The sequence below is a fragment of the Macaca nemestrina genome, chromosome 10 (genome assembly GCF_043159975.1).
Source record: "Macaca nemestrina isolate mMacNem1 chromosome 10, mMacNem.hap1, whole genome shotgun sequence".
NCBI classification, from domain to species: Eukaryota; Metazoa; Chordata; class Mammalia; order Primates; family Cercopithecidae; genus Macaca; species Macaca nemestrina.
In genome coordinates, this window is record NC_092134.1 from 40,699,743 (window position 1) to 40,771,831 (window position 72,089).

General features: G+C 40.1%; 3 long non-coding RNA genes across 3 annotated transcripts; 2 read left to right on the plus strand and 1 right to left on the minus strand.

The window, feature by feature from the left end:
• Positions 1–29,103: 29,103 nt before the first annotated feature.
• Positions 29,104–38,566, minus strand: LOC139356534 (uncharacterized). Its single transcript, XR_011608527.1, has 3 exons — positions 38,245–38,566; positions 34,050–34,618; positions 29,104–31,065 (listed from the first exon to the last, which is right to left on the minus strand). It is a non-coding gene; the product is annotated as an uncharacterized lncRNA (long non-coding RNA).
• Positions 31,821–39,993, plus strand: CLLU1-AS1 (CLLU1 antisense RNA 1). Its single transcript, XR_011608526.1, has 4 exons — positions 31,821–31,874; positions 37,440–37,529; positions 38,916–39,090; positions 39,620–39,993. It is a non-coding gene; the product is annotated as a CLLU1 antisense RNA 1 (long non-coding RNA).
• A 3,426-nt stretch (positions 39,994–43,419) lies between these two features.
• LOC105483728 (uncharacterized) lies at positions 43,420–55,396 on the plus strand. The gene is made up of 3 exons (XR_988529.3): positions 43,420–43,512; positions 51,661–51,739; positions 55,060–55,396. It is a non-coding gene; the product is annotated as an uncharacterized lncRNA (long non-coding RNA).
• Positions 55,397–72,089: the final 16,693 nt, after the last annotated feature.

The following is a 72,089-nucleotide window of genomic DNA, read 5'->3' on the forward strand; positions in this document are numbered from 1 at the left end:
GTTTTTGTAAATTGTAATAAGGCAATGAATAGGGTGAAGTGATAGAGAAAAAACTGAGAGGATCCAGCTCACATGGACCATGGTGGTAATAAGGAGTGAGCAGAAGGAGACATGTGGATATGCAAAGGTCCTGAGGCATGAATGAGCTTGCAGTCTTTAGTGAACTGAAAGAGGACAGTGTAGTTGGAGAAAGGGGAAGGAGGTGAGGTTAGAGGATGCAGGCAAGACCTCCTAAGCTGTGTCAAGAGAGAAGAACAAGTTAAGATTTTATATTTCTTAAAAATGAAAACATGTAGCTTCATTTATTAAAGAAAAATCAATAAAGAGAAAATTTTCTGGATAAACTTCTGTTGTCTTTTTTGAGGGACATAATTTCTCATCTATTTATTTTTGAAATCTCCAAGGAAAAGGTAATGATTGTGTAACAAGAACACACCTTTTTGTGAATAATTACATAATACTACTACCAGAGTAAAGCATTTAGAGAGAGGAGTTGATTTTATACTTTTCAACCTGGAATTTTTAGTAGATAAAGATAAAACATTTCAAATTGTCTCTGAATACATTGCTATCTCTGCAGGGATTCGAATTACTGTTCTTTCTACCTTTTACGAAAGAGTCATATCCTAATAACTTACTACACTAAAGAAAAACATTTATATAAACTTTGCATATTATATTCCTGAGATACCTCAAGAATCAAAATAAAGTCATTAATGCAGAAATATACATATATAATATTTAACTTTCTAAAAATCTATGGAGTGTAGCAACATAACAGTGAACTTGACAGAGAATTACAGCTTCTGAAATAGTATTTTGCAAATGGTAATTTATGACACTATCACTTAATACCTATAAGAATATGATCTCAGCAGGTATTCTAGGCCAGATTGAAATGCAGGGAACTCTTAATAGAAATGATAAAATAATGGTATGGTTTGGCTCTGTGTCCCCACTCAAATCTTATGTTGAATTGTAATCCGCAGTGTTGGAGGTGGGACCTGGTAAGAGGTGATTCAATCATGGGGGTGGTTTCTAATAGTTTAGCACCATCTCCCTGGTGTTGTCTCATTATAGAGTTCTCACGAGATCTGGTTGTTTATATATATATATATACACACACACACACACACACACAAATAAATATATAGTGTGTGTGTGTATATACATATATATATATATATATATATATATATATATATATATGACAGAGAGTCTCACCCTGTTGCCCAGGCTGGAGTGCAGTGGCACAATGTCGACTCACTGCAACCTCCACCTCCTGGGTTCAAGCAGTTCTTGTGCCTCAGCATCCCAAGTAGCTGGCACAACAGGTATGTGTCACCACTCTCGGCTAATTTTTTGTATTTTAGTAGACACGGTGTTTTACCTTGTTGCCCAGGCTGGTCTCAGACTCCTGAGCTCAGGCAATCCGCCTGCCTTGGCCTCCCAAAGTGCTCGGATTGCAGGTGTGAGCCACCGCGCCCGGCTGAGATCTGGTTGTTTAAAAGTGTCACCTTCCCCTTCACTCTGTCTCTCCTGCTCTGCCATGTGAAGATGTGCCTGCTTCCCCTTCGCCTTCACCATGATTGTAAGTTTCCTGATGCCTCCACATCCATGCTTCCTGTACAGCCTGTGGAACTGTGAGTCAATTAAATCTCTTTCCTTTGTAAATTACCCAGTCTCAGGTAGTTCTTTACAGCAATGTGAGAACAGACTAATACAAATAATAATGATGATGATTAAAACAAAAGCTACTCCTAAGCAGCTAGATGGAAGAGAAAGGTTGGATTTAATGACTCTTTGGAGCCAAGAGGGTAACTAAGAACATTTTATGTTGTGGGTTAATCTACTTTGAAGGGCTTGGTTTTGAAACACTGGATGATAGGTATGTATTCCCTTAATATCACAAACCATCAAATAGGATCAATACAGAAATGTGGGAGATAGTGTTTCAAGTTCTATAGTTTCCTCCTGCAATTTCACTCGTAAGTGGAAAAGCCTGAGTTGATTACTTAGAAGATTAAATTCCTATTACCATAAAACTGTTATGAGGAACAGACTATATGTCCTTTCTAAGTAAGCCGTTCTGGAAGATCCTCTGTGATATCTTGGAAAAAGCAGGATTAAGAGTCAGAAGACTTAATCTTGCTTACTCAAGACTAAGTATGACCCTGGGACAAGTCATTTAACCTCTTTAATCATTAGCTTCGTCATCAGTGAAATGAAAACAACAACAAAAAATGGTCTTATTTGCCTACTTAACTAGGTTTTTGAGGTCAAAAGATGCCTCTGAACTTAAAATAAAAGTTACAAAAAGTAAATTGTTTAGTGTAAACTGTACCTCAATAAATCTGACTTTAAGAAAAAAAAAAAAAAAAAAGAAATCGCCTGCTACTCTGTGAAACATTGTATATTTGTATTATGTTTTGTTTCCCAGTGGAAGCAGCAAAGTACTATGTGGTCACTTTAGTGTGGTCAACGTTTATGCCATATCACACTTAGTGACCACTCACATTTTTGGGATATGGGGGACATCTACACCTTAGGAGGTGCTGCAATGAATGGGGGCTGGGTGGGGTTGAGGATATGCTATATCTTTTTAGTTATACTTGGTCTCATATAAAAGCAACTCTATATAAAAGCATTCTTCCCTTTGCTTAAGATTACAAGGTGTGATGAGAAAAATAGTACTCTTGCAAGAAGAAGAAGGCAATTATATAGGCCCTAATCAATTGGAACTTTTCTTGTCCCTGACAAAATGTATAAAAATACCTGTTCACTGGACAGCTCTTATGGAAGTCTCACTATTCTCAACGTGTCTGCAAGTTAATCTGTTTCTCTTCCTTCTCATAAGGAATAATATCATCATCTCTCTCTTTGCCAAACCCAGAAATCTGGGATTTATTTTAGAGTTTTCTTCTTGCTCAATTCTCATGTTTAAACCCAGCACCAATTCTATAGGTTCAGTTTCCTTACTGTGTCATGTAGCCATATCTTCCATTATATTTGTGTTGCCTCTGCTCTTGTTCTAGTCCTCATTTCTTCACAGAAGAATTACTACAGTAACTCCCTACCTGGCCTCCTTCGTCCAGAACTCACTCTTATATGTCACTGTCTTCAATGATGGAATACTAAACATTCTAAATTGGAGATCTGACCAAATGATTCCCTTGTTAAGAATTTTTAAATGCTCCCTAGACCTTTCAAGATAAATTATCTTAGCACACATGGTTTTTATTCTCTAGCCTTCTATCAATCAAGTCCCATTATTTCACACTTCTCTGCATGCCCTTTACTCTAAACATATCATGCTTCCACACTTTCATGCATGATGCTCACACAGTCTAGAAAATTCTTTTCCCCTCTACATACCTGGCTAAGTTGCTCATTTTTCAAACTTTAGCTCTATTGCCAACTCTTTTCAGATGCCTTCCTGATATTCTTTCGTGTAAATGTTCCTTCTTCGGGCTCTGATGATACTCTGTGTATACCACTACTGAATTCATTAGTCTTCCTTAATCCTAACCCTAATATTTTCCTGTGTATTTCTAGATACTAATGATGACTGGCACATAAACTGGCATTCAATACATTTCTTTTGAATGAAATGTATTGAATGGGTGAATCAGCACCATCCAATATGGTGGTCACATCAGAAATGAAGATATTATAAAAGCCTGAAACTGAGTTGAATAAAACAAGGGAAGCCAAGCTGTAAAGCTGTTATCTGTTAGAGTTAACACTTAAGGAAGCCAAAGGGAACAAATTAAAAGAGAGGAGCAAGGAAGCCAGAAAATAAATTTTGGGATAAATCTTACAAACATTGGGTTCTGGCCATGGGTTGACATATGCATTAGGTTATGTAAAGTTCCTTAAAACTACAAGAATGCAGCAAAAATGATTGTTCTTTGTAGTGGCACAGGGAGAAGGAACAGCCAGTGCAAAAGCCTTGAGACAAGAATGTGTTTGAAGACTATGCAGAAGACCAGTTTAGCTGGAACACAGTAAGTGAGGGTATTATGGGCTGAATTATGTCCCCCCCCTTACCAAATTCACACATTGAAGCCCTAACCTCTAGTATATCTAAATGTCCTTGGAGACAGGGCCTTTTCAGATGTGGTTAAGTTAAAATGAGGCCTTTAGGTTGGGCCCTCATCCAATCTGACTGATATCCTTATAAGAAGAGGGAATTGGGGCATGCATGCACAGAGATACCAGGCATGTGTGTGCACAGAGGAAAGACCATGTAACGACACAGCAAGAAGGCGGTCATCTATAAGTCAAGGAGAGAGGCGTCAGAAGAAATGAAATCTGCTGACACCTTGATCTTAGACTTCCAGCCTCTAGGACTATGAGAAAATAAATTGTGGCAAGGCACGGCAGCTCACGCCTGTAATCCCAGCACTTTAGGAGGCCGAGGCGGGCAGATCATGAGATCAGGAGTTCAAGACCAGCCTGGCCAACATACAGAAACCCCGTCTCTACTAAAAATTAGCCGGGCATGGTGGCGCATGCCTGTAGTCCCAGCTACTCGGGAGTCTGAGGCAGGAGAATCGCTTGAACCTGGGAGGTGGAGGTTGCAGTGAGCCAAGATTGTGCCACTGAACTCCAGCTTGGGCAACAGGGTCAGACTTCATCTCAAAAATAAAATAAAATTAAAAAATAAAAATTAAAAAATAGATAAATAAATTTGTGTTGTTGAAGCTCCTCAGTCAGTGGTATTTCATCATGGCAGCCCAACTGGCTAATACAGAGGGAAGGAATAATAGATAAAGCCAAAGAAATAACAGGCTGTGCAGAGGAATGGGAGAAACTATGTTGTGAGGACATCGTAAGGACTTACATTTTTATTTTAGTGAAATGGGAACCCACTGGAGCATTTGGAGTGGATGAATAATATTATCCGACTTTTACCTTTGTGGATATTGGGAACTGATTCTTCAGTAGTTATACCAATATGGCAGTTAAAATTGTCAATTGTGTAGGAGAGAAGAGGCAGAAAACAGTAAACAAGGAGAGGACATTGGAGAGATCTTTTTGCTTTCATTTTACAACGGAGAAAACTGAAGATTTAGAAAATCAAGCCCCTTGCCCAAGACACACAATAATTGCCTAGCAGTTCTGCAAATAGAAATCAGATGTCCAGCACTCTTTACTACTTTGTGCTTGGAGAAAGATGAATTTGGCTTCTCATGTAAAGAACATGAGCTTGATTTTGTTTTAGGGAGGCTGGGTTTACCCTTGTGAGAAGATATTAAGACTTGAGTGAGTTATGGTGGCCATGGAGAGCACTGTGACAATCAGCTGCTCCCCCATATCTCCATGACTCAGGGCATGTAGCTTGAAAGACTGGCAGGAACAAGTGGAAATTATTCATGGTCAGCCGTCACAGACTTCCCAGCAACATCCTTCATGGTAGGTCATTTCACTGATGCCACAGTTTTCAGAAATAATAATAGCAACGTCTGGTCTCTAGACATTCTCCAACATGCTAGAACGGCCTTTTGGTTCTAGGTAAATGAAGAATTCATGTATATATGTGTATTTAGTATTTAAATATATGTATAATGTATATGCAACAAAGAAATATCAAACCTGAAGATAATAAAATATGCTTAACAGTATAAATACACTCAATCTGTAGGATGTTGAAGTTACAACAGCATGGAGACCTGAGTTCAAATAATAACTCTGGCTCTTGGTTAACTACACGAATTTGGAAGTTACAGAAGTTCAGCAAGATTCAATTTCCTCATCTGAAATGTGGGATAATAATCATGACGAACTCATAAGGTTATGAACAGATTAGAAAAGACACTTAGTATAAAGCACTTAAGATAATGCCTGGTAAGTGTTCGATAACTTATTTTATTTTTATTTTTATTTTTAACTTTTGTTTAATATCCTCTTCTTTTTCTAGTTTTCTAAGGTGGAAGCTGAGATCATTGATTCAAGAAAATCTTCTTTTCTAATATAAATATTTAATGCTATAAATTCTCTAAGCACTGCCTTAGTTGCATTCCACAATTTTTGATATATTGTGTTTTATTTTCATTCAGGTGAAAATCTTTTCTGATACCCTTTGTAATTTCTTCCTTGACCTATCGTTTGGTTTCCAAATATTTGGAGTTTTCTGCAGATATATTTGCGTTATTGAGTTCTAGTTTAATTCTCCTATAGTCAGAGAATATCCTTTGTATTACATTAATTCTCTTAAATTGATTGAGACTTGTTTTATGACCCGGGATATTGTCTATCTTACTGAGTGACCTTGAACAGAATGTAGATTTTCCTCTTCTTGTACGGAATGTTCTATAAATGTTAATTAGGTCAAGTCGATTGACAGTGTTATTCAAGTCTTCTATATATTCACTGATTTTTCTGTCTCCTTTTGCTATCAATTACTGATATTGAGGTGACAATTTTCCAAATACAAGTATTGGAACTATAAGATGTCATATATTAATATAGTTACTCCAGCTTTCTTTTGGTTAGTGCTTGCATGGTATATCTTTTGCCATTCTTTTATTATTAATTTTTAAAATCCACTTGGTAAGTACTATATTTCAGGCAGTACATAGTTGGGTATTGCCTTTTAATCCAGTCCTGTCAATATCTGCCATTTAATTCAAGTGTCTAGACTGTTAATATGCAGTGTAGTTATTGATACTGTTGGTTTTAAATCTTCTGTATTGGTTGTTTTCTATTTACCTGTCTTCTCTTTGTTGTTTATTCCTCTCTCCCTGTTATTATTTTTTATTAGTTATTTTTATTATTTTATTTTTACTATTGTCTTGTTAGACATAACTATTTTTAGTGATTCCTCTGAGGTTTACAGTACATATACATTTTAAATTTATCACAGTTCACCTTCACATAATATTATACCACTTCACTCATGGTGTATGGACCTTGCATTGGTATCCATCCATTTCCTCATTAATCTTTTGTGCTATGTTGCCATGCTTTTTACTTCTATGTATGACATAAAGTCCAGAATTTGTTCATTTTTGTTTTTAACTTTAAAGAGTTATTCATCTCTTGAAGAGGTTCTAAAAGAATAAAAAATCTGTTCTATATTTATTCACATATTATTCATTTCTCTCTTCATTCCTTTGTGTAGGCCCAAATTTCCACCTGTTATCATTTTTCATCTGCCTAGAGAATTTATTTTAATATTTGTTTAAGTGCACATTTGCTGATTATGAGTCATCTCCTCCTTTTGTTGTCTGAAAATCTGTCTTTGATGTGATTTTTGAAAGATATTTTCATTGTATAAATAATTCTTGATTAACTTTTTTTCATTTTTATGTTTTAAAGATATCTCTCTATTATTATTTGGCTTAAATAATTTCTGACAAAAAGGATGACTTCATTCTCACCTTTGTTCCTCACTATGCAACCTATCTTTTTTCTCTGGTTGCTCTTAAAAAATGTGTTTTTTCACTGTTCTTCCCACTCTACTGCCAATTTTACTGTGATTTTTCTTAGTGTGCTTTATTTCTTAAAAGCCTTTCTTCTGCTTGAGGTTCATTGAACTTCTTGAGTCTTTGGGTCATACATTTCATCAAATTTTGGAATTTTTAACCATCATTATTTCAAAATATTCTGTTTTCCACTTCTCCTTCTGAACTTCAATTATGTGTAGGTTATAACAATTATATTTTCCCGTATCTCACTGATTTTCTGGGGGTTTTTTTTTGTCTTTTTTTTTTGTTTTTTTGTTTTTTTTACTTTCAGTGTTTATTTGGGGTCATTTTCTTTGGCTTTATGTTCAAGTTCACCAATATTCTTTTACAGTGTCCAATTTTCTATAAATCCCTGTATATTTTTTGATCACTCAATTATAATTGTTTTCTCTAGAGTTCCATTTGAGTATTTTTTATATCTTCAATTTTTCTCTTTATTATGCTCATCTTTTCCTCTACCTTATTGAACACATAGGGAATATTTATAAGAGTTTTAGATTTTTGTCTGTTAGTTCTAGCATCTCCATCATTTCTGATTCTTTTTCTATTTTTTGACTTGTTCCTTGATTTATGGGTTTTGTTATATTCCTTTAAGTAGTGTTAGTTTTTCTGTTTGTTTTCTGTTTTTCTGAAACACAGTTATTTGGAAGCAATTGGGTCCTATCCTATAAGCTTTGTTAGGATGGGCCCAGAACAGTCTTTAGCCTAAGGCTAATTTATCCTCACTACTAATATAGGGCTCCTCTGAATATTCTACCGAATGTTTATTGGATTATGACATATTTCCTTTCTTTCTTTTGGGATCACAAACTAATCGCAGCCCTGTGTGAGGGTCCAAGGGTTTTTCCCCTTACTTTTTTCTGACATTTCTTTCCCTAGTCTCGGAGAGTTGCCTCTTGCTATTGTTTGAGTGTCTCCTCCAAAACTCATATTGGAACCTTAATTCCCAGTGCAGCAATGCTGGGAGGTGGAACTTTTTAAGATGTGGGATCTAATGGTAGACATTTGGGTCTTGAGGGTTCTGCCTTCATGGGAAGCTTGGTGCTACTCCCATGGTGGTCAGTGGGTTCTTACTCTCACAAGACTGTGAGAAGTGCCATCTTGCTCTCACAAGATTGAATTAGCTCTCACAGGAATGGATATGTTCTTAGGACAGTGGGGTGCCTCTTGTGTTTGATCTCTGTCTGCTTCCCCTTCTTATTCTTGCCATGTTCTGTTGCAGCACAGGCCCTCAACAGAAGACAAGTGGATTCTGGTGCCATGCTTTGTGGACTTCCCAATCTCCAGAATCATAATCCAAATAAACCTCTTTTCTTGATAAATTATCCAGTCTCAGCTATTCCGTTATAGAAACACAAAACAGACTAAGACACCTCTCATGAATAGTCAGATCAGAACTCAATTAACTGAAAGGGACCCTTCTGCATATCTGTAGTGTACTGTCTCACTCTTTGTGCAGCTTTCTTCCTTTTGCTACTTACCCCTCAAATTCTAGCCTCCTTGCCTCTCTAAACTTTTCCCTCTATCTCCTCAACTCAAGCCCGGCAAGCTATATGGGGTCTCTCCTTCCTGTGCTACAGACTGGAAACTTTCTACAAGCTGCCAAATGGTAAAAACACAGGGCTTTCAGATGAACAACTTATCTTGGTTTGGCCAGGACCTTTTCAGTGGTAGCAGTGAAAGTCTCATGTTCTGGGAACTCCCTAAGTCCCAGGCAAACTGGGAGAATGGGGATGGTTGGCTACTCAATCACTCAATGTCACGTCATTGCTTTCCCTTATTTTAGCATCACAGTGCTATACTACCTTTAGTCAAACACCTGAGACCTCCATTTTGGTCAGAAGTAAAAACCCTGATTTATTTTTCAATTGCAGAGGACAAATGTGGGAAGATAAATTGGTACCTATTATTGTGGTCTTAGATGATGGTGGACTAGACATAAATGGTGATATGTATGATAGCAAAAGGTAAAAGGAATTGAGATACATGTGAGAAATATGTTGAACAGGTCAAGGCCCTAAAACAACTTATACAATACTTTTTATGGATGTATTTCAATAATCCAAATGATTATAAATTCAACTACTATGTCATAATTTTGCCTATGTTTTTGTATTTTGACCACAGGAAATCATGTATGAGATCCCCAGACACCCAGGACCCACACCCACTAGACAGAGAATCCATTGAGAAATTTGAAAGAATTGAAGTAACAATTCACAGAGGGAGTAGAGCAAGAGATTGCTTTTCAGAGTAGAGAGGCTAGAACATTTGGGTCCCTTCCTGCAGTAAAAATTCCTTTTGAGCCTCTGGCAACCAGCAGAGAAAGGGAACCTACTTAGAACCTACCACTTCTTTTGCCATCTGCTATCTTCACAGCTATTCAGGCATGATCAAAGGCCCTGCCAGTCCACATTATGCAGAAAGTTGGACATCATCAAGCTGTACCCATGGTGTTCATTTGTATCCACCATGTTTTCCTTCACACCATTGTCAGGATTCAGCTGCCATAGTTAAGTTAACAGGATGTAGATCTTCTTGGGAATCGAGGAAAGCCACACATAGAAAACTCCCAGGTGAGGACATTCTCTGGGATATTGTAGCCCAGAAGGTAAAGGAATTCTGTCACTTAACACAGGTCTCTTACTTCGCCTGCAAGAAGGAGACAGGATGTTGGATTTGGCCTGTTTTGAAGGAAGGTAAGTGTGCATGTGTGTATATGTACACGTGTAAACACCTGGGTGGTCATGTGTAGTAGGCTGGTGAAGGGGAATAAAATTGCCAAAAACTGTTTAGTACTAACACACAAAGAAAACCTTTGTCAAAATGTCTCACAGGAAGCCCAAACCAATCCAAATGACTGATGTTAGATCTTTTCTGAGGGAGCGGAAAGAGAAAAATGTGGGGATTTGATGTCCAATACAGGGAAAGGAGTCAGACCTAAGGAGACAAAAGAGGAGGATGACTTTATAACTTTATCGAGAGTTTTCCATACTCAGGTAAAATCGATCAAGGATAGAAAGGAAAGGTGACCAAAGCATTTTTGTTATGCTTGGTTGTGAATGCACTTTTAAATTTTGTTTTATAAAAACATATCTCTTTTGCAATACAACTTCTTCCTCAGGTGATTTGTATTTCTGTGTTAACAAATAGTTTTGCAGTGGCAGGAATCTGAAAAGTGACATAGAACAGATCTCTCCAAAGCGAATTTCAAACTAAGATGAGGACTAAAATAAACAATCCATTAGATCATAAGATCTTTGAGGGAGAGGAGCCCATTTGATATATTTAATTAAATCTCAACACTCATCTCCCATGCCTGCACACGGTAGATGTTCAGCAAATATTTAATGAATGGAAGTCTAAATATTTGGGAATAATAACAGTCTTTGAACAAATGAGCTTGAAAATGCCACACCAGATATTCTTTCTTATAGAATTGTTCCCTTACAACACACATTAAAAGGTTCTGAGAAGGTCTACAATTAAAAAAAAAAATCCCTATTTATTTCTTTATTTGTTTTATTTTTTAAGATAGCGTCTTGCTTTGTCACCCATGCTGGAGTGCAGCAGAGCCTTCATAGTTCACAGCAACTGTAAATTCCTGGACTCCAGTGATCCTCACACCTCAGCCTCCCAAGTAACTGGGACTACAGGCACATGCCACCACTTTCAGCTATTTCTTTTTTAGAGACAGGGTCTTGCTATATTGTCTAGGCTGGTTTCCAACTCTGGGGCTCCAGAGTGATCCTCCTGCCTCATCCTCCCAAAGTTCTGGGTTTATAGGCATGAGCCACCATGGCTGGCCCCTATTTAATTCTTGAGTGAACAAGTTTGCCACCACTATCTTTGATCATGGAACTGTTTGTAAGGAATACCTATTAGCTTCCTGCAGAAATGCTGCTGTGACCCAGTGTATCTTTAAGGTACCAAAGCTGAATCCTAAAGATGAGAATTTTGAAAGACGACGGTGGTATCGTGTTGTGCCCTTGTTAAATTGAATCCACATCATGAAAACATTTTATGTGTTCAAATTAAATTGGTTTATTTTGTGTTATTGTATCAACTGGACTTGATAGGTTGCAATTAGAAAGCATTTTTAAAATTTTGCTTCTGCCCTTCCAAACCTGACATTTTGACTACTCACCCTCAGTCCCTAGGTTCCTCTAACTAATAAAACTCTGAGTAGTTCTCTATTGGCTTTTCTGATTACCAACAGGTAATAAATTTTTTTAAAAAGCTTTTTTCCAAGGTAGTAAAAAGTCTAGTCGAAAGTCTAATCCGTGTAAACTTAAGCTCTGTCTTTTCTCACAACTCTGTTATCAGATTGGAAATCCAGGAGTAGGAGAAGAGGCCGGGTTTGTTCCCCAATCTTCTCCTTTCTCTATCTCCTCTTCCTTTCCTGTCTGTGATTTCTGGCCTCTCCAAAGACAAAGTATTCAAAACAATAAAATACTTTCTATAGGTGTATTTCAATAATCCAAATAATTATATAAATTCAACTACTATCTTATGATTTTGCCTATATTTTTGCATTCTGACCACAAGAAATCATATATGAGATTCCCAGACACCCAGGACTCACACTGACTGGACAGAGAATGCAGCGAGAAATTTGAAATAATTGAAATAACAATTCACAGAGGGAACAGGGCAAGGGACTGCTTCTCAAGGTATAGAGGCTGTGGGGAAGCAAGAGGAAGAGTATAGAGGAGTGTGGGGGAGCAGGGGGAGCCTCTCCAAGGTCATAAGATGGAATAAGAAGTTCTAACTTGACTGGTGCTCTTATAATCTGTCATTGTGATCCTCTGAGTACAGGGAACGTCCCAACTGATGTGTGTTTCATAGAGCATTGTGTTGAGTTTGGGGATGTTCCCTCTTTTTCTCTACATTGCAGGACATCTCTCTCAGTAACTGTTCCCCTGACTCCAGTTATGCCTTCTCAAGCTAGCCATCCATGACTTCTTTATTCTCTTGGCTTCAAATGGTGCGTTCCCCCTAATGGAGTCGTGACACCCTGCCAGGCAATTTCTTTCAAGATGCCTCAGTCTGCCTTCTTTGAACAGGGTCCTTATTTGCTTCAAATTTTGGAAGTCCTGCTTAGCCTCCACATAGCTCTGTTTCAGACATTTTTTTTTTTAAAAAAAGAGCAGTTCTAGTTATAGTGTTTTCAGGTATGAGTCAGACCTCAATGATATCTATCTGTTAAAATTCAGAGGACACATATCAAGCTCTCCAAGTGGTCCCATCAAAGTGTCTCTCATTTTGTTTGCATTAAGGAAGAAACAGATGTATCTGGAAAGGTGAGGCATGAAGATGAAGATGCTTCCTAAATTGACAACGCCCTCCAGAAAGATCCCCAGGCCAAGTTCTTTAAAGTCCCTCTTGATAAGCTGGAGGTTGCCAATGTGATAACTTGGGTAGAACCTCTTAGTGTGTCCTTTTATAGGCAAGCTACCATCTGGTTTTAGAAGGTGAGTTTCCTTGGCACCAAGTGTATTGGGCCTCTTCTGATATACCTAGATAAGAGGGAATGCCGCATTTAACATTCTATTGTACATGATTTCATATACTCAATCCACACTAACATCTTTTATGAGAAACGTAGTAAATAGCAAGAGGAACCAAAGCTGAAATAAGAACTAGCCATGGATACAACCGCTGAGACTTAGTCGTGTTATTTATAGTGCATAAGACCTGTGAAATAAGGAAGAAAAAACTGAAAGTATTAGTTTTGTGCACCATTTCCTAGCTTCATGGTGAGTTTTACAGCCATTAGAATGTGGACAAAGATTGAATTGCTCTTGTAATAGGCTTCTTTTGCTCTACTGTCCACTTTGCTTCATGGCCATCAGAAAAAAAGTTACTTTTCCCTGTAAATACTTTCCTGTGCTTAGGGCTTGCACTTGTCCTTTGGCTTTCATTGTGTTTGACCTCTACAACTATACCCTTGTTTTGCCAGTGGGTGTCTGTTGTTAGCTGATTCCTAATGAGTCCAAAGATATTAAGGCCATCAGCAATGATGCTAGAGAGTTTTTAACTGGGACTCTCAAAAGAGTCTAAAAAATGAAAAGAAAATGCCATTTATATTGAATGTCAATTCTCTGATCCATGTTCAGAGATTACCTGTGTATCTTACCAAGTTAAAACCCAACTTTCTGTAATGCTTAAACTTTCTCGCAATACCCTAACATAGTGGTTCTTAATCAGGGTCGCATGTTAGAATCACTTGAGAAGTGTTTATAAAATGCCAGTGCTCAGGCTGTAGTCCCAGGTAACACCCAGGTATTCCAAAGTGCAGCTGAAGTTGAGTCACTGCTAATCACTTTTGTCTGGAATCTAGCCTCTATTCATTCACAGAACATACAGTTAAAACCCTTAAGGAACCACACCCTAACTACATATAGAAGAGACATAGGGAGTACATTACTTAGGTTATATGTTTGTTCTTGCCTGCTCAGTGCCCCTTTAAAAGTTTAAAAACGATGATTAGATTTCACCGTATAAAAAAATCGGGAGTTCTAATACAAAAATCTAAATGTTCAGTTTCTCTTGAAAATTCGGCTGTTCTGTCAAGAGTAACTTCCTTCTGGTTACCAGAGAGAAGCATCTGGTATCACTAGCAGCAGACCACTTCACAGGTGGCCTGGGCTTTCCAGTTTCCCCACAGACCTTAACCTGCCTGAGTTCCCAGCCTGGTCCCTACAGGCAGAGTTCTGAGTATCTGCTATCATCCCAGTTTGAAAAAGTCTGTCAAGGCTTCCTCCTCTTTGCCTCTTCCATTTTCAAATGCCGGAGACTCCAACTTGTGCCAAAGAGCCTTCTTTGATCTGAATGACTCAAGCAATCTCTTAACTCCTGGATTGTTTAAAAGGTTATTATGTTTCTCTCTTCCATTCTCTACCAGCCCATTCTCCCCCTAGAGAGTTTGTTTTGTTCTTTTGCTTTAAAAACGAAAACAAAGTGTGACTACACATGTATTCTCCAAAGACCAGCTCCTCAAGGCTGAGAGCCAGATGCCTGATTTGTTTTCCATCTAGACCTGTATATGCAGAGAAAGTCGTCAATGCAAGGCCATTCTGCTTTTGACCTTCCTAGGGCTGAATGCACAGCTAGTCAACAGAGGAGCTGAAAATAGAACCCAGGACTTTCAAATCATTGTTCTGCTCACTGGGCTGTGCTTCCTCCCATAAGGACTTGGTTAAACAATGTCCTGTTTGGCAAAAGCAGAAATCATAATCTATGTATGAGAAACTGGATGGTGAAGAAACGCAGGCCCCACCCTCGGGAAAGATGGCACTGTAGTGTAAAAGGAGTGTGAATTTGTTTCTAGCACTGCAGCTTATAAGTTAGATGCACTAAAAAAAAAAAAAATGTGTTAAGAATCATTGGCTCTGTAATGTGTGGCATTTTGAACAAGGAGTTCTTACTGAGTGCCAAGAATGAATTTGCCTGACAACCCACAAAAAGGAAATTTAGAACATTAGAAAGGTTATCATGAAAATGACAGAAGCTGTAATAAGATATTCAGGGATGTGGAATCTGGGGCCTGGTTTTTAGCATAGGGTAGCCAGTGTCACAGGAAGGAGCCAGAAGATGGGTAACTCCATCATTCTTCACTCGGAGTATGTGTGTGACCCATAGAGAGGGCAGAAAGCAGGGCTAAACAACTTCCCCAAGCTCTGAGGAAGAGTTCAGAACTCGTGCATCTGTGCTGTCATTTTGCAAAGGATGTACTCTCTTTTAGGGATCGTCTCCCTGGGCTGATTTATAGTGATCTCCTTGAGGGCAGGAACCCTGTGGGCCTCATTGCTGTTGCCCCAATGCTTAGCACGTGGCCCAACCCCGAAGACAGTAGACCAGAGCCTATAGCCAGGCTTTCTGAGTTTGAGTCCCAACTCTACTGTTTCCCAGCTGCAAGGCTTTGAACAAGTGACTTTATGTCTCTGTGCCTCAATTTCCTCATCTGTAAACTAGAGATGGTAATAATAGTTCTTACCTCAAAGAGTCATCATAAAAATGAAATGAGTTACTACTTGTGATGCGCTTCGAATGGTACGTGGTACATAATAAGCATTCTTCAAGTTTAGTTATTTTAGGCAATCAATGCATAATTTGTGAACGGATAAATGTTCTAGCTAACAATAATGACTAGCTATGATAGGCCAGGTGACTTGCTAAACACTTTACATAAATTATCCCACTTAATTCTAAATACAGGCATGTGAGATCCCCTAATTCTATCAGTCCGTATTACAGAGGAGGCAACTGAGGCAGAAAAGAACTGGGTAACTTAAGCTTGCACAGCTGGCAAGTAACTTTGTCGTCTGACACCACATCTTTCACCATGACTCTGCCAATGAAATACCTATTTTCTAGGAGAAATGCTAAGGAAAAAGCTGCTTTATGATATTTGTATGAGGCTCAAGTATAATCATTTATTGACTCTTTGAAAGCATTAAACATATATACACATATGTGAGATGGCGGTGATGACTAATAAACCCATGAGAAATCCCATTTTAGTCTCATTAGCCTGATTTAGAATATTAAAAGGTGTTAAAAATAATAATTAGCTTTAGGAACAAACAAACAAGTAAAACAAGTCACTTTGACACACCAAAATGCAATTTGATTTGCAAGAATCACCTACTCAAGATAACAGCCACTAAATAAATGAACAAAAGAGAGTGTTGAGAACTGAGGCACCATAGTCCTTTGTTTATTTCTTTGCTAAGAGGTACTCAGCTGTGACATATATTTTTTATTTATTCACATACTTTTATCTCTTTGAATAGTTCCCTCAGCCAGAAATATGAGTAGAAAGGATGAGATGCTTTTTTTCTTCTAAGATATTAGTTGGAATATTCTAGGATGTCATGGAAAGCAAACCAAACTTGAGGCTGAGAAATGAGGTTTCTGATTCCAGCTTTGCTACTAAGTAATTCCCTCGAGAATTTGAAGCAAATTTCTCAGTCTACCTGGACCTCAGATTTCTCTGTCTAAAAATACAGCTTTGGATCCCATTGACTATTGAATTCCTAGTACCTCTAAAAATACTTCATTTTCCTCCCGGGGACTTTTTTTTTATTATACAGCATACCTTTCCCACCTTGACCCCCACACATAGATTTTAACATTTTTGAAATCAGATTGTTTCACAATTCGAACATAAATTAAATTTAATAATTTTTTCTCTTTTTCCCCTTCTTCTCCTCCTCCCCTTTCTCTTCCTCCCCTTCTTTCTCCTCCTCCTTTTTTTATCCTGCAAAGTTGTCATTAAATTGATAATGTATATCAGAATTAAAGAAAAACACAAAACCCAAACATAAACAACACAACCACTACCACCACAAACAATAACTAACCTGTCCCAAAGACTTGGTTGATGTGTAAATAGATTTGCATACTGAAAATTGGAGAAAGAGCATTTTAAGTGTTATTACTCCTTAATTTCTTTGGAGTTTGGGCCCTCTTCCAAGGAATAAATTATAATTTATCTGTAGCAGCTATGATCCCTGGGTTTCCCTGGCCAAGGGTGACAGCACTGTATCAGAGACAAAACACTTACTTTTTGAAACTAAAATGTCTCAATACATTTGACTATGTCATCATCTGCATGTATGTATGACTAATCTATGTGACGCCAATCATTTCTCTGTAGTCAGCTGAGAATACTGAGGGGCCCCTCTTTACTCCAGGCACATCCAAGTGGGAGAACAGATGTTCTTTGTTTCAGGAAAGGATGGGGTGAAGGTTAGCTCATGGGTAGAGTTTCCTGTTTGTAATATTTGAAGCCAGGGAGGTGCCAACAGTTTTAAAGGTCTTATTAAAGGGATATAGTTCTGCTGGGGCAAGCTGCAGTGAAAGTAAAATTTGCTCCCCAACTGATGTCTTGGTACTTCAGATGTACATAATACTGACCATATTATTTTCTTGCTAACAATCCTTCAATGACTCTCCTTTTGCCTGCCAGAGACAGGCTAAAGCATTCTGCCTTTGAAATGGTTTGTTCCTCTGCCTTTGAAATGGTTTTCCCACGTCTTCATTTGGGCAACTCATTTGTTAAGACCTCGCTCAGGGCCGAGTGTGGTGGCTCACTCCTGTAATCCCAACACTTTGGGAGGCCAAGGTGGGTAGACTACTTGAGGTCAGGAGTTTGAGACCAGCCTGGCCAACATGGTGAAACCCCATCTCTACTAAAAATACAAAAAATTAGCCAAGCACGGTGGCGGGCGCGTGTAATCCCAGTTACTGGGGCGGCTGAGGCAGGAGAATTGCTTGAACCCAGGAGGCAGAGGTTGCAGTGAGCCGAGATTGTGCCACTGCACTTCAGCCTGGGTGACAGAGGGAGAATCTGTCTCAAAAAAAAAAAAAAAAAAAAAAAAGACTTAGCTGAGGTGTCATCTTCCGTTTGCAGCCTTTAACATCTTGTCAGTCAGAGTAAGGACCTCTTAATTGTGGTCCCAAGGCAGCCCATACTTCCCTCTATCCAAAGGATTCTCAAACCTCCCTGCAGAATGGAATCACCCAGAAAGCTATCAAAACACAGCAATGCCCAGGTGCTACTCACAAGGATTTTGGTTTCATTGGTCTGGGTTGGAGTAAAGCATCACTATATAATATACCCAGGTAGTTCTGTTATTCAGCCAATGCTGAGAACCACTGCTTTATTGTAAATCTTGCAACATATTGTATTATAAGTTTTGTGTTTATCCTCCCCAAGATTAAGTTTATTGAGGACTGAAATTATTTTGTATTGATATGCGTATCATCTGAGATTTTTTAAAAAAATTCCAAGCACTAAGAAGTGTTTAATAAGTAGTTTATAAATAATAAATGTATTACTGAATGAATGAATAACACGTACACATTCCAACCGCCCACCCATCTATGTTTAGAAGCTCGCTTACGTTCATGCAGCTGTTCAGGGTTAGAAATTGTGGAAAATAAAAGAATCAATGTGGATCCCAGGTGTCTGGAGATAAAGGATGTAGACTAAGAGGAGTTTCTGAGGAAACAAATAAAATATGGCCTGTAAGAAAACTTGAAAAAGTTTGAACTAATTAAGAATGGGTGCTGAAAAAACAGGACTATGAAATCCGACCTCAGCAAGAACTTTGGTAGAAAGATTAATACAAGAAGAGATTCTGGAGCTTGAGATGGGGAGAAGGGAACAAGCAGCCCTAATGCAGATCAGCTTCTACCTACATAAGACAGAAACACAAGGACAAGTCTCAGCTTTCCCTTCAGGGCCAGAGTCCAGAGCCTGAAAGTCAAGGTGTCCTAGTAGTCGGGTGAGGGGCAGGGGGATGGGAATCAGCAGAATGGGAGTCAAGCTTGATATTCAGGCTTGAGTATCATGAGACACAGCAGTGCTCCATCTGCTCTGTGAATCTGTATCTTGGGGGTCATAGCATGTGCTAAGTGCTTTATATATGTTATCCCATTTAATATGCAGAATTAGGTTTATGAAATAGGCTTTATTATTTCCAGCTTCACAGATGAGGACACTGAGATTCTGCGGAGTTGAGTAAGCCTCCTAGCTCACTTAATCATAATTGATAAATGTCACCTTCTAAATGGCCAGTAGGGATTACTGGCCTGACAACCCAGTATGGAGGAGAGGTATGGGAGAAGATGGAGAGATAGGTTGGAGCTCCAATATCTCTATCAAGAAGAGCGCTTTCCCTGCCAAGTCCTGCCAGTGGACTAGGAGACAGCAGATGAAGGAACCTTTGTGGATAGTTGCCTTTAATTTTAGAAAGCTTCTACTTGTTTGGGCCAGGAACCACTATGTGACCTTGAACAGTGAAAACACGATACTCTCCACTTCTGGACTCCCAATGGATGTGTTTGTGGAAGCACGTGCCCTTTCTCAGAGAAGGAGACATGAACAAGAACACTTGGAATTCACTCTATAAGATAGAAGAATGTGTATAAATATTGGATTGCTGCTTTTTAAAAGAATGAGTTCTTTTTATTACTCTCATAACATGAAAATTTCTTATATTTCATCTAATGTGTCATTAAAATTTAAGTATTTGATCTACCATGTTAAGGGGAATTCCCTCTTACTCGACCTCCCTCTTGACTATTCATAGTCTATCTTCAGGAAATCTTGTCTTCTCTCTTGTCTTAATAGACATTTATGTTCCAAAACAAAGTCTGATCTTAATTATTAGTCTAGCCAATCAGTTTTGTCTGTCTACATTAAGGAGTGATGAAGATGCATGCAGATTTTAGTCTGCTAAAAGATACCTTCTCTTCAATAACGTGTGATGACTAATTTGCCTGGAATAGTTCATGCAGTCACAGCCTTGATGCTAAGCATGTTGGAGCTACTGTTCTTTCCCCGAACTCTGTACACAATTTCTGTCTGTGGAAACTATAATCACTCTTGCTGATGAAGATGCCAGGAATAGGTTGGCATTGGAAATTTCTTTGGCTTATTGGGAAATAACCTGGGCTTTGAACTCAGCTGAAACTGGGTTCAAATCCTAACTCTGCCATTTACAAACACTCCTAAGGCCAAGGAAATGTCAACAAATGTCAATTTCATTTTTTGTTCTTTTCTGTTGAGGAATAGTATATACTTCTTTGATCATCTCTATGATCCAATCATATGTACATTCAATCCAACACACCTACACAAAAAGCACATAGTTATGGATTTTACTGTCCTCTGCCTTTAGTTTTTTGACAAGAAGCCAAGATTTCAAAATAGCTCATGAGGAGTTTGTATTTTATGGCAATTTATTATTTGACCTTTCTCTAGAATGTGAATGTTATATTACCCCTGGTTCCTTGACATGTGAAAAAATACATCCCTTCCCTCTCAGCCTGTGTCTTCTGAAAACAAGTTCCAATGATCATTTTCTAAATAATAGAAATGAAGGTAGCTACTATAGGCATTTATAACTGACTTTATTTCAAGAATTTGGGTGGGCAACTCTTTACTCACTCTCAAGAGAGGCAATGTGTGAGTCATGAGAAGATCTCCCTAGAGGTAGTCAAAACAATTGGCAGTACCTGATCTTGGCATCTTCATCCGCCCTCTGGTCCTGGTTTTCCACTATGTGAAAGGAAAATTGTACCACAGAACATCTAAGGTCCATGTCTCCTCTTAAATATCTGTGTCTAGTTACTGCTTATTTATAAGAAAATAAGTTGACTTGCCCCAAGATAAAAAGATATTAAATGGCAAATATTTCACAAGAGAATTGGTCTTTCTCTGCTCTTTCTCTTTTATGTCTGGGTTATAAAATTATTATAATGATACTCTTCATCACCCACCTAATCCCATAAAACATCTCTGACTATGTAAACGCACATGGTCTGTTTCCCTTTAGCAATTACTCACTTTACCCATGGGAATCAGGTTTTTGCTAAAGCCCAGTAAGGGAAGGTGCCAGCTTTCTGTTAGGAGACTTAATTTTTCTCTCTGGGCAAAAGGTTTCCCGTAGCTGACACCAACTCAGCATTACTCTATTGTCTTCTACTAAGGGAGAATTACCACTAGTATTTGGTACCAAACACTGGTAATGTGCCATAACAATGAGGGAGAAGGAAAGGAACACCTATTAATAGGTATCTCAGTTCAAACTGCAACACTGAAATACCATAGACTGGGTGGCTTGAACAACCGACATTTATTTCTCATGGTCCTGGAGGCTGGAAGTCTGAGATCAGAGTGCCAGCATGGTCAGGTTCTCAGGAGGGCTCTGGCTATGTCCTCACATGGCCTTTCTTTCATGGCCGCATGGTGATGGGAATGAAGGGAGAGGGAGAGGGAGAAAGAGAAAGACAGAGAGAGAGATTTCATGTTGTCTTCCTTTTTGTTGTTGTTGTTTCTGATTTTTGTTAAATAAGGGCATTGATCTCATCATGGGGGCTCCACCTTCATGAGTTCATCTAAACCTAGTTCCCTCCCAAATGCCCCACCTCCAAATACCTTTACAATGTGTATTAGGGCTTCATCATATGAATTTGCAGTGGGCGGGAGACACACACATTCAGTTCATAGCAGTGGGAATAAATGAAACATAATAGATTCTCTTTATTGTGCCTTTCTATATGGCTTTGTGCTAAACTAATGCATATTACATAGTTATCTCATTTATCCTCTTTTATGCCCATCATTATTCTTCAGAGCAATTCTTATGCCTCCTTCAAAGCTGAGAAAATAGAGGCTCAGAGATATTAATGAATTACCCAAGGTCGCCTAGGTCTCTGACTATAAAGCCTGTATTAATTTCATTTTGTTATCATGGGCCTTGCCAGTAAATGTGTCTGTAGTGGGTAAAAAAAATTATTCTAGAATGTAGAGAGCCCCTGAAATGACCTTCATTACTGAAGAAAACCTGCCTGAATGGTGTATTCCACATTTGTAAACTTCAGGGAAAGACCCCTCCAATGAACTTGGAAGTAAGTGCTAAAATATTTGACACCCCAACGGCATCCTTTTCCCCAGTAGAATCATAGAAGTCAGATGTGATTTGACATGTAATATTAATGGATATCATTGATTGAACTCGTTACGCTCTTGGCTGACTGCTGCATACTTCATAAGTATTATCTCATTTACCTAATGCCCCATGAGATGGTTACCACTTTCTTATTCAGTTGCAGGCACTGAGGCTTATAAAGAGTTGTAACTTAGCCAAGTCATGTGGCTTAGGAAGATGGGAATCTGGGTATATCTGAGTCTAACACAAATTACTCAACAGCGCATCTTCACTGCAGGGCAAAATAGAATGCAGGGAGTCCTATTCTCTCTTCTTGTTGGGGTTTCACTTCCAAAACTCTTAAAGAACTTGTGAGAATCACTCTTAATGAGTACAGAATGCCCACAAGAAGTGGCAATCACAGTTACAGGAAAGGTCGACACTGTCAGTTCTGACTACATTTACATTAATTAAAAACAGAAATTAAAAGGGAAGAAGGCAAAGGGGAAAGTCCCACTTTCAAATGAGGTCATTTAAACAATAAACTAGTCTCAGTAATTATTTAAAGGGAGCAGAACTGATTAGATATCAGAAATAGAACTAGGCCTTTTGGAGAAGAGGCGTTCTCTAGAAGCCACTTCCCTTGCAGAATTTCCCTGAAAGATCACTTATTGTTTAGTTTAATATTTTCAAAAATAAGGAGTAACAAGATCTGCTAATGTAGACTTGTTAGAACATAAGGGATTACCAACAATGGAATGTTTTCAGTTGACTGCAGCATAAAGAAGCCAAATCTAACAGGTCATCATGAAGGAAAAGCATGTAAATACTGCCCTTAGATTTCATAGGACAATATTTAAGGGGTCCTGGCCTAATTCAAGTTGGTTTGGCACTAAATGCTAGACTTTCTTATCATAGCTTTCATTCCTTAGCTGAGAAATGATTATGAAAGCAGATATTTTCTTGGGAACTGAGTGAATTTCAAATATATGGTGACTTGATATCAGTGGATTAGGATTGTTGCAGCTGTGTGGGATGAAGGGTAGCCAACACACTACCTGGAGTCCTGTAGAACGCACTTATTATGAACCAAATGTTTGTGTCCCTCTGAGGTTTATATGTGGAAACCCTTACCTTCAGTGTGATGGTATTTGGAGTTGGAGCCTTTAAGAAGTATCTGGGTTTAGATGAGGTCATGGGCATGAGGCCTCCATAATGGGATTATTGTCCTTTAAGAAGAGAAAGAGAGACTAGAGAGTTTGCTCTCTCTTCCATGTGAGGACACAGCAAGAAGGTGATCATCTGCATTCCAGAAAGAGAGCCCTCGTCAGAATCCAGCCATGCTGGCTTCTTGATCTTGGACTTCCCATCTTCCAGAACTGTGAGAAGTAAATGTCCATTGTTTAAGCTACTCAGTCCATGGTTTTTTATTGTAGCAGCCCAGCTGACTAAGACAAACTGGTCCTAAAGTTTCTACCAGCCCATTTCTGATGGTCACCAATACTCACATGACTTTCATAAAATGACAGAAATAAGAGCTCCTGTGCTTGTACTAATTTAGAAATTTTACCATCTCTAACTTCTAACTTAGTCCTAATGTATACAGATAGTCACTGACTTCTGATGGTTTGACTTTATGATGGGTTTATTGGAGTATTAAATGCATTTTTGAGCTAGGTGCAGTAGCTGATGCCTGTAATACCAGCACGTTGGCAGAGCAAAGCAGGAGGATTGCTTTTAGCCCAGGAGTTCAAGACCAGCCTAGGCAATGTAGTGAGACGCTGTCTCTACTAAAAGAAAGATGGAAGGAAGGAAGGAAGGAAGGAAGGAAGGAAGGAAGGAAGGAAGGAAGGAAGGAAGGGAAGGAAGGAAGGAAAGAAGGAAGGAAGGAAGGAAGGAAGGAAGGAAGGAAGGAAGGAAAGAGAGAAAGATTAAAAAATAAAAAATACAATAAAATGAATTTTTGACATAATATCTTCAACTTATGATGAGCTTTTCAGAATGAACTCCATCATAAGTCGAGGAACATCTGCATAGGCATTTCAAAAGGTAATGAGAAAACAAATTCATTCACTTTCCAAGTTGGTATTGAGCACCTACCAATATGCCAGGCATTCAGAGCAAGTGGCATAGATGGTGGAATAGGACAAAGCCACTGAAACACAACAGCCGTGCAATAGGGTCCACACTGCGTACCAAAAAGAGGCAGAGCCCAAATATGCAAATATATGAAACGACCACTGACAGCAGAAGGCTTAACAACAAAATGACAACACTAACAACATGCCATTAACTGTTCCAGACACTGGGTTCATCACAGTCTAGTGGAGAAGGCCATGGGAAGGGCTGAGAGAGAGCCAAGGGCACTGAGGGAGGCCTTTTTAGTAAAGATGTCATACAGACTGCCACAGAAGGGGGCATCCCTTGGATGCAGAGGCAGTGGCATGGGCAAGAGCAGAGTGGTGAAAATGGGTGTGCCTGGGTATCAGTGAATGGTCTAATTTGGTGTGTGGCTGTTTCCAATATAAGTGGGTCTGCTCAGTGAAAGAAAGCTGGCCTAAATCTGAAACAAAAATCAAATAATCGACAGAGTGAGAGTCCATCTCAAAAAAAAAAAAAAAAAAAATTCAAATAATCATAGAGGAATAGAACAAAGAGAAAAGATGATCCAATCCTCTCATTTGTGTACTATCACTCTTTCTTGTAGCTCATTCTATAACCTCAGGGAAGACCATTACTGGAAATGTTATTAGGGTCACTAGGATAAACTTTGGGCCAGATAGTTTAGGCCAATCCTAATTTCATACATTCTATTCAATTATCCCCAGTATTCCCATTAATACACTCACATATGTAGCCTGAGATGCCCTTAGAAACTTCCCTGTAGAGAAACATCTTCACCACTGGCCTTCCTTTGGGCCATTAGTTAAGATGGCCAGAAGGGGGTAAATACAAATCCATATTCATGTTATCAAAGAGAAGAGCACAGCTCCAGAGGGGCAAAACCCATGAATAGAAATGCTCCAGCCCAGGCAACATAGTGAGACTGTCTCTAGTAAAAATTAAAAAATTAGTCGGGCATGGTGGCATATGCCTATAGTCCCAGCTACTTGGGACCAAGGTGGGAGGATTGCTTAAACACAGGAAGTTGAGGCTGCAGTGAGCTATGATCTTGCCACTGCACTCCAGCCTGGGCAACCAAGCAAGACCCTGTCTCTAAAGAAGAAGAGGAAGGAGAAAGAAGAGGAAGAAAAGGAAGAAGAAGGAGGAGGAGGAGGAGGAGGAAGAGAGGGGGAAAGGGGGGAGGAGGAAGGGAGAGAGGGAGAAAAAGAAGAAAGGAATGCTTTGTTTGGTGTGGTAGAGGTGGAGAAGCATCGTCCAGCTCCCTCTTGAAGGACTTGCCACCAGCTGTGGGTAGTGAGATGAGCAAATCACTTTTCACTGTCAGGCCCTTCTGATTAATCTTATCTGCAGATAGCCATCTTGTCCAGTCAAACCCTTCCCAGGACAGCTTGCATCTGACAACTGAACCAGGCAGAAGCAGAAACACCCAGCAATGTTGACCTGACCCAGGTCAGCTCTAACAGGTGACACTCATTCCTGAGCTCTGTGCAGGGTGGGCTGAGGTTTTCATTGTGTCACAGTGTGGCTTCTCACTGAGCCCAATGTGACATCTTCCTCCCTTCCTTTCACAAGGGTCAATTCCTATTAAACATCTTGTACCTCGAACTCTGTCTGTATGTTTGCTTCAGGAAATCTAAACCTGTGATGGTTAGAAATGGGAGTGGGTCAGAAAAATTTCAGGCGAGGAGCTTCTACCAGGAGAAGACTGAAGAATCCCATACCCCTAGGAGGCCATGTGGATGTCTGGAGATGGAGAGGTATCAACAGGGAAGGGGGACCCAATGAGGGTCAGAGGTCTCTGATGTGTATTAGACAAGAAGGAATTTATTCCTTTCTTCATTCAATGATCACTTGTAGGGAAGGCACTGAACTATGGAGATACAAAGACATATTCCTGCTCTCGAGGAGTTACAGACCAGACCCTGACACTCAGAGAAATGCAAACTTCCTTAGAAGTGGAATGTTTCAGGCAATATTGCTTTTTGGAGATTAACCTAGATCTAAAGATGGTTTAGATACTTCAAAAATCTAGACCTGTCACAAAAAGAAACAGGAAATTCACCCATATAATCCCACCATGGTAGCACTCTGGGAAGACCCAGAAGAGACAACAGTTCAAAGACACTTTGTTTTCTATTTACTTCTTAATCCAAGAGCCACACAGCATTGTTTATAAGAATAAATTCTAATAGAAGTCACTATCTTCCAGCCCCTATACACACAATAATAAAATAATTAATAATAATAGTAATAAAAATGAGGCCCAGAAACACCAATTAAAGTGGCCCAAGATTAGTGTGGCAAAATTCAGGTGTCTTGACTCTGTATTGTCTCCCTAATCTTAATTGTGACCTTGGCCTCTCTGGTAAAAAAGGTATGAGATTCTCCCAGAAGAGGGTGAATAAATGTAAAATTATAATAACTGAATCCCTGGCAATCTCCTATCAAAGGCAAAAATAAAGAAGATATAAAGAAATATTCTCTGTAACTTTCTAAAATGCAACACGAATTTAGAGCAAGCTCCCTGTCTGCATTTGCAAGACGTGGCATGAAGATATTGATCCCTGTGCAGCGGGACATTTTCTGCCTTCTTCCAATGGAGCACTTTCCACAAGCCTAATATTCATTGGACATCGGGTTGCACCCTGGAGTTTCCCTAAAGCTGAATAGAGTAACATCTTCAACTTTCCCTATCCTAAATGACATATTCTACTTCCCTAAAAAGATAGATCTATTTATGTTTAAAGAACTTTATATCTTCACTTTCCCTGGATCCTCTCCAATATTCTCTCCCAATCCACATCCCCAAGGAGTTGATGTCATTACTTTCTTAAAAAAGGTTTGCCAACTGATATGGTCTGGATTTGTGTCCCTGCCCAAATCTCATGTTGAATTGTAATCCCCAGTGTGGGAGGAGGGGTCTGGTGGGAGGTGACTGGACCATGGAGGCAGATTCCTTCTTTGCTATTCTCATGATAGTGAGTAAGTTTTCATGAGATCTAGGTTTTTAAAAAGTGTGTGGCACCTTCCCCTTCTCTTTCTCCTGCTCTCGCCATGTAAGACATACATCGTTTGCCTTCCACCATGATTGTATATTTCCTGAAACCTTACCAGCCATGCTTCCTGTACAGCCTGTGAGCAAAATAAGTGTTACTGTCTTAACCTACTGTTTTGGGATGTTTTGGAAACAGTGAAACGTGATCAAAACAGGTTCTGAGAACTCGCAACTAGATGCCACTATAATGAAATCTAAAACATGGATATTGCTTCTGGTACTGGTTGGTGGACAGAAGCTGGAAGGGGCTGAAAGAGACTTTTAGTAGAATCTTGGTAGACCTTGAGCAGGCTATTGGTAGATTGTTACTGAAAACTGGAGAAAAGAATCCTTGTTATGTAGTGGCAGAAAGTTTAGCAAGATTGTCACCTGCAGTGACATGGAAAATACAAAATATACCTAATAAACTGGTAGATTGGGCTAAGAAAAATTCCAACCAGAATGTTGAAAATGCCAGGGAGATTCTTTTAGTCATATATAATAAGTGTGTGGGGAGAATGAATTTTAAAAACAGGAACTGTTACATTTTCAGGAAAATTTTAAGATAATCTATTAAAGATCCAAGATGTTTAATATTAATTGATGTTACACTCAAATATAAAACTATTTCTCTTTCTCAGTCTCTCCATAGAGCAGAGGATTCTCAAATTAAGAAAAGATATCAGCTCAAAGATCAAATTCAAAAGCCAAAGACCTTTTGTTTGGACCTTAGAAAGATATAAGGTAATGTCTCATAAGCCCTTTGAAACAGAGTTCCTCTAAGGATCTAAGCATATGCTAGGCAGATTCTCTCAGTTAAACAATAAATCTTCTAGTAATCTTAAGGTTATGTAGTCCCATCACAGCCTTACAGGGATCTCGGGTAGAGAATGACTTACGTCAAACAGATTTTTGTCTAATGGAGTATTCTCTAATAAGAATCACAGGAAGTCCCGGAATTTTAAACAGAATTGTACAAACACATTTTGACAGCTTGAGCTAAAAGGAACAGAAATAGTATTAAATGAAAAGAGGGCCAAGAACCAAGAACCTGGAGGGAAGACCCAAGAAGCAGTAGGGAATCCAGGCAGCAGGACTGAGACCTACAAAGAGACCTGCAGTGTTTGCTGTCTGGATATCAGAGTTACTATGAGCCAATGACTGTCATGTGCTCTGATTTTCCTCTATTTAAAACAAGAGTGTCTATAGTGGCTGTCCTATATATATTTTACCATTGAATATTGGGTATGTAGGTTGCAAATAACTTGTCTCTTAGTTTACAAGTCTTCAGATTGAGAGGATAAATACATAAGAAATCTCACCTGAAGGACTTCATCTGTACCTGCTACTGAGTCTTCTAAGGTGAGAGTGTAGGAGTGTATTTTGCATGTATATATAAATAATTTGTAACCAGTAAGTGGACTTCAGAATTTTTAAACATGTCTACAATTTTTAAAAACACTTTTCTTATTACAGATGAAGTCTAATTCCTATCCCCTTGAATATAGGGTGACCTTAATAACTCACTTTTAAAAAATAGAATGGGATGGAAGTGATGCTACATTAATTCCCAGACTAGGTCTTACACAGTAATACAGTGTCATTCTAGCTATCTCTTGAAATGCTCACTGTTGCACCACAGCTGCCTTGCTGTGAGGAAGCTCAGGCCACAAGGAACCTCCCAGGAACTCTAGCACTCAGCCCTAGCTTAGCTCCCAGCCAAAAGCCAGCACCAACTTGGCAGGTATGCAAGTGGGCCATTCTGGAAGTACACGTGCCAGTCCATCAAGCCTCCCCCTGCTGATACCACATAGACCAGAGACGAGTCTTCCCAGACAAGCCCTCCTCAAATTTTAAATTTGTTTGCAAAATGAATGTTGTTACTTTAAGCCATCAAATTCGGGGTAATGTGATGCAGATCAACAGTAACAGGAATAGTTTCCCTTCATATATATAAAATTTTAACTCCATCCTTACAATGCCAATCTGTAGATAAACATTCTATGATAATGAATAAAAACATAAAGAACTAATATGTATCTGGCATTTATTGATAAATTAATATAGGCTTGGCCCTATTCTATGTACTTGACATGTGTTAGCTCATTTTATTCTTACAGCTCTCTGAGGAAAATACTTTTATTATCTTCATTTAATGATAAGAAAAAGGAGGCCTGGGGAGATTAGGTAACATGGCCAAGACCATACAACCAGAGTACCCAAGCCAGAAGTCCAGACATTCTTGTTCAGGAGTCTATGGTCGTTATTCTCTGTGCTTCTTACAGTTGGAATCTTCTAACTTTAACTATCCCTCTTATCATTAACACCAGGCAGCTCTTTGCTTTCATAGCTCCAGCCTTGATCTTCAGTTGACAGAGCTTCTCATTCTTACGCAGCAGGTCACAGTCTAAATGTTGTCCACAAATATAAGATTTTATCAGGTCAGAGGTCAGAGAACTATGACCCATAAGTGAGATCTGACCTGCCAGCTGCTTTTGTAAATAAAGAGTTTTTAAAAATTCCATAAAATAATCACATTGGTTAGTTTATATTGTTTATAGCTCCTTTTACACTACATGGTGATTTGAACAGTTGTGATAGAGACCACAGGGTCCACAAAGCCTGAAATATTCTTTTTAGTCCTTTTTAGAAAAAGTTTGCTGACCCCTGACTTAGATGACTGAAGACCCCTTTACGCTGAATTCGTGCCATGTTATAAAAAGGGTATACATATGTTAGAGTTGTAGATGGACCTGGACTAAAATCCAGCTCTGTTACCTAACTGTAATCCTGGGAGAATCTCTTAATATCTCTGAATCTTAATATTCTTCTTCAAAAAGAGAATGTTAAGACCTCTGTCTTAATCGATACATGCTAAGATATTGACACATAAAATATTATTAATATGTTAAAAAATTTTACCAATCTTTTGTGATTAGGTCAAAATTTAGTGGACCATATAATCAGGGGTCACAAAATAAAAGATGCCTAATAATAACAACCATTTGTAACTGTTGGAGTATGTGAAGAGAAAACAGAGGCAAAAACTTCTGTTAGGTGTAAGGCAGAGGTGGGAATTGGTCAGTGAAACTCTGACCATTGGAGGTGAAAGTCCAGGTTGCGAATTTCCTTCTATAGTCTGGATTGTAAAAGAAAAATCCTGCAGGCAGAGATAGTTTCATAGGAAACAGTTTTCCAGAAAATCAATTTCTAATTGATTAAATGTCAAGATTTGAAGAAAGAACTTCTGGTTGCTTATTGAGCTAAAGGAATAATCCTATTTTCCCTACTATGACTGAATATATTTCTTTGAGAATATGAGTAAATTTAGAATCCCAAAGGCAGAGTGATTTGACCTGATTAGAAGTATTTTTTTCCATTTCTGCAAATAGTCCAAGCAACTGTCAGCAAGTTAGTTATTTTATCATTCCAACCAAAATGGTTTAATATTTTGGGGGTTGAAATTTTTAAAGTTGATTTAAATAACTGAAATGGCCAATTGTTTTCAGGTCCTTAGAGAAGTGAGCAGTCACATTCCGGTTTCTTGGGAGAATGAGGAGAACTGTGTTTTGGAAGGGAGATTTTGGGGGCAGTTAGTCTTTTCTGTGATTGTTGCTGGGAGATCCGTCATTGGTGTGATAGTAATGGAATCTGAGCTCCTCTGAGCTCCCAGGTGAGGCAGGTCATCTGGGCAGATATTCTTGTATATCTGGCTAAGTGAAGGGTGAACCAGAATAGTGGGAGAGGCTTTGTTCTGATAAACGAATAGTGGGCCTGTCCTGCACACGGGGTGTAAGATGAGCAAGGAGATGGATGCTGGGGCTTGATGAGGCAGGTACGTGGGAAGCAGCTGAAACATCTCGGATCTGCTGCACAGATTCTGGTTTTCTTCACTTGAGTTTCTTTTCTTTCCCTATTTTCACTTGTCACACACACAAAGGGCAGTGAAATGCCAACCTGACCCAATGAAAAGCCTGGAGATATGAAACTGTAAAAGAAGATAATGATTAGGAACATGTGGGGATGACTGGAGACCCTTGATAATTGTGCTTCACTTTCCTGTTTAACCTTTTAACTAGAAAAAGGCATTCATCTAACAGACATGTTCTTCTTAAAAGGAAAAAAGAAAGGAAGAAAGAAAAAGAAAGAGAAAGAAAGACAGAAAGAAAGACAGAAATAAAGAAAAAGAAAAGAAAGAATGAAAAAAAAGAGAGAAAGAAGAAGAAAGGAAGGCGGGAATGAAGGAAGGAAGAAAGGAAGGAAAAAAGAGGGAAAGAAAATAAGTTTTTCTCAAATCATATAGGCACATTTTTTATATTGTATCACACCAATTTTCAGTTCCTTAAGGAAATCACAGAATCTAAAAGTGGAAATTTCCTTGGAGGTCACTTTGCCCAGATTTCTACTCATGCAGAACTCTTTTATGTAACTACCTTGGTAGGTTCATTGATTCATTCAACAATATCTCTTGAGTGTGATCACTAGGTATTGATCTGGGCACAGGACTGAACAAAAGAAATTAACATTTTTGCCTTCATGGAGATCTGCTTATATTCCAGGGCCTATGCTTGGTCATTTCCAGTTATTGAGAACTGTCAGTCTACATGCAAGTAAATCAGTTCTTAAGTGTTTAACAAACTCTTTTGGAGCAGCATTTTAAGCACTTTACAAATACATTATTAACTCATTTAATGCTCACAGTAATCCTATAAGGTAGACACTACTGTCATCGTATCCCTTCACAGATGAACAAATTGAGACACAACCAACTTAAGGAATGCCTTAAGACTGCCACTGGTAAGCAACAGGGGTTAAATTAGAAACCCACAGTGAGGGTCTGGAGTGAGGACATGGAATGCAGGGTTCTAGTTAAGAGTCTGCTCTCTTAACCACCAGGCTACACTGCCAACATTTGTTTAGCTTATGTTTGTGATTTGGCTCTATTTCTACTGGTATTGGCTTTTTTTTTTTTTTTTTTTTTTTTTTGATGGAATCTCACTCTGTCCCCCAGGCTGGAGTGCAGTGACACTATCTTGGCTCACTGCAAGCTCTGCCTCCCGGGTTCACGCCATTCTCCTGCCTCAGCCTCCCGAGTAGCTGAGACTATAGGCGCCCGCCACCACGCCAGGCTAATTTTTTGTATTTTTAGTACAGACGGGGTTTCACCGTGTTAGCCAGGATGGTCTCGATCTCCTGACCTCATGAGCCACCCGCCTCAGCCTCCCAAAGTGCTGATATTACAGGCATGAGCCACCGTGCCCGGCGGTATTGGCATTTCTTACCCTAAAATGATCTGAAGATCTCTTGGGATCTTCTACTGCATACTCTAATGTCCTGAATACAACCAACCAAAGACAACTTCTTATTCTCTTGACTTACATGATTTATATAGGAGAAGATAGCACCTCTTTAAGAGGTGTGAACCCCACTCCCCCCAACCAACCCTCCCTGCCTAAATAAAAGGGCACTGCCTGCCACATACTAGTCAATAAATGATAGATCTTGATATTAATACATTTTTGGCTCAATGATTTGCAAAATTTCTCAGTTTAGCTTCCTTCCTCCAGCTTAAGCCTTTAGGATAAAGGGCCAATCAGGCATTATCGGCACATTTTCAAAATTTTTCCTGAAAGCAAATTTTAATAAATGAGAGAGAACTCCATGAGGCTGATGGGAGAGACCTTGTCATCACCAACAATGGAAATGAGGGACGGGGAAGGATGCAGAAGCTGGGAACCCTGGAAAGTTCACTCACATGGGAACATCTTAATGGCTGCCTTCCATAGTCAGTTAACCATTTTCTCCCCACAGCATAGACAAATAAAACAGCTCTGACCAGGTAGCTGCCTTGCCTTGGGTCCAGAAAACAAACAAACAAACAAACAAAAAACACCTCTTTTATGTCATTTCATCATGAAATAAGAAGTGAGAATGAGTTAGATAAAACTTTGAGCAGAGCAACAATACTTTTTATGTTTTTATGAGTCAACTCATGGGTGAGTTTAATCTTTTGCTTGAAAGGAATTCAAAGAATGTCAGGTGCCTTCTCATTTCAAATGGAATAGTCCCAAAATACCGTCTACCATCAAATCCCAACAATTTCTGGATTATCTCTCACGGCTCCTCTTCCTGTAATGGATGAAATTGATCTAGTCCGCTTTCTTTACACCTGGTTTCATGAGCCTCAGCCAAGATGACTTCCCTTTTCTTAGCCAATCCTCCTACCTGCAAATTTGGCTAATGAAAAGCATAATTCCCATGGCTTCCCCACTTCTGCTTCTCTCACTCCAAATAAGAGGCTCTGCTCTACATAGAATTACCCTCCTTTTCCGTTCATGCAAAGCCTACCTTTGAATATGTCTTTTCTGGCATGACATTTCCCAGACATGCTTCTAAACATAGTTTGCAGCTGCTCCTCTGTGTGTCCCACTCCAGTCCTGCCCAGAAGGCCTTTACCCAAACTAGGAAAACAATTGATTGGGTGAATATTTCCATGCAGAGGGGTGGGAATAGCTGTTGGAAAAAACAGTCTTTTTTTTTTCTGAGATAGAATCTTGCTCTGTCGCAAGGCTGGAGTGCAGTAGCATGATCTCAGCTCGCTGCAACCTCTGACTCCTGAGTTCAAGTGACTCTCCTGCCTTAGCTTCCCGAGTAGCTGGGACTACAGGCGCCTGTCACCACGCCTGGCTAACTTTTGTTATTTTTAGTAAAGACTAGGTTTCACCATGTTGACAAGGCTGGTTTCAAACTCCTGATCTCAGATGATCTGCCCCCCTTGACCTCCCAAAGTGCTGGGGTTACAGGCATGAGCCACCACACCTGGCCAAAAACCAGTCTTTTCATAATAGCCAAGATGTAGGTATATAGAAAGCAAAAACAACAGCTACTTCATGTGGGTATTCCAAAGGCTGTTTTTGTGAGTTTGTAAAAGAGGATGTCCTTTAAGAATTTTTCACACTACACAGTACTTACTTTGTTTCTGATAAATTTTTTAGGGTGTCATACGTATCTGCAAGAAAGATTTTTAAAAATTAATCAATTTTGGGTCCCGTGACACCCATTCATGAAATATTTTTTTTTCCAAGATAAAGAAAAGTTGGCAAAAATAATTCGAGATGTTTGCCAAGATCACTCAAAGAATTTGGCTTAGAATCTGAGTCCCTGGAACCAAACAAAAATATTAACAAGTCAGGTGGGTTTCCATTTCATCCTGGCTGGATATTTTTAAGTGCTTGCTGCTTGTTAGGGAAGAAATGGATCATAGGTCATTAACTTAAAAAAAAAAAAAAAAGAATATTTATTCTTTTGAATTTTTCCCGAATGCTTTGAATGGATTTCTGTTGCATTATTGGTTGAGTATATTCTTGTCAGGATAATCCACTTTTAGTGGCTTCATTTACATTAGCTATCACTCCAGAGAGCCATAGTAACAGGCTGCTGAATTACCCAAGAGAAATTACTCTTGAAAGTAATCATTGTGAATGAATTTTCATCACTTGGTCTCATCATCTCACGCTGTTTTGTCTCTTTCCTTTTTGCCCCTGATAAAAGATAGGCATAAAGAGGGCTTTTGTTATGATCTCATTTTCTTTGGAAAACTTGGTCTTATTAATCATAGCAGCCAGCTTATGGAGGCAACCAAAGGGTCTCTCTCTCTCTCTCACATACACATACACACTCTCTCTCTCTCACATACACACACACACACTCTCTCTTTCTCACATACACACACACACTCTCTCTGTCTCTCTCTCTCACACACACACACATACACAACACAGAGTTTTTGAAATGCATTTCAATTTGTGGGGAACATAAAGACTAATTTACTTTCATCTACAATATATCACACAAATTTGGTTTTCACGTAACTTCACTGGTACAAGAAATATGTTTAAGTACAGGGGCTTAAATACTGTACTGAATACTACCATACTGAATTTGTTTTACGTTACCAACACATGCACAACAGTTGAAATTTAAAACTCTTGGACAAAAACCTAGAATAAATAATATGTTTTTACTTACCTGTCCGTAATGTATATATACCTGGCTTTGTGGAAGTGACATATTGCTCACACATCAACTCAGGGTAGGAGAATATAGAAGTGCAAAATAATATCTTAAGAGGTAATTTGCTAAATCATATTCTGTTGTTTTGAGAAAATAAATAAATAATCAGCTTATTTATTTCAGAGTTTAGTCTCCAGATAACACTCAATTACTAAGTTTAGAAAACAGATAATAGCACAAAGGCTGCTAGCAGAATTGTCTGCGGCAAGTTTGTAAATGGAGGAATGAAAGGAGCATTTATTGAGCATCCTCAAAACAAGTCTGGGAGATGATGATTATAGTCCCCAGTTTATAGATGAGGAAACTGAGGCACATAAAGATTGATTTCCTTGCTCAGGAGTCATGCAGCTAGTAAGTAAAGGAGAAACACAAGTCTGTCAGAAGCTGAGGCCTGGGTTTTCTTCCTTGGGAAAACTCAGAAATACTAAGTTACAGAAAACAATCACAGGCTACAACGCAACTTCTCCAGCTCTACTGTGCATATGAATCCCGGGGCCTCTTGTCAGCACATAGATTCTGATTCAGTGAGTCTGCGGTAGGACCTGAGATTCTGCCTTTTTAACAAGCCCTCAGCAGATTCTGATGCTGCTGTTCCAGGGACCAAAATGAAGTATCAAGATACTTAAGATTACAATATAAAATTTTACCTTAAACCCAAATATGTCATATCCTCCTCCAATTCTGTATTTTTCTGATAGTTTCCTTTCTTCTCTTCTCTGATCTTTTTGTCACTTTTCTTTATTCCTGAAGAAGTTAGAGCAAACCACTGAAATACAGTTTTTCTAGCATCCTTTAGCCAACTGCAATGAAATGTTAGGTCAAGTGTTATTTTTCCTTAGTTGGTAAAAAAAGAAATGTGATTTGTGGAATCTGTGGAATCTGGATGCTAAAAGAGAATTTAGTCTCACCCTCCTTTATTTCCTTCCTCTGATATTTCTGTTTCTCAGACCTCCCTCTTTTTTTTTTCTTCTTCCCCCAACCTTTTAATTTTTTTGTCACACTGGTAATAATCTCTGGCCCTTTCACAAAAATATTTAAAACTCTGCATTATCACTTAACCCCAATATTTTCTCTCCTTTTATTAAATTGAGTCCTATGGCTCATTTTAGTTCCTTTAGCTTTTTAGTTAGATGTATGATGCTATAATTCAGGCATAGTCAAAGCTGGAGACAGCAGCATAATGCTATCATACCTGAGTTAGACTGCCTGAGTTAATAGCCTAGGGTGACTAGCAGTCTTAACTTGGGTTAGGTATTTAACTTTAGGAGCTCAGTTTCTCCTTCTGTAAAGTAGGATAATAATGGTATACATATTTGGGTTATTTGTGAAAAATAAATTTGACGAAAGTTAATTCACATAAAGGACTTAGTGTAGTGCTTTGAATGGTGTCAGCTATATCATAATTAAAGATTATTATTTCCCCAGGGGCTATGGGGTTATTTATCTGGACAACTGAGGACGGTGGCATGTAGCCCAGCAGTTTCCTTACATGCCGTGACCCAACACGCCGAGCCAGCTCTGTCTTAGGCATTCCCTGGAAGCAGTGGCTTATTGGTATGTTCAACACCCAGGCCAGATCGTGTGTTAACCCCTTCCTCCTCTATTCCATACATTTCTTTTTCAGTAATAACCTTGTAATAATCAGTAACAATTATATTTTTCTTGATTTACTCTTCCGTTTTAAAACAAATACCAGTTTTAAAAAGAAGAAAGCTGTAATTTCAATGATGTTACTTAGTCTTGTAAAAATATTTCACATACTTAAAATTTGTGTCTAAAAAGCCAAAAATATTCCAACATGACATTCACACTCTGTTTTACTGTTCAGAATTTGAAGCACTAGTAAAAACTCTAAGTGTTTCAACAGAATGACAGAAGCAAGAAATTTTGGTTCAGTTATTTTGTCTATACAATCACTGTGTTATCATTCTTGATTTTGAATCTGTGATTTGAAGAAGAAACATGTGGTACCCCAGAGACTAGGGCCATGAACTACCCTAAGTATTTACCTGAGTCCTTACGAGTCAGGGACTGTATACCTGGATGTTTCCCATAATAATTTTCATGTCAGTTTCAATGTTTGTTAAGGAACAGATAATAAAAATGTGCAAACTTTAAACTATTTATATATTTGAAATCTCAGTGGTGACCACAACAATTATTTAGAATGCAAACCAAGAAAAGGTTTTTTTCAGGGCAGAGTATTTGACCACTAGTATGATTTAGAATTATGATGCATGGCAATAATGATACCAAACTACATTTCAGTTGACTCTATTATTTTTTCAGATTCTCTACAGACAGTGCAGCCTAGTATCTCTCAGACTAGCACTTCCCACGGCCCTGCACTTGGGGCCCCACTGCCTGGTAGAAATGAAAGTCAGTGTTTGAAAGTATTTAAAGAATCCTGCTAATCCCTATTTTATCCATAAACATCATCTGTCATAAAGAAACTTTTAGCAGAAACATTTTTCACAACTTCTGAGAGATCTTGTGGGGGGTTTTGCCATAAAGTGCTCTTGTTGAGCTCTTGATACCTATAAGCTGATATCCTGGGTTTGTCCCAAATGATGCCTCCCATCCATTCTTTAGCAGGACACTATCCCAGTTCAGATGCCTATACCCCATCTCCACATATGTTTCACCAAAACCATAAATTTTGAAACAGAGTCAATATAAATGTATAACATATTGTTTTAGGGCTCTTCTGACAAAAAGAACCAATAGGATGTGTGTGTATGTATGTGTGTGTGTGTGTGTGTGTGTGCGTGCACATACAACTATGCACTACACAATGGCATTTCAGTCTACAAAGGATTGCATATATGATGGTGATCCCATAAGATTATACCATATTTTTACTGTACCTTTTCTACATTTAGATATGGTTAGATATATACATACTTATCATTATGTTACAGACTACACTATGTAGCCTAGGTGTATAGTAGTCTATGCTGTCTAGGTTTGTGTAATTACACTCTATGATGTTTGCACAATGATGAAATCACTCAACAATGCATTTCTCAGAAACATATCTCCATTGTTAAGCAATGCATGACTGGATATGTAAATTAAATGGAAATTGGCTCACACAATTATGGAGGCCAAGAAGTCCCATGATCTGCCATCTGCAAGCTGGAGAACCAGGAAAGCTGGCAGTGTAATTCAGTCCAAGTCCAAAGAACTGAGAACCAGGGAAGCCAAAGGGGTAAATCCTGGTTTAAGTCTGAAGGCCCACTAACCAGGAGCACTAATATCCAAGGGCAGGAGAAGATGATATGCTAGACCAAGAAAAGAAGAAGCAAATTTTCCTTTCCTTTACCTTTTTGTTTTATTCAGGCCTTCGACAGATTAGATGATGCCTGCCCTTATTGGTGAGAGCCATCTGCTTTACTAAGTTCACCAATTCAAATGCTAATCTCTTCCCAAAACACTCTTATAGACACACCCAGAATAATGTTTTACCAGGTACCTGGTCATCCTTTAACCTAGCCAGGTTGATACCTAAATTTAATTATCACACATATAGTCTTACCAATTAGTGACCTTTTCATTCTTTATGGTATTAACAGTGAAGATTTGTAGATGGTCTACTTGGTTTTATAGGTTTTGATCAGCACTCAGAAGCTCAGTTTGATCACCCTAGTGTGGCCTGAGCTGAAAGTGCTGAGACAGTGAGTTCTTTGGGTCTTATTTCTAGAAACCAGGAAATGAGAGAGATAGTGACTTGGTTTCCCGTTTGTTTCCCTTTTGTTCTCTTAGTGGCCTTGCTAACAAGTTTACCTCCAAACTATGAGATTTCAGAAGGAAAACCAAGAGCCATCTCTGCATATGTGAGAGTGGACAAAGGAAATGTGCCAAGGAGAAGAAAGAAGACACGCTTGGGCAATGATTATGGGAAGAAGGAAGCACAGGAGAAAATGTAGGAAATGTACAGGCGAGAGAGAGATCAGAAGAAAGACGGGAAATGTGGGAAAGCAGCAGGAATCATAACAACAATAATGCCAATTTGGAAACAAGAACCAGTGCATAAAGCATACCAAGAAGGCCAACGAAGTGCCAAGGATGGAAAGCCACCCTATCAGGAGAAAGTCAAGCCATAGCAAATGTTTTATGAGACAGCTTAACACGATGACCGACCAAGACAGCAGGACAAGTGAGGCATGGAGAAATGACCCAGACCTGGACCTTTCCGGCCTCTGAATTTGCTTCACACCTCTTGTCAGAGGGAGTAGTGACCAAAGGAAACACTCTTTGCTTTAATTATGGAAACAGGAATATACCTGATTTTGTATTATTTAAGATCTGAATATTTCTATACCCCAAAGCATAATGTATTAGGGTCAATCATTTGAAATTGCCAATATACACTCATTTTACCTATAAAAACTATAATTTTGCATGGTTCAAACTAATAGATATGAAGATATTCTCAAGCAAACTTTTTTTTTTCTTTTGTCTTGAAGCCCATATGGAAGATCCAAAGAGAACTTTGGCCTTGGCTAAGCTTCCTACATTCTCCTGGAGTTTGTGGTTTATGAATGTGGTGCCATCTGGGGAACTGACAACCCCTGAGGGTTCACTCTGCTCATCTTCCAGGTGAGAGAAGAAGAAGGGGAGAAGGAAAGAGAAGTTCTAGAATTTCACAGGCTGAGGGAGATGGTAGGAACTTCTGTCTATGTTGGTTTCTGTTTATTGGTTTGCTTTTTATTTTGAACTCATTTGACTTAAGGTTCCAGATTTGTTTTTCTCTTTGTAAACTAGACTTTGACATTATTAGCAGTCCCATCTGTTTGCTTTTCTTAAATAAAATGTAAATTGGTTTTTGTTTTAAATTTCAGGTGCTTTTGACTCTGCTATTCATTTCCTAAGGTAGTTTGGGCATGCTAGTGCTGGGAAGAACAGAGAAATCTTGCTTTACAGCATCCTTTTGTTCAAATGAATGTACATGTCTAGTATTCGAAAAATATGAGTTTTAATAGGTTTGATTTTCCTGTCTATAATCTATGTTTTCCTCCTTTATTCCGTCATTCTTTCCTATCCCATGGGCTCACATTTATGCTCTGATCAAGTTTCTTTTTATATCTTTCCCCCTCACAACACACACAGGAAATCTAATACAAGCCACTATCTGTTTCTTTCTCAAAGGAAAAGAAAAGGATTCCTATGGGATCATACTGATTCCTGTGGGCCCCTTGCATAAAAGATTGTAGTGCATTAGATAATGACCCTCCATTGGCCAATCAATCATTATTGAGTGACTAGTTTGTGTGGAATACTGTTCATATAATATTTTGAGTAATGATGGGAACAGATTTCATGAGAGACATTGAAATACTCACGGACATAGACTATCTTGGCAATTGTGCTCTTGAGGTTCTTTTATAATGGACACATATTTGGAACAGAAAAAAGCTGGAAACTTTCACAAAGGTTTGATCCAATGGCTCTTTAAACATGAATCTAACCGTTGTGAAGTTTGGCATCTACTTTGTACCCCCAGCAGTGCCAACCCGTGTAAGGTATGCAGGTAACAGACAGATGATTGTACTGGGAGTGGTGAAAGTCCCGCCTTAACAAATGTTCTCTGTTTTCTCTGCCTCTGTCATACTATAAAAATGTTTTCTTCTCTGTGATTATTTTAAAGATACCTTTATTCCAGGTAGTATTTTATCCCCTGGGAGATAGATCTTCTTATCTAACCACACATTAGAAAGAGCAGCTGATCTTCAGCCTGGGTGACACAGCAAGACCCCATCTCTCTCTCTCTCTCTCTCTCTATATATATATATATATGTGTGTGTGTGTGTGTGTGTGTGTGTTTGTGTGTATATGTATATATATATAAAAGATTAGGAAGGCATGGTGGTGCGCACCTGTAGTCCCAGCTACTCAGGAGGCTGAGGCGAGAGGATCGCTTGGGTCCAGGAGTTCGAGGCTGCAGCAAGCTATGACTGTGCCACTGCACTCCAGTCTGTGTGACAGAGACAGATCCTGTCTCTAAAAAAAAAAAAAAAAAAAGGAGGAGAAGGAAGAGCAGGCGATCCTATCTTCACATGGCAGGAAACAAGGTCATGAGCAGTGTTCACACAGGACTGTTTTATTTTGACATAATGGAAGTGGCATGGGAAAATGTGAAAAGAAAGGTCACCCTGAATAGCTCTAGGGAAGAAAAAGAATGTTGGGCATTTCAACAAACAGCATTACAGAAAAGAAGAAGCAGATGCCAAAGAGGGGAACTGAAGAAACGTCAGTGATAAATTCACCGTTGCTGCAAATTAGTATTTGCCCAACCTGACTAGGGAAGTTCCAGTGAGCAGTGGAAGAACTTGGCGTGGAGCCTGGGAAACTTTCACCAGCCATCTAGATGGGCAGACGTAGAGTGACCAGTTCATCCAGGTTTGCATGGAACACTAATTCAGTTTTTATTTTATTTTTACATTTATTATCCTTTTTATTTATTTGTTAACTGAGGGAATAAAGGAAGAAAACATAGATTATAGAGAGGAAAATCAAACCTATTAAAACTTATAATTTTCGAATACTAAAAATGTACATCATCTCATACATTATCATTTCTTTTGTGTGTTGGGAATATTCAATATCCTCCTTCTAGCTATTTGAGACTAATTAATGTATCCCTATTAACTATAGTCATCCTATAGTGCTACGGGATGCTGGAATTAATTTCCTCCATCTAATTGTAATTTTGTTTATGTATCTGTTAACAAATCTTTCCCTCTCCCTTCCTTCTCCCTGCCTTTTCTAGTCTCCGGTATCGTCTGTTCTACTTTTTACTTCTATGAGATCAACCTTTTCTAGCTTCCGCATATAAATGAGAATATGTGGGGTTTAACTTGCTGTTCCTGGCTAATTTCACTTAATATTAATGTCCTCCGTCCCATCTGTGTTGTCGTGAATCACAGGATTTTATTCTTTTTTAAGGAAGGCCTATTTTTAATGTTTTTTTAGAGACCGAGTCTTACGTTGCCCAGGCTGGTCTCAAACTTCCGGCCTCAAGAGATCCTCCCACCTCAGCCTCCCATGGAGCTGGGATGACAGGCACACACCACTGCTTTGGCTAATTCTTTTTTATAGCTGATAAGTATTTCATGGTGTACATATGCCACATTTTCTTTGTCCATTCATCTGATCACCTAGGTTGAGTCTGTATCTTGGCTATTGAGAATAGTGCTGCAATAAACATGGGAGTACAGATTCTCTTTTATTACTGGTTTCTTTTCCTTTGGGTAAATTCCCAGTGGTTGGGTTGCTGAATCATATGGTAGTTCTATTTGTTTTCCATATGGCTATATTATTTCCTGGTGTTGACACCAAATATTCCACATTTCAGAAATACCTTCAGTCCTAGGCTCACTGGGGTGGTTCATCACTCCAGCTCATACCCCCCAGATACTGAGAATACCATCATCTTATTCTAACCTGCCTAAGGTTATCATTACTATGGGTTAGGTCGTATAGTGTGTACATTAAGGTTCTTTGGAGAAACAGAACCAAAAGGAAAGCTATAGATATATAAGCACATATTTTTTATGGGAATTGACTTATATGATTACGAAGGCAGAAGGTTTCATGATCTGCTGTCCCTATGCTGGAGAACTAGGGAAGCTGGTGGTGTATTTTAGCCTGAGTCTTAAGGCCCGAGAACCAAGGAAGCTGATGGTGCAACTTAACAATCTGGGGCTAAAGACCTGAAACCAGAGGTGGCCACCGGTGTCAATCCTAGAGACCAAAGGCCCAAGAATCCAAATCTCTCATGTCTGATGGCAGGAAAGGATGGATGTCCCAGCTTAAGAAGAGAAAAGGAATTCACCCTTCTGCCTTTTTTGTTCTATCCAGGCACTCAACAGATTAAACAATGTGCACCCACATTGGTGAGGACCATCTGCTTTACCCAGTCTACTGACTCAAGTGTTGATCTCTTCCAAAACCACCCTCACAGATGCACCCAGAAATAGTGCTTTCCAAGCTATCTGGGTGTCCTATAGATCGGTTGGGTCGACACATAAAGTTAGCCATCACAGTGTGGTTCAAATTCCTATCTTTTATTTCTTCCTGCATTTCCCTGAGTGTCTGGACCATCCTCATAAGAGGTTATACTGTCTTTTGTCTTTTAGTAGCTTCAGCCTTTCCTCCCTGACCCTCCCATCTCCTCGTCATTGTTTTCATTTTTAATTTTAGAAACTGATTCATTCTAGGAACATCACTTCCTAAAGTTGTTGTTTGGTGCTATGTGAGAAGATTCTCTGAGGGCTGTAATAGGGGTTGTGAAGCTGAGAGATTTCAGACGTGTCATTCTCACCAGAATTTAACAGTGGCTATCTATTTCCACATGGAGGTAAGTGCAAAGTGTGGTAGTGACTTCAGGAATGTCGGGCCGTTGGTCCTATGAGATAAGCACTTACTGATTTTTTCACGGGAGGCCTGGCATATTCCAAAAGGCACCACACATATAAAATGCATGCACGCCCTGGTCCTGACCAGCCTTTGTTTAGTCTATAATTTATGAAAATATATTAAACCATGGTTATGTTATACATCTTGTATAATGGTGATGATCCGTGGCAATACCACAAAATCATTTATGAAATTCATAATGATTTATGTAATCCATAAATTATGCTATAAAATCCATAAATATTTGAGAGTATTGTCAAAAAGTTTTAGAACCAGATAAAATAATTCACTAAGAAAGCCATCTAAGTGAGGCTGGATTCAGTGACTCGCACCTGTAATACCCAGCACTTTGGGAGGCCAAGGTGAGAGGATCACTTGAGGCCAGGGGCCAGGGTTTTGATGCTAGCCTGGGTAACATAGCAAAACTCTGTCTCAAAAAAGAAAGAAGAAAAGAAAAATCTCATCTAGGTAAAATCAAGCACATTGTATTGACTGAAGATATTTGTATCAAAGTTTCATCCCATGATAATTCTTTGTTACAGAATCATCAAGTACTAATGTCCTTAGCAAGGAAAACAATGAGAACGTGCATAAATTAGGATATTTTTCATAAGTCAACTTTTCATTAACCTTATTAACAGTGGAGAGAAGATGCATTGTTTTGTTTTGTTATAAGCTGAATCATAGTTAAAACAAAAGTTGTCAAAATGTGGTACAAAACACATTTAGTTAAAAATGCATCCAGTGTTTAGAAACACATTTACTACTGAAAGTAGATAATCAAAACATAAAAAAATTAATATGAAGATATTAGATTAGAAACATCTAATGCCAGAAGGTTCTGATGTATCAAAATATTATTGGGATTTCTTAGCAGATCACTGTTTTATTCAAACATTGGAATAGTAAGAATCTTAATAACTAAAGGTTTCTGCTCTCTGTACCAAGTTTTTGAGATAACAGCTCATTTAAATCATCCAGCAATCATATGAGGTAGATACTACTATAATTCCCTCACATTCACATCTAGAAATGTAGGTGGTACATATAAGGGTATATATTATGTGACTGGCATACAAAAACACATCTAATAATTAACTAATGATAACATTTTATGATTAATGGTATTATTACTCTCTCGGTGACTTTCCAAAATGAGACAGAACCCTGCTCTCATTTTTAGCCAGATACTCTAATTTTCTGCTTTATTTTGTATTCTGTAATATATGAATTTCGGAATGCTGGAGGAAATTTATCTTAATAAAGCTCATTAGAAACCTGAATGTGTTGAGAAATCAATTTAAATCTTCCTGTGCTAATACAGATACCTCGAAATTTTTAGGGACCCCAAGGAAACAAAATAATCTGTTCATGATCTTTACACACTTTTTATCGAGTGACCACCATCAGAAGCCAACAGAGACTGGGGAAAAGTCCATTTCTATTCACGCTCTCCTGTTAGAAATGTCTTTCCTGGTAAAGTTCATGAAAAAGTAGATGCTGAGTTGCCTGAATCTCTCTGTAAGTACATCATCTAGGAGGTTTACATAAAGCCGAGATACACAGCTCTAAGGAGAGCTTAAGAGTAGACGTAGTGGAGAAACTGGTTAAGGTCAGAGAGTGTTGGCAGAGAAAATGTTTCCTCTTGTGGCTTGGAAAAGTAGAGCAAGTATTTTGAAACCAGAATTGTGACAAATATTTCATAGCATGGAATAGGTTTCTCTTTAGGAAAAAGAGCTGATGTAAATGTTTACCGGCTATTTTTTTTTTCCAAACATGTATTTACTGTCATGAAAGCTTGAATTTCCAAATTTGAATTTCTGCACATACCAATGAGGGCTAAAGTGGATCTTATTCATCATGGCCTGTTAGAAACTGCCGCCTCTAGTTATATTACCTTCCCTAGGGCAAAATCCACTGCTCACCTGCCTCTCTTCTTCCTTGTTCTTTCTGGCAACCTGTTTTTCCTCATTTCTTTTCTTCCTTCTCTCCTTTTTTTTCATCTCTTTGAACCTCATCCTTTCTCCAGTAACACGCCAATTCCCCCATCTCATGTTCCCAGACCATTCCAGCCCACAGTAATTTCTCCTTTTCCTGACTCCTCATAATACCTAATGTCTTTGCCAAAGACTTTAGCTCATGGATTTTCTAGCTCATAATGTTGCTGAATTGTATTTTGTGTATAAGTCCAGTTCCCTCAACTAGATCCTAAAAGTCTGAGACCCAGGAAGAGAGCATATGTCACTTTTACATTTCCAACAGGACATATATTCCAACAGTGTTCAATCAATACATGCTATTTTGAATTATATTCATTTCCCCCTCCCCAGTTTTCCCAGGCAAGTGTATTTCTTTCATTGTTTTTGCCCAGCCATGCCAATTTTTATCCGTAATATCTGTGACAGGCTAAGGGAAAAAAGAGATAGCCATCACAAACAGGTCATTCATTTGTGGAAGGCAAAGTGTTAAGAAATATTATTAACTCTACTAAAGAATAAGACATTAAGTAATAAACCAAATTTAGTCTGAAAATTTATTCAATGTTGACACAAGAAAAGTGAGGACAGTTATATTTCAACAAATGTTGACAAATTGGATGGTAATAGAAATTAGTTAGCAGATCCCATATACTAACTAGAGAAGCTAGTTGACAGTCAATATAAATTTCAACCCTAAAAAGTAGCCACTTGAGGCTCATGCCTATAATCCCAGCAATTTGGGAGGCTAACGTCAGGGGAACACCCAGGAGTTCGAGACCAGCCCGGGCAACCTGGCAAAATCCCGTCTCTACAAAATACGAAAAATTAGCCTGGCATGATGGTACACACCTATAGTCCCAGCTACTTGGGAGGCTGAGATGGGAGAATCGCTTGAGCCCAGGGAGGTCGAGGCTGTAGTGAGCTGTGATGGTGCCACTACACTCCAGCCTGGGCAACAGAGTAAGACCCTGTCTTAAAAAAAAAAAAAAAAGAAAAAGAAAAAAGAAAAGAGAAAGAAAACAGTGAAACAATGGAGCCACTTGAAATATGGCTATGTCAAAAAAAGTCAATTTATTAAAAATACCTTCCTTAATTAAGTTATTGCTCATGTTTGAAATAAAGAATTCATAAATGATTGTTAGACATTGTGTGCTGACATTAGACATGTTGTTGAGTATGATCTGTAGGATTTCTACATTTATTGTCAAATAATACTTTTTAATAACAATAAAACTTTACCATAGGAGAGTAAGGTCCCACAGAGAGTGATAAACACCAAAGGACAAATAATCAGCAGGCTTTAGGGGATCCCACTGAGTGAGTGCAAGATCTTAGTAGAAAAGAGGTATTTGATAAATAGTTGAAACACGAAGGCATGCTTGTTCAGACATTAATTCCCCAGTGTCATGAAAAGAGCATAAGCCAAGAAGTAGAAGATCTGTAATTCAAATTCATTTCTCCATTTTCTGGCTGTAAGAACTTGGACAAGATACCTAATGCATTTGAATATTCATTTCCTCATCTGTAAAATATATGCAACAATTTTTCAATGGCTTTTTGAAAGCAGCATGATAAAAAGCTGTAAGTGGTTGGCAAAGAAAATTGCAGGTGCTTTTTGAATGATGCCATTCATACCTCAGTTTCCCCATATTACACAGGATAGGAATGACATGGTCGTATAGAAAAAGAATCACTGAAATTTACAATGTGAGAACCAGAGACCCAAAGATATGACTTCAGGGGTAAGAATCAAGCGATGAATTAATCTGAAAACCTGTGCTTCTCTTTGGGTGTCTGACTTCGAGACAACTAACATCAGGACTTTCCTCTATTTAAAAAAAAACACAATTAATACATATTTATTATAACAAAGGCCCATGATGAGGTGGGCTGAGGGCCACTCATAGCCTAGGTGTACTCACCTGTGGTAGTGCATGGTGAAAAATACTGTACCCAGTGTTTTTCAGTGGGCAGTGGTGGGACAGAATCATCACCAGACCAGGATTTCTAGCTATATAGCAACTGGCCAGTGCAACTCTGAAGTCAGGGCTTGTCCTAAAGTGGTGCAAGAGAAGAGGCTAGAACCCTGAGAGATGATATCTCACCACCATTTACCTATTCTGTAGCACTTAAGAAGACCAGGCACTGTGCTTTACATGTGTTATCTCATGTAATCCTCCCAGGAACCCTATGAAGTAGGTATTGCTAGCATCTTCCATTTACAGATGAGTAAACTGAGGCACAGAGAGGTTATGTAATTTATCCTAAGCCACATGCCTAGAAACGTTCCAATAAGAGTAGAGTCCAGGCCATCTGAATTCAAAGCCTGCTCTCTTAACCCTTCTGAAAGCAAATCATATTCAATACATTTACAAGAACATCAAGGGGGAGGTACCTCAAGGATCTGGGCCTGGGAGATGGATGTGTGAAGGGAAAGGCAGTTCGGTCAGACAGCCCTGTGTGATTTCGTCCATCTGGTATGCTGCCTAAATGGCATGGAACCTGCTCCCTGACGGATGCTGGGTGAGGATGTCTGGCGATAAGAATGGCTGTACGTGCTGTGTGTCCCAGTGGCAGGGTGGGTTGCCTATTTCCAGGACCAGGGTCTGCCCTCCCAACTTGACCCAGATAAGTGCCAGACACAGGAGCACAGGTGCAAGATCAACTGATCGGTTTCTTGGGTGGAATTTTCCTGCTTTAAAAAAAAAAAATAAAAAGATGCAGGAAAACAACAGTTTCCTATGACCTCATTCTGCTTAAAATTCCTGGATATGTCTCTTATTTCCTCTCTGCTTCCAGATTTTTTTCTTACTTTATTTTAGACTAAATTCAGTTTCTTTAAAAGGAAGCAGGAATCAACTTCATAAATAAGGGGTGTTGATTTTTTTTGCCTGAACGATTTGAATGACAAAGCTAAAGCACCCTTTTCAGTTGATCTCCACTAACTGCCTGATTGAGTTTTTGCCCAGATGGTCGACTTTGCTCCACAAGGTGCTTCATGGACTTTCTGCATTAGAATAAATGGATGTATTAATTAAATCCATGCCAGGCATGGTGGTTCATGCCTGTAATCCCAACAGTTTTGGAGCCAGGAGGTTGAGACCAGCCTAGGCAACAAAGGGAGACCCTGTCTCTACTAAACTTTTTTTGAAAAAGTCAGAGTGTGCTGACATGCACCTGTAGTCCCAGATACTCAAGAGGCTGAAATAGGAGAATAATTTGAGTCCAGGAGTTTGACGCTACAGTGAGCTATGATCATACCACTGCACTCCACCTTGGGCAACAGAGCCAGGCCCCATCTGTTAAAAAAAGATTATAATCATTCATTCATCAAAACTGTTTACTGAGCACCTATTATGTAGCTGACATTATATTAAATGTTGATTTGTGGGGCCTTTCCCCACATCTTCTGAGACAATGTCTCTGGTGGTGAATGTCTTAGTGTGTTTTGTGCTGCTATAACAGACCACTTGAGACTGTGTAATTTATAAGGAACAGAAATGTATTCCTCACAGTTCTGGAGTCTGGGAAGTCGAAGATCAAGGGCCCCAGCAGGTATGGTTGTCTGGGGAAGGCTGATCTCTGCTTCCAAGATGGCATTTTGATGCTGTATCCTCCAGAGAGGAGGAACACTGTGTTCCCACATGGAAAAAGAGCTGTAAATAGCCAACTCACTCTCGCAGCCCCGTTAGATAGGGCCTTAATCTGTGCATGAGGGAGGAGTCCTCATGACCTCATCACATCCCAGAAGCCCTACTTTCTAATATCATTACCTTGATGATATTTAGAAGGGGACGCCACACTCAAACCATAGCAGTGGGCCTAGGAATCTTCATTTTTAGCAAATTCCCAGATAATTTTTATGTACTCAAAAGTTTGCAGACCACTGACCTGTATTATGAACTCTTCAAATACAGAGCATGGGATTTTTTGGAACTTCATAGTCCATAACAAAGTGCCTTACATCATGGTGTTGATGTGGAGTTGGTTAATGATTTAATGAAGAAAGGAATTTCCCAACTCACTGTTCAGAGTGACTTAGGAAGAGCAAACCCATCACTTATTGTCTTTCATCTTTTCATACTTTTTAATTGTTTGGTCTTGAGCCTAGCTGCTCAGATACCTGTAAGTTAAGGATCTATTTATTTCAGAGATTGGCTGTGGATGTCAGTTCTAACTGGAAAGTAAAGTAAAAGAGAGCTATTGCTGTCATCTTCTCAGCACCCATGCACTCTTCTTTTAGGAGTGGCACCTTGATTTCCCTTAGAGGACTGACTGCTGCTTATGGAAGGCCAGCTTGCTGGACTTATCAGTGAAAGGGTGAGTGTGGTAGGTAGCACAGTCCCCAAAGGATGTCCATGCCCTGATCCCTGGACCCTGTGAATATGTTACATTGCATGGCAAAAAGGGCTTTGCAGATGTGATTGCAAACATTAAGACAGGGAGATTAGGCCAGTCGTGGTGGCTCACACCTGTAATCCCAGTACTTTGGGAGGCTGAGGTGGGTGGATCACTTGAGATCAGGAGTTTCAGACTGGCCTGGGCAACATGGTAAAACCCCGTCTCTACTAAAAATACATAAATTAGCTGGGCATGGTGGCAGATGCCTGTAGTTGCAGCTATTTGGGAGGCTGAGGCAGGAGAATTGCTTGAACCTGGGAGGCAGAGGTTGCACTAAGTTGAGATTGCACCACTGTACTCCAGCCTGGGTGACAGAATGAGACTGTTTCAAACAAAAACAAAAACAAGAAACAAAAAACAAAGATAGGGAGATTATTCTGGATAACCTGGTGGGTGCAACATAATGATTTGAGCCCTTAAAAGTAGAGAACATTGTCTTGCTGGAGTCAGAGTGATGCAGCAGAAGGAAAAGTCAGAGAGACCCAATGTATAAGAGGGATTCATTCACCAGTGCTGGAGAGGTTTACAGGTAATGCATGAGAAAGGATGTCGGCAGTCTCTAGGAGCAAAACCTGGTTCATTGCCAGCAAGGCAATGGGAACTTCAGTCCTAGAATCACAAGAAACTGGATTTGGCCAACAACCTGAATGATGCTGGAAGAACATTCTTCTCCAGAGACTCCAGTACGGAGCTCAGCCCTACTGGCAACTTGCTTTTGGCCATATGAGCCCCTAACAGAGGACCCAGCTGAGTTCATTCAGCCTTTAATCCACAGAAGTTTTGAAGTGGTCAATTTGGGTTGTTTTATGCCATTAAGTTAGTCACAGTTTGTCACAGCAGCAACAGAATACTAATACAGTCAAGAGCTGGCCAGTCAGATGTTCTTTTCCAGGAACTGGAATATTGAGCTATGTGATACAGGGAACAAGACATTTTGAAGATGATCCATTCCAATAGTAGCATCTTGAAGACATGGTATCCATATGCTCTGGTCCCTCTTCTTTCGGAAGCCTGGTAATTCACCTTTCTCTGAGTTACCTCTCAACCTTTTTGTCATTATTGTTTTAGCTCACTAGAGTCAGATTCCCTTCCCTATGACAAATAACCCTACCTGGTACAAAGGTAGATAAGTAGTGGAGCTCAGAGCTGCCGTGATGCTCTGGGAGATGTGGTGCAGACACCTCCCATGTTTACAAATACTTCTCAAGAAGCTAAGCAAGACTGTGACCTGCCAGTTCAGTTGTAACTTCACTAGACAAGTGACATTGTCTAAAGGTCTTTAGGGCCAGGCTCAGATTCAGCCATGCACATTTCTCCTAATTTAACTGTAGCTGGGTTGACTATTCAGTTAGAGGAGAACTTATTAAAGAATAGTCTCTAAGGAGAATGAGGAACTGTTCCTTCAATGCATTGATTTTTACATGTGATAGCGAACATATTTTTATGTGTGTCTAGGAATATATTGGGGCTTATTAGTTTTTTTTAAATTAGGATATTCTCAAAATCTGCTTTGCTTCTTGATCCAAAAGTCAAAGAATGTCAAGACTGAGTAGACATTAAACAATAATGAGTTTAATCTCTCATCAAGTACTTAAATTCTGCCCTCTGTATTTATCATAACAGAGTGACTGCTTTAACAAAAACTTCACACTTTTATTGGCTTCACCTCAATGAAGTTTGTTTTTCACTCATGTCTTGTTTCATTGCAGATTAGCAGGAAGAGGCTGTGCCATTCAGGGATTCAAGTTCCTTCCATCTTGTGGCTCTTCCTTCTTCTAGATAATCAAGGTATTCCCCTTTCAGCCAGCAGATGGGGCAAGGGGGTGAGGCTCACACAAAGGGTTGGTAGGGTGGAAGGGTCAGTTAAAGGGCAGCCTGGATTTGGCAGGTAGTACTGTCACTCACATTTCATCAACCAGAACTCAGTCACCAGCCCATACCTAACAGCAAGGAGACCAGCATGTGCAGGCCAAGTGTACAACCAGGAAAAAGGAGAACACAGATAGTGGAGAAAACTAGCTATCTCTTTTTAGCCTTCCAAGTCATTATAAGACCTCCCCTAACATTTTTTCCAGTGACAGGGAATTCACTACTTTTTTGAGTAAGATCATATATTTCACCTTTAAACATCCTGGGCAGTTAGAGAGTTTTTCTTTTGTTGAGTTGAAATATGTTTTGCTGCATTGTCAAGATAACCTAATACTTAAGACATGGGCTCTAGAGCCAGACTGCTTGAGTTTGTATCTAAACTCTGTCAACTTGGGACAATTGTTTCTCAGAGTCTGTTTCTTCATAAATCAATGCATGTGTTGCACGGCTTGTACCTGACATGTAATACCTTCTTAACAAACATTAGTGGTTAATGTACCATATATTGGTGCTTGTTTTAACTGTTGTATTCATAGAGATACATCCTTGTCCTTGGATATTTAAAGGTATCTCTGCCCTTATTCTAAGCATCTTCCAGAATCTTCAGCTGTTCCTCAAGTGATCTCATTTAGCGTCCCTTTCCAATTCTGGTCACTATTCTCAGACTAAGGTCCAGTATGTCTATAGCCCTTTGAAGAATGTGGTGTTCTTACCAGATTACAAGATTCTTCTTCTTTATTTATTTATTTATTTATTTATTTATTTTAATTTATTTTTTTTGAGATGGAGTCTTGTTCTCTCACCCAGACTGGAGTGCAGTGGCACGATCTCGGCTCACTGCAAGCTCCACCTCCTGGTATCACACCATTCTCCTGCCTCAGCCTCCCAAGTAGCTGGGACTACAGGCGCCCGCCATCATGCCTGGCTAATTTTCTGTATTTTTTAGTAGAGATGGGGTTTCACCATGTTAGCCAGGATGGTCTCGATCTCCTGACCTCGTGATCCACCCGCCTCGGCCTCCCAAAGTGCTGGGATTACAGGAGTGAGCCAACACGCCCGGCCTACAAGATTCTGATATGCTCTGACCAGGGCAGAGAGCAGGACAATTATAACATCCTTATTTTCAGCAGCTGCACATCTGTCTATGCAGCCTAAGATCACATTAGCTTTTTTCACTCACCACTTCACCCAGTTAATATACACTGTTCTTACTTGCTACAAAAATTTTTTTAATTTTATATAAATGTAATAGTTAAGCCAAATTTCTTGCATTGCTATAAGGTTTTATATTTCAAGAGAAGATTGTTATACTTATGCCTATATACTCTTAGTATATTCTATTTGATCTTGTATTTTCAATCTAAATGGCAGTTACTGCATTCTCGAAGTCGTCCCACTACTTAACGGTGGCTAATACAGCTTCCTAGAACACACGGAGAGTGATCAAGACTCATTTGTTAGTGTAAATGTCTTTTCCCTGGCATTATAAATGACTAATGTCAGGGAAATTTACTAAGCTGATGTTTAGGGTTTTTTATTTTTTTCTATTTTTGAAGTTATTTAAAAAACACAAAAACCACACATACACCAGCACTTATTCTTGGAATGAAGACTAGCACAACTATTTCAATGTGAATTCCTTTAGCCTTTTCTCCTTTTGGACAGGGAGTTTCACTGTGTGTGCTGCCACATTATGTGGGGCTGAGAAGGACAAGACAGGAGACCAAAGATAAGGCAAAAGAAGTGAGTGGATACCACAGATAATACGTCAGGCAGGTTTAAAATTCTTATTGAAGAAAACTCACCTAGCAGTGGCTGAACTAGGTGACCCTGGAGGCTCCTTACAAACCTGTGATTCTCATAGTCTATCTCATAAATAAGCAGATTCCAGCCCCACAAGCCTCAATGTACCAACCTAGGAAATGGTAGCATTCTTTTTTTGAAATACTCGTTCTAAGTACTCTCTCTTCAGATCAAGAATGATACTCTTTCTTCTTAATAGCTCCTCCGTCATCACTACTCCCCCAGTCACTATCTTTGTGACTACGAAAGCCTGACTCTGAAGCCTAATCCTTAAGCTCCCTGGTCTTATTTACAAAGTCAGTTTTTGGTATGATTTGTTTGAGACAGATGCATGGGCCTTTTATGTAGTAATAGCAACAATGATAGTAGCAATATTAATAGTTAATATTAATTGAGCACATACTACATGTCAGGAACATACTATGGCATAGGTACTGTATTACTAACTACCACATGTTACTGAACAGTAAACTGAGGCACAGAAAATTACATAGTGCCAGAGGCAGATAAATAGGCACTCCTAACTATAGAATACAAATTACCATTCACACATGGGCATAGTTCCTGCCATTTACCACCCTCAGGCTACCGACTTAGCTACCAAACTGCCAAAGGTTTACACAGATGTAAATCTCTGGCTACATGAATCCCATAACTTTTTGTGCCTACTTTTCACTAATTCACCTGACTTTGACATATCATGCTTCCATAAATGTCTTTTAACTCAGTGGTTAATAAGAAGCTAAAATGGTATTTTGATATAATTACAAAGTAATCAGCATAAAGTTTTGGGCAACAATTGAATTAATGGCATCTCAAAGAACAAAAGGACAGAACATATTGCATTTTGACATGGTACATTAAAAAAATGCTTACAGGGTCAAGACCATTAATCCCTTTAGTTCACTTGGACTGAGGGTGGGGAAATCCCAAGAAACAGCAATTCAATCACCTTCCTGAACAGCCCACATGCTCAGATGATTTCTGAGAAATGAACTTAACTTTTAGTGGTTTCATGATCAGCTGCTGGATGACATCCGGCACCAACCTAACCACTAATCTCAGATCTCATAGCAACACAGATCTCCTGGAACTCAAAATAGTCCTGCCTCAAGCTCTTTTCACTTCTTATCACTTCAGCAAGAGCATGTGAAGGAAAGGTGTCTGTCAGCCAACAGCTGCTAATTTTCAGAGAAATGAATGGGTGTGTGGCTGCTTCCATTTAATCAGTCACCATCTATCTCAGCAGTATTAATGCTTCCATTTGATCAGCCACCTCTATCTACACATATTTCTTTTTTATCTAAGAGTCTACTGGACTCTTTCAAATTCATCTGGACATGTGATATTTTCACAGGACTCAACATTGAACAAAATCGTCTTTAATCCCAACCTTTCACCACTTTATTTTATTTCTCAACATTTCCCTTTAATAGAAACACATTGGAAGCTAATCCCCAAGACTTTGAGAGAAGTCACACAACAAAGTCTGACTTTGCTGGAAGATCTTTAACCTGCCTCAAGCCTTGGATATCATCTGATCACTGCTCCTGATTTCTTTATCCTTGGACTGCAGTTAGAGACTCGGCTGCTATAAAGTGAATTACTCTTGAATAAGGGCATAGTTTCCACTGTGATAACCTTGCTTCTATCCATGACAGCTAGGGGACCTGCAGCCTGAGAATACTTTGCTTGATAGCAGATGTAATGTAGTTTTGACTAAAATTCTATTGAAGAAAACTCTCTGAGATTGCTCCCAAACAATTTATGTCAGCAGAAGAAATAAATAAAGAAACCATAATAGAGTATACTGTTTGAATTTGTTGCAGCGGGGTATATTGTTTTGTGATGAAAAAACAAGTAACAATTTTTAGTTGCACACTTCTAGGTCACCTAAATGGTTGGTTCCGGCACAAAAGTTCACATAAGGAAATGTGAAAACTCCTTCCCTAACTTCTGCCAAGCCTCTCCTGTGTGGTTAACTGCTGCTTTCATGTCCCCTGTCACTGAGAGGACTTTGGTAGTCATCTTTCATCACTGTAATTCCCATATGTACTTGCCTTAAGTTAAAAACAACCAAGGATGCATTCTCCTTTGCTTTGTCGGAGGTGATGCCCGGAGTTCATAAACTGAATTTAAATTATACCAAAAGAGATCTTCAAACTGTGAAGAAAGCCTAGCATACGAAAGTTTGCTCATAAAGACTGAGTAAAGCTACTGTATTGCAGAGGAACCAACAGTTTAGTAGAATCCAATTCAATTTGCAAGTAATCATTGATTATTTTCTGGGTTTATTATGTCATTAATGGCTATAGAAAAGCCATGTATTTCAGTTGAAAGGAATCAATTCTACCTTTAAATCAAATTTGAAGAAGAGGAAGGGGAAAAGAAGAAGGGGAAGAGAAGGAGGAAAAAGAAGAAAAACAAGAAGAACATGAAGAAGAAGGAGAGGGAGAGGTGAGGGGAAGAAAAAGAGGTAGTGGAAAAATAAGGAGAAGAAGAGAAAGGAGAGGGATAACAATGATACCATCTGTTAAGAAATCAAAAAGTGGATCTGTTAGTCCTCCCTCTATCTCAGGCACCCAATCTCAGGTGTTGCTAGACAGAGGAATATAGGACAGCAAGACCCTTCTAATTTCCCATCCCCGTAATACATCCAAGTGCCATCTCTCCCTGAAATGCTAGAAGGGGGCTAACATTCACTGGGCTCCTCTTACAGTCATTTACCTTCTTTGGTACTTTACATGGCTTAGATGTATAGTTCCATTTAATCCTCAAACAAAAGTATAAGGTAGACAATGTTGTTTCCATATTTATAGATTAAGTTCAAGAGGTTGAGAAATTTGCCCTAGGTAACACGGCTAACAAGAGAGGATCTGACATTTAAATCTGCATGTCTGGATTGCCAAACTTAGACTTGTTCCATCATCTCACATGCACTTCACCTTCTCTGCTCTGTCAGGAGATTGATCTGGTATCTCCTTTGCAACCTGGTAAGCCTGTCTGTCAGCACAGCTTACCCCAAAATGGTCTCCTAATACCAATCTTTGTTCCCATACATTGTTAGTGAGTCCCAGCCCAAGCAAGGGCAATTTGCTTTTGCAGGTTACTTTCCCAGTGTGGCTATACCTTTGTATTTCTTACCACTGAAAGTAAGACAGTCCGTTGCTTGGGCATAAACACCAACCTGAGAGAACTGGGTACATTGATAAGATGAAAACCTTTGATGGAAAGGGCAAACATTGGGAAACACATGGAAAATTGGCTTCATGTGGTTTGACTACACTGGCTTAAAACATCCCTTTTCCTGATCAGATCAGAAATTGATGTATGTGTTGCTATTCTGAGCTATGAGTCTGAGTATTTTTTTTTTTTTAATGATATAGGGACTCTTCTTTTGAATGTCCGTGGGCCTTTTAAATGAGATGGAAGAAAATCTTCCAATATTGTCACACGTGATATAATATTTTTCAAGAAGAGACTGTCAGGGTGAGGATGTACCCTCACAACCCACATTAAGGAGAAAAGCAAAAGAAATTGGAGGAGAGAAGACTTACACATGCTGAGGGTTGATTCTGACTCTGTACCAGGCACTTTGTTTCCCACTTGGCTAACTTTATTTTCTTCATTCCTCTCAATAAACCTGTGAAGTATAAACATTCTACCTGCACACCACCACCACTACCACCACCATCACTATCACCACCACCGCCACCACCACCACCATTACCATGAAGACTGAAGGAGCAATACTCTATGTAGGGTCCAGCAGCTGTTGCGTGGTGGAGCTGATAATTGAAATCATATCTCCCTGGGCTGTTTTCACTACACTGCACAATCTCCTAATGAGCAGGGCTCTGTTTTTGGCCTGAGGAATGAGTGACAAGATGTATTCTGTGTGTGTGTGTCCTGTATTCAAGAGGCTTAAAATCTAGTTAGGAGACAAATTTAAAAGGTCAGTAGTAGCAACCGATGCTTGCAAAAATGCTAAGCCCAACAAAGGTACAGAAGTCCAAAGGAGCCACTGATTACAAAGATTCCACGTGGTGGAGGAGTTCTCATGAAGGACAGAGACTTGGGTGGGGCTTAGAAAAGACAGCTGAGGACTTACAGATGTGGAGAAGAGGCCAACAGCTGTCCCAGAAGACAGATCACCTTGAGCTAAGAATACACATGCTGTTTTTAGGAAACAAAGTGAGTGGCTGTGGCTGCTGTTATTTCAGAGGTGAGCATAGAGTGAGAGTTAAGAAATGCCCCTTTGGAAGGTGTATTAGACCCTTGCTCCTCAAGGCGTGGTATGAGCACCAGTGCTGTCACCATCACCTGAGTGCTTGTTAGAAATGCAGAATCTGGTTGAGTACAGTGACTCAAGCCTGTAATCCCAGCACTTTGGAAGGCCAAGGTGAGAGGATTGCTTGAGCTCAGAAATTCCAGACCAGTCTGGGCAACACAGTAAGACCTCATTTCTATATAAGATGAAAGAAAAGAAAGAAAGAAAGAAAGAAAGAAAGAAAGAAAGAAAGAAAGAAAGAAAGAAAGAAAGAAAGAAAGAAAGAAAGAAAGAAAGAGAGAGAGAGAGAGAGAGAGAGGGAGGGAGGGAGGGAGGGAGGGAGGGAGGGAAAGAGAGAAAGGAAGAAAGGACAGAAGGAAGGAAAGAAGGAAGGAAGGAAGGAAGGAAGGAAGGAAAGAAGGGAGGGAGGGAGGGAGGGAAGGAAGGAAGGAAAGAAGGAAGGAAGGGAGGGAGGAAGGGAGGGAAGGAAGGAAGGAAAGAAGGAAGGAAGGGAGGGAGGGAGGGAGGGAAGGAAGGAAGGAAAGAAGGAAGGAAGGGAGGGAGGGAGGGAAGGGAGGGAGAGAGGGAAGGAAGGGAGGGAGGGAGGGAAGGAAGGAAGAAATCTTGAGCCCTGCACCCAATCCACTGGATGTGAAGTGCATTTTTACATGGTTTTTCATGTGATTTGGAGGCACAATGAAAGTTTGAGAACTTCCTTAAACAAGTAGTTTCACTCCTCTCATTTTTCTTCCTGTAGATACCAAAATAAGGCCGAAGAGGACTAGAATGCCTTCTTTCTGCCACTCTGTCCTCTTTTTCCCTTCTCTCCCGGCTCTTTGTGTAGAGGCCTAGGTGGCTCTTGGTAAACTCAGGGCCTTTCGTGGTGCTCCCTTTCTGCTGCTTTGCTTAAAACCCAACATCCTCTTTCTGAAACTTCTGTGTGTCATGCTTCTTCCTTTTCACTGGTACTCACTGATCTGTGAATGTCACACTTGAGAATGTGGAGAAAATGTGTTTTGTACCCAAATATCTACAACACAGAACAATTCAATTGCCTTCCAAGGAGGCAGTCCTAAAGAATTGGCCTATGTGTAAATGTGCCTGACCTGAGCATAAGAGACCGTTCTGTGTTACTAGCATCACCCAAATTCAGCAGTGGGCTTTGGAAGGACAGGGCTGCCCTCAACGGACCTGTCTGGCTTCAGAACACCTTGAGAAGAGAGAGGCAGTTACAAAGTTGGGGCCCTGCCTTGTGGTTCATTCGGTTTGTTCTATCTAAGATCTTAATTCCTATTTTTTTTTTAATCAGTTCTCCGACTTGGGACCACAACTACCATTTGGAAAGATTTCAGGCTCAGGAGAAGTCAGAGAAAAAGAAATGTGCACAAAAACTGAGCGCTCTTCTAGTTTCCAGATCTGACGAGTGAACAGCTTGGAAGTTGTCACCCTTATCTAAAACACACACACACACACACACACACACACACACAACACAAAAAACAAAAACAAAACAAAACAAAAATAACTGAACAAACTGAAAACCGGCAATTCTTCTTAGAACCTTCAGAGAATTGAGGTCGCAGGCCAAACTGCCTCCCAGAGAACAGGGGAGTCAGAGGGATGGATACAGAGAATTTCAGTTTACCAGGAGCAGAAGCCAGGAAACTGAACAGTAATTGACAAATTGCTATAAGCTGTGTGTGGACAAGTTTGAGACTTAAAAACTCCCAGGGGGTCCAATCGCAGGGGCCTCCCCATACCTTCCTGAGTTGTACCTCCAGGAGTAACATCAGATTTCCACTATGGAACCTGAAGAAAAATCCTCTCCTCTTTCCCTTTGGGGTTGAGGGGTTGGCGTGGAGAAATAAGCCCAGATCTCTGTGTTGAAATAAGCCCAGAGCTCTCTGTTCTCCTTAAGAAGGATTTCCTTCAAGGGAAAGTACTTTACAAGAACGCATCCCACAGGTGTTTTACCAGGGGCCTCACGGACCTGGGAAAGGGAAATACCCAACTCAGGCTCACTAAAAGACAGATCTAATCACAGGACTGTAGAATTCTTTCTCTCCCCGCATACAGTACCAACACAGCAATGATGCTCCACATAAATAACAAGGGATTACAGCTTGAAGAACTGCAAGCCTCAGTCCCTATGTCAGGAGTCTCTAGGAAAATTCAAGCACAGCAGGGGAGACAAAAGCAAGGGCACGGGTAATTTTAGCCCCTGATACCACAGCTACAGCAAATGGTAAAACCACAGCCTAACTCCTAGCCGGATAAACATAAAACCTTACACTAAGTTAGCGGGGAATCTGTAATGAAGGTACTTAACCAGCTGTAGTCTCTGCTCACAATAGCAGGATGTTCTAGGTTCTCTACTTAGAAAAGAAACAAAGAAATAAGAGAAACAACCACATGGTTTTGAGATTTAGAGAGGAGGGAACATTACCTTCCTGCAAGCTCTACCCTCTTTGAACTTGACAGGTGTCATCTAACCACAGACAATTATTTATCTGCAGTTCTTGCCGTCTTGTGAAATACACTGCAGTTGACATTTTAGAGATTGCAGAACCCAGTTGGTTTATTTGTTGCAAGCCATCCAGATTTCTATAAAGGCATTATAGTTTATTGCAGTAATGAGTTCAGTTAATTAATACTAAATATTTAAGGTGATAACTTTACACTGACAAATCTTGCATGTTAAAGTTCCTTCAGCCTCTTTTTCCAAACTGTCTGCCAATGTGTGGGTGTCACAGGGGAGAAAACTCTCCTGAGAATTAAGGACAGCTAGCTTCCAGTTCTGATTTTGCTATACATTTGTTGTATAATCAAGGGGAAGTCACATATTCTTTCTGGGGCTCCATTTTCCTATCTGTAAAAGAGGATAATCATAGTTACCCTTTTTCAACCCCAAAGTCAGGATCAAATAAACTAGTAAGTTGTCATATCAGTGCAGTTATTTTTTTTTCCAGTACTCTGTAGGCCAAAACCAATGCACAGTGATTAACGTCTGTTAAAAAAAAGTCTGTAAGTGTATATGTATATTATATGGTGAGAGTACTAATAGTCACTAAAATTAAGTATAATTCAGATGCAACTTAAAAATCGGTCCTCAGAAAGTATGAACATTGATATGGTTTAGATCAGTGTCTCCACCTAAATCTCATGTTTAATTGCAATCCTCAGTGTTGGAGGTGCGGCCTGGTGGCAGGTGATTGAATCATGGGGGTGGTCCTTAAGAATGGTTTGACACCATCCCTTGGGTATTGTTAGTGTGATAGAGCTGTCACGAGATCTGGTTGTTTAAAAGTGTGTGGCATCCGGCCCTCTGTCTCTTCCTCCTGCTCTGGCCATGTGAAGATGTGCCTGGTTCCCCTTCACCTTCTTCCAAGGTTGTAAGTTTCCTGAGGCCTCCCCAGTCATGCTTCCTGTGCAGCCTGTGGAACCATGAGCCAATTAAACTTCTTTTCTTTATAAGTTATCCTGTCTTAGGCATTTCTTTATAACAATACAAGATGAACTAATACAAACATTTTTAATAGAAATCATGAGTTTCTCTGAGTTTCACTGTATTTTTCTGATTTCTGCACCTTCTCTTCATGAGACTCCACATTCCATCTCCTTTGCATCTCTCTCCAGAGCCCCCACTTAGGTTTTGAAGGTGTTTGGTGCAAAACAGAGTTTTGAAATTTCCAAACATCTTTGAGACATTCTAGTCAGTTTAAAATTGGCTGCATGTGGATTTTTCTCTAAAAGGAAACCAAATAAAATGTTCTTGACATGGCAAACAAACAGCCATCCTTTCTGAGGGCAATATTTTTAGGAGCTAAGTGTAAATGAATCAGAAACAGCCATGGTAATTGCTTGTCCTTCCAAACACAAAAGAACTTAAAAAATACATTCCTCATCCCAAATGTAAGTTGGGTTTTATGTAATGACAAACAATTGTGTAAAATGTTGGGGCCATTTGAGAATCACATCAGGCAGTCAGATTCCACATCTCCTTAAAAATCTTACCACTCACATATAACACATAATTACTGGTTTGCTGAGTAAGAATAAATCATTCCCATGACCTAGAAGAGGACAAAATTGGAGAAACAGCATTAGTCATCTCTCCCCAGGCATGCTCACGAAAGGCAGGCCTGTGAGGTGAGACACCAGGCTCAGGATGGTCTGGTCATATGTCGTTGTCATTTATATGTTCTTGGGTGTGAAAGAGGCACTCAGGTCTCAGAGCCCATGAATGGGCTGGGGATCTGAGAGACTCGAGGTTGAGTTCCATGAGCAACTGACTGACTTGATTCAAATGAAGGAAATGGATGAACACCAGGCTTATTCATATCTTCGAAATAATGTGACCTGAAAAACAAGTTCAAACAGGCCTATGAACTAAAATTAAGTGTGAAAGTCATTAGTTTGCTTATGTTTTAGCATCTACTTGTACTCTTTGGTAGTCAGGAGAGCATAGTGGTTAAGAAACAGGGCTCTGGGGTCCTACTCTCCAGGCTGAAATGCCCACCCTTATATTGAGTAAACCTCTCTGCCTAAGCATTCTTGTCTATAAAATAGTGCTGGTTATAGTACCCAACTCATTGGATTGTTGTAACATTAAAAGAAACAATCTGTACAAAATAAAGCACCTAGACTTGTGTCCTTTCCACATAGTTATTGTTGCACGTTTCTCTCTCTCTGTTTCATCTCAAGATTTCCTGGGTGCCCTTATTCACCCTCTACAACCTCAACTGGACTTGGTGTCCTATCCCATGACCTAGGCTCTATGCATATCCTAGCTAAAGCCCCCTCCACACTTTCCCCCAGCCCAACTTTATAAAGGCTTTACTAGAGCAGCAATTTTCAACTTTAATGTGCATGTGGATGTCTTGGGGGATGGAGATACAATGCAGATCCTGATACAGTAAGTTTGCATATAGCCTACAGTTCTAGGAGGCTCTGATGCTGATGATCCCTGGGCTGGCTGCATTTTGAGTAGCAAGGCACCAATTTGACTGTCCAAATTGACTAGCATTTTCTTTTTTTCTGGGCCTTTGAATGATTGAGTGCTTCGGCTTCATCACATTAGTGAAAACTAAGGTATTGGTAAGGAATGACACCTTAAAATGTGACCAAGTCAGGGAGTAATTTTACATCTAAAGAAGACTGATCCAAAGAAGGAAAAATGTGAGGCTGGAAATTTCGGGCCTTGACGTATATAGGGAAAAGATACTTTGTTAGCTGCCCTGACATTACTAGATAGGCAGTTTGCAATGTCAAGTGGTCCAATGGCAAGTTGTGAATGGTGAATACAGGAAAATATGTTTGCCATCATTTCTGGCAGAATTCATGCCCACTCAGAGCCTTATGTGAAAATAGGGTCTTTGCAGATGTAATTAGTTAAATTGAGGCAATATTGGAAGAGAGAAGGCTCTAATCCTATAAATGGTATCTTTATAAGAAGTGACACACAGAATCACAGAGAGACAGATGCAGAAAGTAGATGGTGAGAAGACACAGAAAGAAGGCCCAGTGACGATGGAGGCAGAGATTGAAGTTAAGCTTTACAAGCTAGGCGTACCAAGGATTGATGGCAAGCTTGGATGGTGTGGAGAGAGACATGGAACAGATCTTCCCACTGAGACTCCAAGAAGAAATTAATCCTGCTGACACCTCAATTTTGGACTTCTGACTTCCTGAACTGTGAGAGAATAAATTTCTGTCATTTAACCACCTTGTTGGTTGTAAAATTTGTTATGGCATCCCTAGGAAACTAATACATCATCTGTGAGGAGTCAAGGTCAATTCAGGTGCCAAGTGATTCCCTGGAACCTAATGTTTAAAGGACATCTGTCATTTTCATCTCTGGCAGCTGAGCTGGCACTGAAGTCATTCACTGAATATACGAGAATAGTGCCAGGGTGGGCATCCTGGCCTCCTTTGTGCTCTTTGGTCAATAGGGACAGAGGGAGGAGAAGGGATGACCTATTCCCATTTGGTTCAAGGACTAGTCCCTTCAGAGTAAAGACAATTGAATGCTCCTAAAAGAGGATTCAACCAGTCACTCCATTTCTCATCTGGCCAAACTCCCTGAACACAAACCCCTTGCATGTGGCAAGATCTTGAGTGAGGCAGATAGCAAAGAGAGATCAGTAGTGGAGGATGCATTGGATGGACAGCCTCCTGGGGATTATTTCCTGGGACATGATCTAACAGAGGGTGGTGAGAGATGTTCAGGAGCTAGGTGAAAGGAGCTAGGGAGGATGTGGTTAGTGAAGAGAATGAAAGTGGTCCAATCTGTCAATGCTATTTTAACCTCCTTGCAGGCATACTTGCTCTGTGTTTTTTGTCTCACATGGGCACCAAGTCTTGCCTCCTAGGCTTTCACAACCTCAGACAATTTGGAAACTTTTGCTTTGACTAGTTAGGAGCCTGAGATCCACATTTATATCAAGAAAACATACTCAATTAAGGAAAACATACTCCCCACCCATGATTATTCTATATTCAGTAACACTGGTTAAACATAGGCCTCCTGCCAAAAAGAATCTTCAGTCTGTTTAAACAGAATGAGGAAAATGCCTAAAATTATTCTTTTCCCATTTCCAGCCCAGTGCATTCATATCTTCTTTATTCCAGTCCATGGTTTAATGTAGTATGATACATTCAGAAAGCACACTTTATTTACAGAAATTAAAAGACCCTATTGAAGTACTCTAAACACATTTCTAATCCACTAGATTGGATGAAAATTATATCACCAAATGTTTAATGGAATTGTCAAGTTCTGAGGAAATTCAAGTCCCAAGCTCTCTATCTAGTGTTGACAATAGCACCAGATTTGGAGTTGAAATAACTTTTTTTTGTTCAAGATCTGCCTGTTACAAGGAACCTTGAGGACGTATCTTCAAAGTTTCTGAGCCTCAGTGTGTTATACATAAAATTACTCTCAAGTTTGCAGAAAAGTTTTAATAATATTTTTATAGGTCATATTGTGTCTGGAGTTGGTTCCTGCCGGTGGGTTTGTTGTCTCACTGGCTTCAAGAATGAAGCCGTGGACCTTTGTGGTGAGTGTTACAGCTCTTAAAGATGGCATGGATGATCCAAAGAGTGAGCAAGGTTTATCGTGAAGAGCTAAAGGACAAAGCTTCCACAGCATGGAAGGGGACCCGAGCGGGTTGCTACTGCTGGCTGGGGTGGCCATCTTTTATTCTCTTATTGTCCCCTCCCATGTTCCATTTCTGTCCTATCAGAGTGCCCTTTTTTCAATCCTCCCCACTATTGGCTACTTTTAGAATCCTGCTGATTGTTGCATTTTGTAGAGTGCTGATTGATGCGTTTTACAGAGCGCTGATTGGTGTGTTTTACAATCTTCTTGTAAGACAGGAAAGTTCCGCAATTGCCCACTCGACCCAGGAAGTCCAACTGGCCTCAATTCTCAATGTCCCCTCTAAACAGGGCACCCCAACTGCTGTTGGGAACTGGGCGATGACCACTCTATCTACTTCCTGCTGGATGGGGTGAAGAAGGGGCCCTGCAGTTGTAGTCTCTTCCCATGGGGAACTCTCTAGGCCAGTCAAAGGGCCAGTGGGTGGGTCTAGGGTTCCTTAGTAGAATTTGTGAAGTTGAGCTCATTTGCGGTTCCATTTGTAAGACCATCTGTAGCTTGATGGCCTGGATCCTGGAGGAAACAAAATTGACAAGGAGGTTAAAAATACAGGGCCCAAAGGTGAATAATCGCAAGATGGCTGTCACAGGACCTAGAAAGGGGAGAAGCCATGTCATCCAACTCCAGAGGTTGGTATAAGAGTTTGAAAGACATTATCTGATTTCAGAAGCCTTTTCCTGTAAATGCCGGGTGGCATCTCATACTATCTCTGATTGGTTAGTGTAAAAGCAACACTCTTCCCCTAAGGAAGTGCAGAGTCCTCCTTTCTCAGCAGTGAGGAGGTCCAGGCCTCAGCAGTTTTGGAGAGTCACTGCTGCCAAAGAGCCTATTTGGGATTGTAGATAAGGATAGATTTTGTTATTTCCTGCCAACTGTCTGAGAAATCCTTTGAGAGTGTGTGGCAGTAGGATAGTGAAGTAGATAAACTGGCTATTCCAGTTCCTGTAGCAGTGGCCATTCCTAACCCTATAAGTAGGGGTATTAGTTGTATGGCCATGCACTGGTGGGCTTGAGCTTTGAGGAGCACTGATAGGGTCTGATTTATTGGGGCAATGTCAATGTTGGGACTTAGGAAGACTAAGGTGCAGGTGCCTGTCCAGTTGGTGGGGAGGCAGATATGGGTTGAAGTTCCACATAAGAAGAATATGCCTTCACTGGGTAGACAGAACTGGTTGTGTATGTTAAAAAGGTGTGTGAGTTTGTTGTTTTCATTTTCCGATACTCCTAGAGTACTTACCAAAGTAGCTCTGGTGAGCGGCTGCATAGGGGTGTTGGGAGCAAACTGAGTGGCTCCCTGTGTTCTATTTTTCCATTGGAGAAAAACCATTTTGTATCTACTAGAAACCATTCAAGACAGTAATTGAAAGAGGGGATGAGAAGGCATTCACTATTGGTAGGGTGCTGCTGCAGGAAGTCTGGGGTAAATGGTCATACAGGGAGTATGTTTGCCATTACAAAGGACTTTAACCACTTCCTGAGCCTTCTCTGTCTTGCAGGGGAAGGCTTCTGTCCAATTTGTAAAGGTGTCAACACAGACCAACAAGTATTGAAATCCCCTTGACTTAGGCATATGGGTGAAGTCTAACTGCCAGTCCTCTCTAGGATAGTGTCCTATTCTTTGTTCCCCCAGAGGAGCCTTACAATGGACCAAGGGATTATTCCTTTGGCACACCTTACAGGCCTTGACTACTTGTCAGATGGTCTGGAGGAGATCTGGCCCTGTAAATAGGGATTTGGTCATTTGATGAGTGTTCTCAATATCCATATGAAAGGTTTGTTGGAGGGCCTTAAGTATTTTCTACTGGCTGGCTTCGGGTATGAGTACCTTTCCCTCTTTTGTCATTAACCACCCCAAGGGAAGAAAACTATGCCCCTGTGAAAGTCTCCATTCTGTTTCAGTTGGGGAATACTGGGGTTTAATCTCTGTAGAGGGTTGTTCCATACCAAGGGTCCTTCCATAGGTATTTTTAATGGGAGGTTCTGCCTGGCAGCAATTTTGGCCTCAGAGTCTGCTCGATAGTTTCTTTCTGCCTTTTCTCCTTCACCTTTTTGATGGCTTTGGCAGTGTAAGACTTTCACCTGCTTGGGTTTTTGCGCTGCGTGCAATAACTACATTATTTCCTTGTGGTATTTAATGGGGATTCTTCTCCCAGAGGTTAGCATGAAGCCCCCCTAATGGGGGTTGTCTCCCTTTCTTTCCATATTGCAGCATGGGCATGTAGGATTAGATAAGCATACTTGCTATCCATATACACATTTATTCTTTTTTCCTTTCCCAGTTCTAAGGCTCGGGTAAGTGCCACTAGTTCTGCTAACTGGGTGCTGGTCCCTGGGGGAAGAGGCTTACTTTCAAGTACTATTACATCACTAACTATGGCATAACCTGCGCTTCATATCCAATTCTCCACAAATGAACTTCCATTGGTATATAGGTTAAGGTCAGGATTAACTAAGGGGACTTTTAAGAGATCCTTTTCGGTGGAACAAGTCTGGGCTACAACTTGTTGGCAGTCATGATCGATTGGTTCCCCATCCCCTGGAGAAAAGTCACATGTGTGTATTTGAAGCACTGGTTCCTCAAGGAGTGGCGCCTGGTATCTAAGCAGGCAGTTGTCTGACAGCCATAAATGTCCTTTGGCCTAGAATGCCATTTACATCATGAGTAGTCCAGATGGTGAGAGCCTTTCCTTGTATTATTTTGATAGCCTCTGATACTAAAATGGCCACCACCTCAACTACCCATAAACAGTGAGGCCAGCCTTTTGCTGCTACATCAGTTTCCTTACTTAGTTATGCCACTGGTTGTGGGGTTGTCCCATGAGTCTGAGTAAGGACTCCAAGGGCTATTCCCACTCTCTCTGTGATGTATAAATAGAAGTTTTGTCCTGTGGGAAGGCTTAAGGCTGGAGCTTGTACTAGGGCCTGCTTGAAGGTTTTGAAGGCTGTTTCTGCCTTTAATTCCCATTCTATTAGATGAGTATTTGCCCTCTGGGTCTCCTTGATTAGAGTATAGAGTGGCCTGGCCATCTCACTGTATCTAGGGATCCATAGTCGGCAAAAGCTGGTGATCTCAAGGATCCCCCACAACTGGGGGATGTCTCAGGGTGAGGACAAGCCAGTATAGGCTGTATTCGTTCTTTGCTGAGGGCCCTGGTTCCTCTGGCTAAGATTAGGCCTAGATATTTGACTTGTTATAAGCAGAGCTGGGCCTTTGATTTAAACGCCTTGTACCCTTGATTAGCTAGAAAGTTCAAGAGATCTAGAGTAGCCTGCTGGCATGAGCCTTTCTGAACTGGTAGCCAAAAGTAAATCATCCACATACTGAAGGACCAGAGTGCCTGGACTTGAGAAGTGGCCTAGATCTTGGGCCAGTGTCTGACCAAACAGATGAGGGCTATCCATAAGCCCTTGAGGCAAGACCGTCCATGTAAGTTGGGATGTGTGGTCTGTGGGATCCTCAAAGGCAAAGGGAAACTGGGAGTTAGAATGCAGGGGAATACAGAAGAAGGCATCCTTGAGGTCCAGAACAGTGAACCATTCTGTTTTCTCTGGTATTTGAGGGAGCAGGGTATAGGGGTTGGGTACAGCTGGATATAGAGGAATTACTGCCTCATTGATGAGTCTAAGATCTTGCACCAGTCTTCACTGACTGTTCAGTTTATGTACTCCTAGAATTGGGGTGTTGCAGGGACTGCTGCATTTTCTTACTAAGCCTTGAACTTTTAAATGTCTAACAATATCATGTAATCCTTTATGAGCTTCAGGCCTTAAGGGATATTGCCTTTGATAAGGAAAAGTGGTGAGGTCTTTTAGCCTGATTTGGACTGGGTGGGCATTTTTTGCCCTTCCCAATTGTCCTTCCAATGCCCAGACTTCAGGGTTGATTCCCTCCTCAAGTAGGGGACAACAAATGGGTAACTTGTTTCCCATATTCATATAGATAATAACTTCAGCTTTGGTTAATATATCCCTCCCTAATAAGGGTGTGGGACTTTCAGGCATAACAAGAAAGTCGTGTGAAAAGAGCAAAGTCTCCCAGTTACAACTAAGGAGGTGAGAGAAATATCTGATTACAGGCTGTCCCAGGATTCCTTGGATGGTAACAGACCTTGGGGACAGCCATCTGGGGCAGGAGATTAACACTGAGAAGGTGGTCACACCAGTGTCTAGGAGGAAGTAAATTTCCTGGCCCTCAGTGGTTAAACTTACCTGGGGCTCAGTGAGGGTGATGACATGAGCTGGCGCTTGCCCTGGGGACCCTCAGTCCTGCTGTTGGATCATCTGGTTGGAGGCTTCTGGCCCAGAGAACCTTTGACCTCTGGGGCAGTGTGCCTTCCAGTGATTGCCTTGGCATAGTGCACATGGGCGAGGGGGCAGCCTGTTTCTCATTGGACTATCTTTTTTAAAGTGTCCTTTCAAACTACACTGATAACAAGCCCTACGAGGTGATTGGCCTGCTCTGTTTTCTGTCCTCTCTGAACCACCAAGGTTTGTTTGTCCGAGGGCCATGACTAAGGCTGCAGCCTTTCTTTTATCTTGCTTTTCCTTTTCGGCCTGTTCCTCTTAGTCCCTATTATAGAACACTGAGGTTGCCAGGTTTAATAATGCCTCCAAATTTTGTTCAAGGCCTAGAGCTAGCTTTTGGAGCTTTCTCCTGATATTTGCAGCTGATTGGGTAATAAACTTGTCTTTTAGGATCAATTGACACACGAGCGAGTCAGGCAACAGGGGAGTATATTTTCTTAAGGCCTCTCATAGTCGCTTGAGGAAGGTGGTAGAATTTTCTTCCTTTCCCTGAGTTATGGTGGACATCATTGAATAATTCATGGGCATTTTCCTAATTCTCCTTTTAGTCCTTCTAGAACACAGGTCAACAGATGTTTGTGACTCTAGTCCCCATGATCTGAGTCTAGGTCCCAGTGGGGACCCATACTGGGGATGGATTGCTGACTGGTAGGGAATTTGTCCCTTTCTTCAGCTGTCATTCTATCATTTACTTGACTAAGAACCAGGTATCTTTAAACTCTCAAGCTGCAGCTAAAGCCACATTCTTCTCATTAAAGGCCAGGGTTTGATCTAACAAAAGCATGACATCTCTCCAAGTGAGGTCAAAGGTTTGCCCTAGACCCTGTAGGACATCTATATACCTATCAGGATCATCTGAAAACTTCCCCAGGTCTACCTTGATCTACTTTAAATCAGAGAGGGAGAAGAAGACATGTGCCCGGGTTGGGCCAAATTCCCCTCCACCTACAGCTTGAAAGGGACATAACCAATAGACCAGGTTGTTGGGGGGAGTGGTTTGTGGTCCCTTGGAGATTTCTTTGCTTGTTTCCTTCTGGGTAGGGGAGATTAGAGGAGGCTTATCACTAATAGGAAGGGGAGCTGTAGGGAGGCTAGGATATGGGGGTAAACTGAGAGAGAGGTCCTCCTGTGGAATGTCGATTGTGAGCTTTGCATAATTGTGGATTATCCTTCAATGAAAAGAAAGCTTGAACTTAAAGTATTTCACTCCATTTGCCTTTCCTCTTATAGAAAAGGTCAAACTACAGGATAGTATTGTAATTTATACTTCCCTCAGTTGGCCATTTTTCCCCATCAGAGAGAGAATATTGGGGCCAGACCGCAGTGCAGAAAAAAATAAGCTGGTTCTTTTTCAGGGTTTATGGGTCAAATCAGTCCCACTGGCTTAGGATGCATTTCAAGGGTGAGCTTGTTGATGCCTGAGCGTTTCCCAACTGAAAGAAAAAAATGCTCGTGGTTTTGGTCTATTTCCACCCCATCCCCCAAGCCCAAGAACCCACAACAATCCCTGGACCCTGCTGATCTGAATAGTCGCACTCACCGAAGGAGCGGTGGAAACACTTGTTTTCCTCCTTGACCACAAAGAGGACTGAGGAAGGTTGGATTTAGTGGCCCTGACCGATGCATTCTCGAAAACCTATTAGAGTCCTGACTCCTGTTGGTATTGGGACCTTACCCTTGTCCTATAAAGATGATATGTCTCAAAATAGAGTGGAGGGCCATACCCTGAGGGAGGGAAGGGATCTCCAGGATTGGAAGAGTGAAGCCTTTTGCCCTCACTTCTCATCATATGAGTAGGAAGGATATCCCCCCAATTTTGGAGTCTATAATTTCTGAGGCTCCCCATATCCTAGCTTCAGGAATAGCCTTTGTTAGGCCTGCTAGTCTGAGGAGGGATCCTAAAATTCCATATGCTCCCCCCAATGACAGGGCTTCAGGCAAAACTTATATGCCCCAGGGTGCCTATTTCCCATTGAAGAATTCGGCTCTTTCTGATTGGTGAGCCTGGGTGCTTAAAGAAGGGAACAGAGTCTCAAAATTTATATTAGAAATCACTCTTATAGGAGAAACTAGAAGAGCACCAGGGACAGGGAGTGGTTTTTAGAAGCAGGACTAGCCTTAGAGAAGAAGGGTGGGAGGAAGTTTGTCTGACAGGCATTAGGACCCAGAAGGCAAGGGTCAGGATAGATAGGATTGATGGGCGAGTCTCACTTGGGCGATGTAACTTTGAGAGCTCTGCTTATGGCTGCAGGGTCAACCAACTTTTGTTGGGACCCTGGAGCTGAATGGCTCTCCTCTCTGTCGACCCTTGGCTCAGTCCGGAAGTGCAGTAAAAGCAGAAGCTGATTCCAGGCAAACCAACCCTCCCAACTCCGAAGAGTAGGGTGTTGTTAGAGAGCCCCTTCCCAGAAAGCCTGACACCCATGTCTTTAGTCCAGTGGCCACATTAGTCACTTTTAACTGGCCAACAGGTGCCTTCTGTTTAGCCCCCAAATTCTAAGGAAAAATAGGACAGAATAGCAGCGAAAGGGGTCCAATGGTACTCACTGCATGGCAAGATCCCAGATAAACCCCCAAGATGTGTCTGGAGTTGTTCCTGAGGGTGGGTTCGTGGTCTTCCTGACTTCAAGAATGAAGGTGCGGACCTTCATGGTGAGTGTTACAGCCCTTAAAGATGGCACGGACCCAAAGAGTAAGTGGTAGCAAGGTTTATTGTGCAGAGTGAAAGGACA